At 43.3% G+C, this 72,089-nt stretch overlaps 1 protein-coding gene across 1 annotated transcript; it reads left to right on the forward strand.

The window, feature by feature from the left end:
• Positions 1-7,025: 7,025 nt before the first annotated feature.
• Positions 7,026-45,946, forward strand: LOC139387223 (matrix metallopeptidase 16b (membrane-inserted)). Its single transcript, XM_071133306.1, has 12 exons — positions 7,026-7,435; positions 15,406-15,554; positions 20,800-20,814; positions 25,365-25,481; positions 28,055-28,221; positions 28,854-28,991; positions 38,211-38,372; positions 38,651-38,868; positions 39,114-39,252; positions 41,790-41,940; positions 44,229-44,344; positions 44,751-45,946. Exons 1-12 carry the CDS (start codon positions 7,307-7,309, stop codon positions 45,116-45,118), a joined length of 1,869 nt encoding a protein of 622 aa, XP_070989407.1. The 5' UTR covers positions 7,026-7,306; the 3' UTR covers positions 45,119-45,946.
• The last annotated feature ends 26,143 nt before the right edge of the window (positions 45,947-72,089 follow it).

A 72,089-nucleotide genomic window follows, 5' to 3' on the forward strand; every position in this document is an offset into this window, starting at 1 on the left:
GAGGATGATGAGCTGGACAATCAGCAGTCTAGAGGATGATGAGCTTGCCAATCAGCGTTCTAGAGGATGATGAGCAGGCAAATCAGTAGTCTAGAGGAGGAGCTGGCCAATAGGAGGATGAGCTGGCCAATCAGTGGTCTAGAGGATCATGACCTGGCAAATCAGTAGTCTAGAGGAGGATGAGCTGGCCAATCAGCGGTCTAGAGGAGGATGAGCTGGACAATCAGCAGTCTAGAGGATGATGAGCTGGCCAATCAGCAGTCTAGAGGATGATGAGCTGGCAAATCAACAGTCTAGAGGAGGATGAGCTGGACAATCAGTGGCCTAGAGGGTGAGCTGGCCAATCAGCGGTCTAGAGGAGGATGAGCTGGCCAATCAGCGGTCTAGAGGAGGATGAGCTGGACAATCAGCGGTCTAGAGGATGATGACCTGGATAATCAGCAGTCTAGAGGATGAGCTGGCCAATAGGAGGATGAGCTGGCCAAACAGTGGTCTAGAGGATGATGACCTGGACAATCAGCAGTCCAGAGGATGAGCTGGCCAATCAGCAGTCTAGAGTTGGATGAGCTGGCCAATCAGCAGTCTAGTGGAGGATGAGCTGGCCAATAGGAGGATGAGCTGGCCAATCAGTGGTCTAGAGCATGATGACCTGGACAATCAGCAGTCTAGAGGATGAGCTGGCCAATCACCAGTCTAGAGGAGGATGAGCTGGCCAATCAGTAGTCTAGAGGATGATGACCTGGACAATCAGCAGTCTAGAGGATGAGCTGGCCAATCAGCAGTCTAGAGGAGGATGAGCTGGCCAATCAGTAGTCTAGAGGATGATGACCTGGACAATCAGCAGTCTAGAGGATGAGCTGGCCAATCAGCAGTCTAGAGGAGGATGAGCTGGACAATCAACGGTCTAGAGGAGGATGAGCTGGCCAATCAGCGGTCTAGAGGAGGATGAGCTGGACAATCAGCAGTCTAGAGGATGATGAGCTGGCCAATCAGTAGTCTAGAGGAGGATGAGCTGGACAATCAGCAGTCTAGAGGATGAGCTGGCCAATCAGCAGTCTAGAGGATGATGAGCTGGACAATCAGCAGTCTAGAGGATAATGAGCTGGACAATCAGCAGTCTAGAGGATGATGAGCTTGCCAATCAGCGGTCTAGAGGATGATGAGCAGGCAAATCAGTAGTCTAGAGGAGGAGCTGGCCAATAGGAGGATGAGCTGGCCAATCAGTGGTCTAGAGGATCATGACCTGGACAATCAGCAGTCTAGAGGTTGAGCTGGCCAATCAGCGGTCTAGAGGAGGATGAGCTGGACAATCAGCGGTCTAGAGGATGATGACCTGGATAATCAGCAGTCTAGAGGATGAGCTGGCCAATAGGAGGATGAGCTGGCCAATCAGCGGTCTAGAGGAGGATGAGCTGGACAATCAGTGGTCTAGAGGATGATGACCTGGACAATCAGCAGTCCAGAGGATAAGCTGGCCAATCAGCGGTCTAGAGTTGGATGAGCTGGCCAATCAGCAGTCTAGTGGAGGATGAGCTGGCTAATAGGAGGATGAGCTGGCCAATCAGTGGTCTAGAGGATGATGACCTGGACAGTCAGCAGTCTAGAGGATGAGCTGGCCAATCAGCAGTCTAGAGGAGGATGAGCTCGCCAATCAGTAGTCTAGAGGAGGATGAGCTGGCCAATCAGCGGTCTAGAGGAGGATGAGCTGGACAATCAGTAGTCTAGAGGAGGATGAGCTGGACAATCAGCAGTCTAGAGGATGAGCTGGGTAATCACCAGTCTAGAGGAGGATGAGCTGGCCAATCAGTAGTCTAGAGGATGATGACCTGGACAATCAGCAGTCTAGAGGATGAGCTGGCCAATCAGCAGTCTAGAGGAGGATGAGCTGGCCAATCAGTAGCCTAGAGGATGATGACCTGAACAATCAGCAGTCTAGAGGAGGATGAGCTGGACAATCAGCGGTCTAGAGGAGGATGAGCTGGCCAATCAGCGGTCTAGAGGAGGATGAGCTGGCCAATCAGCGGTCCAGAGGAGGATGAGCTGGCCAATCAGCGGTTTAGAGGAGGATGAGCTGGACAATCAGTAGTCTAGAGGAGGATGAGCTGGACAATCAGCAGTCTAGAGGATGAGTTGGCCAATCAGCAGTCTAGAGGATGATGAGCTTGCCAATCAGCGGTCTAGAGGATGATGACCTGGACAATCAGCAGTCTAGAGGAGGAGCTGGCCAATAGGAGGATGAGCTGGCCAATCAGTGGTCTAGAGGATCATGACCTGGACAATCAGCAGTCTAGAGGTTGAGCTGGCCAATCAGCGGTCTAGAGGAGGATGAGCAGGCAAATCAGTAGTCTAGAGGAGGATGAGCTGGACAATAGGAGGATGAGCTGGCCAATCAGCAGTCTAGAGGAGGATGAGCTGGCCAATCAGTGGTCTAGAGGATGATGACCTGGACAATCAACAGTCTAGAGGTTGAGCTGGCCAATCAGCGGTCTAGAGGAGAATGAGCAGGCAAATCAGTAGTCTAGAGGAGGATGAGCTGGACAGTAGGAGGATGAGCTGGCCAATCAGTGGTCTAGAGGAGGATGAGCTGGCCAATCAGCTGTCTACCTGCGTGAATATTTTTTATGACCAGTATATAGGGGGAGAGGTACTTTGGGTTACGCCCATAGCATTCCAACACATAAAAGCTGCTTAACATTTTTGAAGGAAAACTATTTAACTCGTATTGTAATTTTATCTTTAAGGCAAGTCAGTTAAGAACAAATTCTTATTTTCAATGACGGCCTAGGAACAGTGGGTTAACTGCCTGTTCAGGGGCAGAACGACAGATTTGTACTTTGTCAGCTCGTGGGTTTGAACTTGCAACCTTGCATTTACTAGTCCAACGCTCTAACCACTAGGCTACCCTGTTAATCTGGACACTGGACGTTTACTTTAAGAGAGGTATTGTTATGGATTTGGGTTGGTATGAGCATTACAAGAAGATGGCAGTTCTTGTTCCTACCTCTAGGTTTTATTGTTCCGACCTTTAGGTTTTGTTGTTCCAGCCTTGGTCCCTTTTCTTTTCAGAACTGTAGGATCACACTAAAATGTAGTGTGCAAACACAACAGACTTGAAGTGCTGAAAGCGTTAACTGAATCCTGTTGCCAGTGGTAGCCTGGTGAAGCCAGACTGAATACTCAAATGGTTCATTCACAAATGCTGAGCGCATCATTCAGTCTGGTTTAACCAGGCTATGGCAACAATACAGTGATATAAGATGGCTCCAGGCACAGTGAACAAACAGCCTAATGCCAATGAATGAAGAGGTAATTAGCAGAGCTGCAGAGATTACAGTGCACCACCTGATATCTCTAAAGCATCTGCTTTCCTCAAGGCGTTTCCATTGTGTTCACACAGCTAAGACTAGCTAATATTTGAATGTGCAATGGGGACTTATTTCACAAGATGAGCAATATTTTACTGGTAGATTCCGCTACTGTTAATGGCAACAACACTGTTTTGTGGTGGATAGTTAATGGGATAGAATATGCAGGTACTCTGGCGTGTGCACACTTTTGTGCTGACACGGTGAAACTAGACTTGCACAGTACTGTACATGTTCCATTGTATGGTGGTGGTTTTACCCTTTCCCAACGATCTTTCCAGGTCAATGCAGCTCTTGTTAGAGCATGTGCTCTCCATCGCAGCCCATTGGGTTATACAATAAACGTTCAGAGTAAATGAATGAACCTGCTAACTATAATCCAATAGGAATCCCTTTCAAAAGTGGTACGCTAGTCATGTCCTGTTTCAACCCTTAAAATGAAAATAGTACAGAATCATATAGTATTGTGAGTAATCAATCGCATTTCATCATGAAAAGGTGTAAAAGATTTGGGGAGATGTTCCATGGAGTGTGTTGGTTTAAAATAGACTCGTATTGGAGTATCGAAACATTCACCCGACCACCATCAGCAAGGTTTAATAAACACTAGGAAGCATCTAAACAGAGTCTGTTTATTTGTCTTTTTCTATGGCTTCATTTACCTTTTAATATATACAGAACCTACGAAGTGTTTGTGTGTAGGCCAGAGAGAGAAATATAGTTGAAGTCGGAAGTTTACATTCACCTTAGCCAAACACATTTAAACTGAGTTTTTCACAATTTCTGACATTTAATCCTAGTAAAAATGTCCTGTCTAGGTCAGTTAGGATCACCACTTTATTTTAAGAATATGAAATGTCCGAATAATAGTAGAGAGATGATTTATTTCAGCTTTTATTTATTTCATCACATTCCCAGTGGGTCAGAAGTTTACATACACTCAATTAGTATTTGGTAGCATTGCCTTTAAATTGTATAACTTGGGTCAAATGTTTCGGGTAGCCTTCCACAAGCTTCCCACAATAAGTTGGGTGAATTTTGTCCCATTCCTCCTGACAGAGCTGGTGTAACTGAGTCAGGTTTGTAGGCCTCCTTGTTCGCACACGCTTTTTCAGTCCTGCCCACAAATGTTCTATAGGATTGAGGTCAGAGCTTTGTGATGGCCATTCCAATACCTTGACTTTGTTGTCCTTAAGCCATTTTGTCACAACTTTGGAAATATGCTTGGGGTCATTTTCCATTTGGAAGACCCATTTGTGACCAAGCTTTAAACTTCCTGACTGAAGTTTTGAGATGTTGCTTCAATATATCCACATAATTTTCCTTCCTCATGTTGCCATCTATTTTGTGAAGTGCACCAGTCCCTCCTGCAGCAAGGCACCTCCACAACATGATGCTGCCACCCCCGTGCTTCACGGTTGGGATGGTGTTCTTTGGCTTGCAAGCCTCCCCTTTTCCTCCAAACATATTGAGGGTCATTATGGCCAAATAGTTATATTTTTGTTTCATCAGACCAGAGGATATTTCTCCAAAAAGTACAATCTTTGTCCCCATGTGCAGTTGCAAACCGTAGTGTCTTTTTATTGGCGGTTTTGGAGCAGTGTCTTCTTCCTTGCTGAGCGGCCTTTCAGGTTATGTCGATATAGGACTCGTTTTACTGTGGATATAGATACTGTACCTGTACCTGTACCTGTACTGATTCTGTACCTGTTTCCTCCAGCATCTTCACAATGTCCTTTGCTGTTTTTATTGGATTGATTTGCACTTTTCGCACCAAAGTATGTTCATCTCTAGGAGACAGAACGCGTCTCCTTCCTGAGCGGTATGACAGCTGCATGGTCCCATGGTGTGTATACCTGCGTACTATTGTTTGTACAGATGAATGTGGTACCTTCAGGCATTTGGAAATTGTTCCCAAGGATGAACTAGACTTGTGGAGGTCTACAATTTTTTTCTGAGGTTGCAACGATTTTCTTCTTCCTTTGACGAGGAGTATGAAATATCGGACCAATGCGCAGCGTGTGTGTCCATAATGTATTTATTACACTGAACACAGAATACAAAAAAACAAGATAAATAAATGAAAACCAAAACAGTTCTGTATGGAAAACACAGACACAGAAAACAACTACCCACAAATCATAGTGGGAAAACAGGCTGCCTAAGTATGGTTCTCAATCAGAGACAACGAATGACAGCTGCCTCTGATTGGGAACCATACCAGAACAAAACCAGAAATACAAAACCTAGAATACAAAACATAGAATGCCCACCCCAACTCACACCCTGACCAAACTAAAACAGAGACATAAAAAAGGAACTAAGGTCAGAACGTGACAGAGGTCTTGGCTGGTTTCTTTTGATTTTCCCAGGATATTAAGCAAAGAGGCACTGAGTTTGAAGGTAGGCCTTGAGATACATCCACAGGTACACCTTCAATTGACTCAAATGATGTCAATTAGCCTTTGAGAAGCTTCTAAAGCCATGACTTCATTTTCTGGACTTTTCCAAGCTGTTTAAAGGCACAGTCAACTTAGTATATGTAAACTTCTGACCCACTGGAATTGTGATTTAGTGAATTATAAGTGAAACAATCTGTCTGTAAACAATTGTTGGAAAAATGACTTGTGTCATGCACAAAGTAGATGTCCTAACCGACATGCCAAAACTATAGTTTGTTAACAAGAAATTTGTGGAGTGGTTGAAAAACGAGTTTCAATGACTCCAACCTAAGTATATGTAAACTTACGCCTTTAACTGTATGTACTATATAATGGGCATCTTGTACTGTGCAGTATTTTCCTTTTAAGGATTGAAACAGGACATGACTAACGTACCACTTTTGAAAGGGATTCCTATTGGATTAAAGGCCTCTTTGATCGTTAATATCTAATGAGTAGAGTGGGGATATTGTACACCATATAATGATTTAATTAAGATATGTTTGGCTTGTCTCAGTGTATTTGTCTTGACCCCATTTGAGTAGTAGTTGGGAACCTGTTTCTCAATAGAACACTGCCACCTTGTGGTTAAAGTACAGTCTCTGTCTCGTGCAGAATCCTGACCTTGGTACTCAGCTGAGGTTTCTTGTCTCCATGCATTAATTCACCAATCACCATGAACCTGCAAATAGAGTATTTCCTAGAGTGGTGTAGTCTTCTTTAGTCAACAGCAGGTTTAGGGTAGGCCTGTAACGAACATTGACTAGCTAAGCCTGTTACGACTTACGATCCCCCCCAAATGGGTTAACCCTTAAGGTCTACGGGCTAGGAGACCCGTGTTTGAGACTTGCAATGGGCGTTATACTGTCGCCGTTCGCAACGATCGCAACGTTGGTGGCAGGTGTGGGATGGTGCCTTGGGGGCCATCGGAGAGGAGTGCACACGCGAGGTACTTGGTATAGTGAATCGTGAAGTACTTGGTATAGTGCAACGTGGGGACACGCTCTCCCAACCGGAGGGGATACTGTAATGAGCCTTTAGCTGGGAGACAAGGGTTCGACACCCGCAAGGGACTATTTCTATTCTCACAGTACATAAAGAATTTTGTACCAGGGTACATTACATGACGTTGGTCTTTACGCCGTCAAGTGAAGTGTTGCGCTGCTGGAGACATCATAGCGCAGGCGTAGACTCGGGGGGTATGCTTACTGTACATGGCCATTGATGCCGCTGGATAAACTAAATCAGCTATGTAAATAATAGTGACTGGGGCGGTGGAGCTAACATGCCGAATTCTATCACAGCTTAACATGATAAAATAATACATGTCATCTGGGTTTACTTTATCCGGTTGACAAAACCACCGCGGCCGTCCTTTTATGCACGTCTCGGAATTTGGCTTTGACAGCTCGCCCGATGGTTTTCTTCATTTGACGCACGAATAAAAATCAGACGACGGGCGGTTTTTCCTAATAACCCATTTGGGAAAAACGGGTCATTATGACCTTAGTATCCCCCTCTAAAAGAAAACCATTGGATTGCCTTTACGCAACAGCGTTCTGCTTGCATTTCTTGCTGTGGATTTTATGCGCCGCGTCCGGAGAAGAGATTCGTCAGTTCAGCGTTGAGGTAAGTAAGATACATGGCCTGCTATTGCTTCGCGGTGGCTCATAATAAATGACAATGCACTCTCTTGTGCTCGAGTGGCAGAACATTGCGTGTGGACGAGGGTTGCTGTTATTTATCTGGCTACATTATCACATAAACATGACCAGATGACATAGCAACATTGTATTTTATTCATGTTTCAAGATGCATGAAACGTCGAAATTATTATCCGTTCAATATTTTTTTACAAGTCAGAAGAACAACATCCTATGCTATTGCTTTGGGCAGCGGGTGAGAGGGAGGATGGGCGACCATGAACGAGATGGTCCAGCGCCCATCCTCTCATTCGATGTCACTGCAATATTTGTTATCATAATACAGTGCCTTGCGTGTGCGGACCCCTTGGATTTCTTCACATTTTATACTGGGATTAAAATGCATTCATTTGTCATATTTTGTCAACATTCTACACAAAATAGTCTGTAGTGTCAAAGTGGGATATATATATATTTTATTACCATAAATAAAACATTCTGAACCAAAATACAGTCGTTATATATTCATCCCCTTTGTTTAGGTAAGCCTACATTATTTCAAGAGTAAAATGTGGTTTAACAAATCACATAAGTTAAGTGGACTAACCCTTCATACAACAACTGTAAAGTCATTCATTCAAGTATTACATTTCAAGCACAGATTGAAATTTTCAAGCAAGGTGGTGGCTGCATCATGGTAAGAGTATATGGTTAATATCTGCAAATACTAGTGAGTTTAAGGATAAAAAGTAATGGGATGGAGCTAAATACAGGCAAAATCCAAGAGGAAAACCTGCATCAGTCTGCTTTACACCAGAGACTGGGAAAGGAATTCACTTTTCTGTAGGACAATAGCCTACAACACAAGGCCAAATCTACACTGAAGTTGTTTACCAAGAAGACAGTGAATGTTCCAGAGTGACCAAGTTACAGTTTGGACTTAAATCTGCTTGAAAATCTATGACAAGACTTAAAAATTGCTGTCTAGCCATGATCCCCAACCTCTTGACAGAGCTTGAATATTTTTTTTAAAGAATAATGGGCAAATATGGTACAATCCATGTGTGCAAAATTCTTATAGACTTACCAATGGTTTAGTGGTGCCTGGAGAAGTAGGTATACTGTAATTGTGGAAGTGGGCATACTCTAATTTTGACAAACATTTCCCAAACGGGAAAGGCGCCCTGTTTGAAAAATTCTATGACAAACAGTGACATAAGCTATGCTCCTAAAATGATGAATCCCTTATTGGTATTTCACAGTCAGGCCAACCCAAGCTGTACTGTACAAGTAGGCTAATAGTAGGCCAAATATCAGGATAAGGTAAGAACCAGATGAAGATCGTGTGGAAGTAACAATGTTAATTACAGCAACAGAAGCAAAGGTACAGGACGGCAGGCAGGGTCAAGTCAGGCAGAGGTCAGAAATCCAGATAGGGGCAAAGGTACAGGACGGCAGACAGGCTCAGGGGCAGGCAGAGTGGTCAGGCGAGTGGGTTCAAGGTCAAGACAGGCAAGGGTCAAAAACCAGGAGGGAGAGAAAAAGAGAGGCTGGGAAAAGACAGGAGCTGACAGGACAAATACTGGTAAGCTTGACAAACAAGATGAACTGGCAACAAACAGAGAACACAGGTATAAATACACAGGGGATAATAGGGAAGATGGGCAACACCTGGAGGGGGGTGGAGACAATCACAGAGATAGGTGAAACAGACCAGGGCGTGACAGTCCACCCCCCCCCCCCACCCCCCTCTAGGGGTGCCACCTGGTGCCCTACCTGGTTGACCGGGGCGCCGGAGGTGGTAGTCGGCGATGAGGGCTGGGTCCAGGATGCCTTTTAGCGGGGACTCAGCACCTCTCCTCCGGGCCATAACCCTCCCAGTCAACCAGGTACTGGAAACCCCTGCCCCATGGTCAAAACCTCAGGAGGTGTCTCACCGTGTATGCCGGATGGCCATCGGTGACACAGGGAGGAGGGGTGGGCCTGGAAATGGAAGACAAGGGACTGTGAGACACAGGCTTGTGATACGGGACACATGAAAGGTGGGGTGTATATGAAGGGTACGGGGCAACAGAAGACGAACATCAGAGGGGCTAATGACCTTGGAGATTGGGTAAGGGCCGATAAACCGGGGGGACAGTTTGCGAGACTCCACCTGGAGGGGCAGAGCCATACCTTCTGCCTGGGACGATACCGGGGAGCCGGGGTCCGATGGCAATCCGCTTGTCGTCGATACCTGGAGGTATCGTAGTTCCTTTCCTTTCCGTTGAGGCGATGGGAGAAGAAGGCGCAGGGATGTAGCTTGAGGTCAAGGGCAGAACCCTGGGACAGGACAGCCCCTACTCCACCGTCCGAAGCATGGCCTCCACCACGAACTGACGAGATGTGTCTGGATGAACCAGGATGAGCGCAGTGGTGAAGCAATGTTTGAGGTCCCAGAATGCCCGGTCAGCAGCTGGGGACCACATGAACGGAACCTTGGGCGAGGTGAGTGCTGACAGGGGGGAAGCCAGGGTGCTGTAACCGCGGCGATAGAAATTGGCTAATCTCAGAAAACGTTGCAGCTGCACCCTGGTCGTAGACTGAGGCCAATCCATCACTGCTCTCACCTTCCCGGGATCCATCTGGACACTCCCAGCAGAGATGATGTAACCCAGAAAGGGGGTGGTGGAGCGATGGAACTCGCACTTCTCTGCCTTCACAAACAGCTGATTCTCCAGAAGACGTTGAAGGACCTGCCGGACGTGGCGCACGTATTCTTGAGGAGAGTGGGAGAAGACGAGGATGTCATCAATGTAGACGAAGATGAACTGGTTCAACATGTCGCAGAGAACATCATTCACCAGAGCCTGGAACACAGCAGGAGCATGGTGAGGCCGAAGGGCATGACCAGATACTCGTAGTGGCCACTGGCTGTGTTGAAAGCGGTCTTCCACTCATCCCCCTCTCATATCCGCACCAGGTGGTAGGCGCTCCGTAGATCCAGCTTGGAAAACACAGTGTCCCCCGGGAGCGGCTCGAAGGCCGAGGAGATGAGCGGTAGCAGGTCGTTGTCGTTGAGTCTCCGGTAGTCAATACACAGGCGCAAGGTCTTGTCCTTTCTCTCCATGAAGAAGAAGCCTGCGCCAGAGGGAGAGGAAGAGGGATGGATAAATCCAGCAGCTAGGGAGTCCCCATTGTAGGTATCCATAGCCTTGGTCTCCGGTCCCGACAGAGTACAGACGTCCTCGGGGGAAGCGTGGTGCTAGGGAGAATGTCAATCCCGCAGTCATAGGGTCGATGCGGTGGAAGCAACGTCGCCCGGGCTTTGCTGAACACATCCTGGAGGTCCTGGTACTCTGCGGGACTGGCGGAGAGGTCCGAGGCACGAGGCACGTTCAGAGCCCCCAGGAAGACGTGCCGGGGCAGGTTGTGCTGACTTCAGGCAATAAGTGTGGCAGAACGGGCTCCAGTCCACAAAGGCACCAGTCAACCAGTTAATGAGGGGATTGTGTGGTTGGAGCCAGGTGAATTCCCAATACCACGGGAATCAGAGGGGACTTGATGAGAAGGAAACTGGATAACCTCACTGTGGTTCCCTGACACCCGTAGGTGGATGGGAGTGGTGTTGTGGGTGACTCTGCCTATAGAGTGCCCGTCTAGCTCTCTAACGTCCATGGGAATGGCAGGGTACTGTCCAAAAAACTCTCGTCGGCCCCAGAGTCAATGAGAACCCGGAGAGATTTGGATTGGTCTCCCCACAGTAGAATGGCATGAAAAGGGGTGTGAGCAGGGGAAGCAGAAATGTTCTACATATGGCCCACCAGAGTCCTTGCTCCTACCGGTAAGCCTGGCTTCTTTAGAGGACAAGAGGACAAAAAATGACCAAGAGTCCCGCAATACAGACAACTCTTCTTGTTGATCCTGTATTTCCATTCCGCTGGCGACAGCCCAGCTCTGCCTAGTGGCATAGGCTCAGGAAGCAGTGAGTCGGCCATCTTCGGGCAGCTCTCGGGGCAGGTCAGGAATCCTTGGTCCTCTTGGCAACGAGACCACCGGGAGCTTCCAAGTTGACTAGGAGGCAAGGTGGGGTCCTTGGGCGTGCGATCAAAATCTAATCTCTCCCTCCATCGTTCCCGTAGTCGCCCATCGATTTGGATGGTCAAAGCAATAAGGGAATTGAGATCCATAGGTAACTCCCGATTAGCAAGCTCGTCCTTGACCTCCGAGACGCGTGCAGGAACATATCAAACATGCTTCCTGGTTCCAAACACTCTCCGCTGCCAACGTGCTGAAATCCACGTATAGTAAACTACACTGTAGAAGCCTTGCCGAAGCTGGATTAGCCTCCGGGCAGCTTCTCTCCCGGAGAACGGTTAGTCTGAATCCCTCCAGACTAACACATATGGCCGGCTGCTGTTCCCATACAGCAGTAGCCCAGGTGAGAACCCTCCCAGACATCAGCGTGATGAGATAGGCTATCTTGGAGCGATCCGAGGGGAAGGAGGAGGGCTGAAGCTCGAAAATGAGGGAACACTGAGCTAGAAACGCCCGACAGGTGCTCGACTCTCCACCGAGAAGGTGGAGTCACGGATGAAACGGCACTGTTAGCAGTGGGGTTACTGAGGGGCTGTGGGGTTACCACCGTGCTAGACTGCCTCCCAGACAACCCGCGGAATAGCTCCGGGCAAACCGTCCAATGCCCGGTCATGGCGATCAACCAAAGTTTGGACCCCCTCCATAAGGCCACAAAGTAGTTCCTCGTGCCTCCCGATAGTGGCTCCTTGGGAGGAGATGGCGTCGCGCAGCTGGCCCGGGTCTGCTTGATCAGTCATGGCCAGTTCTTGCTAACAGGATACGGTAAGACCCAGATGAAGACCATGTCGAAGTAACAATATTTATGACAGCAACAGAGGCGAAGGTACAGGATGGCAGGCAGGCTCAGGGTCAGGGGCAGGCAGAGTGGTCAGGGCGGGCAGGTTCAAGGTCAAGACAGGCAAGGGTCAAAAACCAGGAGGGCGAGAAAAAGAGAGACTGGGAAAAGAAAGGAGCTGACAGGACAAATACTGTTAAGCTTGACAAACAAAACAAATTGGCAACAGACAAATAGAGAACACAGGTATAACAACACAGGGGATAATGGTGAAGATGGGCGACACCTGGAGGGGGGTGGAGACAATCACAAAGACAGGTGAAACAGATCAGGGCGTGCCAGCCTACTATTGAAATAGATAAATTTGGATGTCAACTGATTCAGAAATTCACAGGTTTCAGATTTTTTTACACTCAAAGTATATATTTTTTTTTATATAGAACATCCAATTTTGTTGTATTTCTAAGTCCACAACAATGCTTAATTAAACCACATCAGAAGAACACTTTTTAGGTCTGGGAAAAATAAGATCTAAAGAGTCTCCCTTTAAATTCAACTGTTCAGGCACCAAGCACTGTTGTTTGGTTCTTTCTATAACTCACATGAGATGGAGTTGGAAAAAAAAATGGCCACTGGATTGATGCATATAATCACAATATATTTCTGCCAGGTAGGCATAGGCTACTTTGTAGCTAGTTTACATTTAATTGAGAAGGTTTTTGGGAAAGACTTTCCATTTACCAGAAGACGGTTAGGCCTATCATTAGCATCGCTATATTTTTCCTTTTACTTCATGTCTTACCTTGCTTCAAAGTCGCCTATAGACAAAATTCCACCATAGAAAGGTGGAAGCAATTATTTAGTAAATACTCAAATCAACTTTTCATTGTCTAGCAGCAAAAGTCATTTTCCTAGTCATATTAGCAACCCAGGATCCTTATAACATCTTTAGATGTCCTGTCTTTCTAACTTTCTAATGGATATTTCAATCTCTGTCCATGAAACCTCTAGCATGTGTGTTGCGCATTTTAGAAAGTTTTTCCCCCCACAAATAGTATTTTGGAACATTTGCACACAAGCCTACTGCCGTGTGCAGATTGCTGCACTTAAAATGTGAAGGAATAATAGTTTATCAACATTTTTAAGCTAAACATTCTGATCTGTTCCATCAGCCTTATTAATTGATATCTCTCATATCTCCACTATACTACTTTGATACGCATTGTGGGGATTAATAAGTGAGTATAGGCAATGCCCACAAAAAAAGTGGGTATATGGCTTATACCTGCTTATACCCTCTGCTACACCACTGGACTTACCCAAGAAGACTCTAAGCTGTAATTGATGCCAAAAGGTGTTTCTAACACATATTGACTCGAAACTTTTGCAACGACTATATTTTAGTTATTACATTTTTGTAATGTTATTTTGTGTAGATTGTTGAGAACAAAATGACAACTAAATCAATTTGAATCCCACTATGTAACACAATAAAATGTGAAGAAATCCAAAGGGTCTGAATACTTTTGCAAGGGACTACTATGCTATGAACTATTATTCTTTGTCGAGGGAAATTTGGTCGGTTTATGGCTGTGCAGATTAAGATGTGATCCAAGTTGCGTAATGGGATAGGGTTGAATATCTTGTACCATATTAATTGCTGCTGTCATATTCTCTGCATAGGCCTAGCCTACCATAGACTATTCTCTCTCATCCCATCCCAAGTCAAATGGCACAATCAAATTCCTTATTCAGTCCTGGGAACCAGAACCTGGGCCTTAGCTATACACAGACTTAGAAACAAACAACTAACCAACCAACCAACCATTGGCTACATATGATTAAGGGATGGTGGAAAGATGGACAAACAACAACAAGGCGTTTGGCTCAATGAGAAGCGGAGAGGGAGAGATAGAGATACAGGGATTGAGGGAGGGAGGGAGAGATATATCGAGGATTAGCGGGAGCATCTCATAGGATGGGTAATGATGGTGATAGCGAGGCAACAGCAGCTGGTTGGCGTGTGGACAGCTGTGGTGGAGCGTGGCCGCCTGCCTCGCTGCCCCGTGGCTCTCGAATCCCATCAACGGGGATAGGATCTAACAATGACCCCTGGTCTACACTCAATCTCTACTGAATGAAGGAGCGTCAGTGTCACTCTGTGTGGGCGGCTGCTTTGAGCTGTGTTGGTTATAGGCAAAAACACTGAGTGAATGTTACTGGAAAGGATGTGGGTAACTGGGCATAGCCATATGGGTTACAATGTTCATCCTTGAAAATATGAACCTGAACTATGCCCCTTCTCTGTCAGTGTCACTGTGTGTGTGGGGTGGTTATAGAAAACAAGTGTTACTGTAACTCTGGACACTGTTGGATGTGGCTAACAATGTTCAGGTTGGAACAGAGGTACTTCTATCCAAAGAGTTCTCCATCAATTATGAACCTGAACTGTATGATGCAGAGATTCTCTGTATGATAGGCTACTGAACAGCTTCTACCCCCAAGCCATAAGACTGTTGAACAGTTCATCAAATAGACAGCCGGACTATTTGCATTGACCCCAGTTTAAAAAACTTCTCTCTTGCACTGGGTCTATGCACATTCACTAGACTCTACCCCCACACACATACCACACTGACACCAGCACACACACAAAACACACACATGCACATACTACCTCAATTACCTCCACTGTTTTGCACCCCTGCACATTGACTCGCTACCGCTTTTCCGTTATTAAATATTTTATTGTGTTACCATTCCCTTTTTATTAAGTTTTTTAAAAACCTTTTAACTCTGCATTGTTGGGAAAGGACTCGTAAGTAAGCATTTCACAGTAAAGTCTACACCTGTTGTATTCGGCGCATGTGACAAATAAAAATGTATTTGATGCAGAGATCAGTTTGACTCATACTAGAGACTTTATGAACAAGGACAGACCTTTCTCCCTATCATTTCTCTCAGCTACGATTACCAAAATGTAGCTTTGTTATAACTCATGTAATAGCGATGTAATTTCATCATTTGTCAGCTTTCTTTCAGATATGAATAACGACAGTAATGCATGAATCTCTCCCTCTCTCCTCTCTCCCTTTCTCCTGTAGGGATGGCTACAGAAGTATGGCTACCTTCCCCACACAGACCCCAGAATGGCTATCCTGCGTTCAGCCCAGACCATGCAACAAGCCATCGCAGCCATGCAGCGCATCTACGGCCTCAATGTTACAGGGACACTGGATGAGAGGACCACAGAGTGAGTAGACACACATACACACGGACACACACACACCAAATCAAATTTTACTGGTCACATACACATGGTTAGCAGATGTTAATGTAGGGAAATACTTGTGCTTATAGTTCCGACAGTGCAGTAATCACCAACAAGTAATCTAACAATTCCCCAACAACTACCTAATACAAACAAATCTAAAGGGGTGAATGAGAATATGTACATATAAGTATATGGATGAGCGATGGCCGAGCGGCATAGGCAATAGATGGTATAAAACCCAGTATATACATGTGATATGAGTAATGTAAGATATGTAAACATTATTAAAGTGGCATTATTTAAAGTGGCATTGTTTAAAATGACTAATGATCCATTTATTAAAGTGCCCAGGGATTGGGTCTCAATGTAGGTAGCAGCCTCTCTGAGTTAGTGATTGCTGTTTAACAGTCTGATGGCCTTGAGATAGAAGCTGTTTTTCAGTCTCTCGGTCCCAGCTTTGATGCACCTGTACTGATCTCGCCTTCTGGATGATAGCGGTGTGAACAGGCACAGGCAATGGCTTGGGTGGTTATTGTCCTTAATGATATTTTTGGTCTTCCTGTGACAGCGGTGCTGTAGGTGTCCTGGAGGGCAGGTAGTTTGCTCCCAGGGATGCGTTGTGCAGACAGCACCACCCTTTGGAGAGCCTTGCGGTTGAGGGCGCTGCAGTTGCCGTACCAGGCTGTGATACTCGACAGAATGCTCTCGATTGTGCATCTGTAAATGTTTGTCAGGGTTTTTGGTGACAAGGCAAATTTCTTCAGCCTCCTGAGGTGGAAGAGGCGCTGTTGCGCCTTCTTCACCACGCTGTCTGTGTCGGTGGACCATTTCAGTTTGTCCGTAATGTGTATGCCGAGGAACGTAAAACTTTCCACCTTCTCCACTACTGTCCCGTCGATGTGGATAGGGGGCTGCTCTCTCTGCTGTTTCCTGAAGTCCACGATCATCTCCTTTGTTTTGTTGACGTTAAGTGAGAGGTTGGTTTCCTGACATCACACTCCAAGTGCCCTCACCTCCTCCCTATAGGCTGTCTCGTCGTTGTTGGTGATCAGGCCCACTACTGTTGTGTCGTCTGAAAACTTGATGATTGAGTTGGAGGCGTGCATGGCCACGCAGTCGTGGGTGAACAGGGAGTACATGAGAGGACTGAGCACACACTCTTGTGGGGCCCCAGTGTTGAGGGTCAGTGAAGTGGAGATGTTGTTTCCTACCTTCACCACCTGGGGGCGGCCCATCAGAAAGTCCATGACCCAGTTGCACAGGGCGGGGTTGAGACCCAGGGGCTCCAGCTTGATGAGCTTGGAGGGTACTATGGGTTTGAATGCTGAGCTGTAGACAATGAGCAGCATTCTTACATAGGTATTATTTTTGTCCAGATGGGATAGGGCAGTTTGCAGTTTGATGGTGAGTGCATCATCTTTGGACCTGTTGGGGCGGTATGCAAACTGAAGTGGGTCTAAGGTGGCGGTGATATGATCCTTGACTAGCCTCTCAAAGCACTTCATGATGGCAGAAGTAAGTGCTACCGGTAGGTAGTCATTTAGTTCAGTTATCTTTGCCTTCTTGGGTACAGGAACAATGGTAACCATCTTGAAGCATGTGGGGACAACAGACTGGGATAGATTTGATTGGGAGCAATTGAATATGTCCGTAAAACACAACAGCCAGCTGGTCTGCGCATGCTCTGAGGACGCGGCTAGGGATGACATCTGGGCCACCAGCCTTGGGAGGGTTAACAAGTTCAAATGTTTTACTCACGTCAGCCATGGAGAAGGAGAGGGGGGACACAGTCTTTGTTAGTGAGTCGCGACGGTGGCACTGTATTAGCCTCAAAGCGGGAAAATAAGGTGTTTTAGATTGTCTGGAAGCCTGATGTCGACGTCCGTGACGTGGCTGTTTTTGTTTTTGTAGTCTGTGATTTCCTGTAGACCATGCCACATACGTCTCGATATTGAGCCATTGAATTGCGACTCCACCTTGTCCCTGTTCTGGCATTTCGCTTGTTTGATTGACTTGTGGAGGGAATAACTACACTGTTTAAATTCAGCCATATTTCCAGACTTCTTTCCATGGTTAAATGCGGTGGATCGCGCTTTCAGTTTTGCACAAATGCCGCCATACATACACAGTTTCTGGTTAAGGAAGGTTTTAATAGTCACAGTGGGTACAACATCTCCTATGGACTTCTTAATAAACACACTTATTGAGTCAGCATATAGGTCAATGTTGTTCTCTGAGGCTGACCAGAACATATTCCAGTCTGCGTGATCAAAACAATCTTAAAGTGTGGCTTTCGATTGGTCAGACCAGCATTGAATGGTTCTCGCCACTGGTACATCCCCTTTGAGGTTCTGCCAATAAGACGGAACGAGCAAGATGGCATCGTGGTCGGATTTGCCAAAGGGAGGGCGGGGGAGGGCTTTGTATGCATTGCGGAAGTTAGAGTAGCAGTGATCAAGAGTATTATCCCTGCAAGTCGTGCAATCAATATGCTGATAGCATTTAGGTAGCCTTGTTCTCAAATTTGCTTTGTTAAAATCCCAAGCTGTCTTGGTGTTCATTCGAGGGGGAATGTACACAGCTGTGACTGTAACTGACGAGAATTCTCTTGGTAGGTAAAATGGCCAGCATTTGATTGTAAGGAATTCGGTCGGGTGAGCAGAAGGACTTGAGTTCCTGTATGTTGTTATGATTACACCATGTGTCATTAAACATAAAGCATACACACCCGCCCTTCCTCTTCATAGAGAGGTGTTTATCTCTGTCGGCGCGATGCATGGAGAAGCCCGGTGGCTGAACCGATTCCGACAACATATGTTTCCGTGAAACAGAGAATGTTGCAACCTCTGATGTCTCTGGAAGGCAACCCTTTGCTTGAATTTCGTCTACCTTGTTGTCAAGAGACTGGACATTGGTGAGTGGTATACTCGGGAGCGGTCAGCGATGTGCACGTCTACGGAGCCTGACCAGAAGGCCGCTCCGTCTGCCCCTTCTGCGGCGCCGTTGTTTTGGACCGCCTACTGGGATCAGATCCATTGACCTGGGTGTTGGTCCGAACAGAGGATCCACTTCGGGAAAGTCGTATTCCTGGTCGTAATGTTGGTAAGTTGACGTTGCTCTTATATCCAATAGTTCTTCCCGGCTGTATGTAATAAGACTTAAGATTTCCTGTGGTAACAGTGTAAGAAATAATTAATAAAAAAAAAAATACTGCATAATTTCCTAAGAACGCGAAGAGAGGCATCTCTGTCGGCGCCATTGGGTTACTGAGTTACACGGACACATTCACATATTAACACATCTACAGTACACTCACATTGAGGACCATTGAGTCATCTAAATCACAATAAACAATTTTTCATTACTTAAAAACAGAATGGGACTGAATATATCAGTGAAAATAGCAGTGGTGTAAATTACTTCAGTAAAAATACTATACTTTACTATTTATGTTTTTGACAACTTTTACTTCAGCTCAGTCCCCTCCTGTACTCCCTATTCACCCATGACTGCATGGCCAGGCACGACTCCAACACCATCATTAAGTTTGCTGACGACAAAACAGTGGTATGCCTGATCACCGACAACGACGAGACAGCCTATAGGGAGGAGGTCAGAGACCTGGCCGGGTGGTGCCAAAATAACAACCTATCCCTCAACGTAACCAAGACTAAGGAGATGATTGTGGACTACAGGAAAAGGAGCACCGAGCACGTCCCCATTCTCATCGACGGGACTGTAGTGGAGCAGGTTGAGAGCTTCAAATTCCTTGGTGTCCACATCACCAACAAACTAGAATGGTCCAAACACACCAATACAGTCGCGAAGAGGGCACGACAAAGCCTATTCCCCCTCAGGAAACTAAAAAGATTTGGCATGGGTCCTGAGATCCTCAAAAGGTTCTACAGCTGCAACATCGAGAGCATCCTGACCGGTTGCATCACTGCCTGGTACGGCAATTGCTCGGCCTCCGACCACAAGGCACTTCAGAGGGTAGTGCGTACAGGCCCAGTAAATCACTGGGGCAAAGGTGCCTGCCATCCAGGACCCCAACACCAGGCGGTGTCAGAGGAAGACTCTGAAAATTGTCAAAGACCCCAGCCACCCCAGTCATAGACTGTTCTCTCTACTACCGCATGGCAAGCGGTACTGGAGTGCCAAGTCTAGGACAAAACGGCTTCTCAACAGTTTTTACTCCCAAGCCATAAGACTGAATAACGTAACCATATGGTTACCCAGACTATTTGCATTGTGTGCCTCCCCCCCAACCCCTCTTACTGTTGTTTTATTTATTTACTTACCCACACACACACACACACACACACACACACACACACACACACCTTTTTTCTCACACTATTGGTTAGAGCCTGTAAGTAAGCATTTTACTGTAAGGTTGTATTTAGGTTGTAAGGTTGTATGTACCTGTTGTATTCGGCACACGTGACAAATACACTTTGATTTGATTTGATCCTAAAGAAAATATTGTACTTCTTACTCCACACATTTTCCCTGACACTCAAAAGTACTCATTACATTTTGAATGCAATTCACACACTTTTATCAAGAGAACATCCCTGGTCATCCCTACTGCCTCTGATCTGGCGGACTCACTAAACACAAATGCTTTGTTTTTAAATTATGTCTGAGTGTTGGAGTGTGCCCCTAGCTATCCGTAAATAAAATAAAAACATGAAAATTGTGCCATCCGGTTTGCTTAATATAAGGAATTTTAAATGATTTATACTTTTACTTTTACAGTATCAAACTTTCTTGTTAAATAAAAAAGTAAACTTGTTTTACTATATTTACTAATTACATTTACCTTTGTTACTTAAGTATATTTAAAACCCAAATATTTTTCTTAAGAAGTATTTTATTGGGTGACTTCCACTTTTACTTGAGTCATTTTATATTAAGGTATCTTTACTTTTACTCAAGTATAACAATTGGGTACTTTTTACACCACTGGAAAATAGGAAACAAAAAAAGTAATTATCACCAATGATAAATATCTGTAGCCTGCACTGATTAACCCGAATTAGCTCCATCACCACTGTCGGAACTAGAAGCACAAGCATTTTACTCCACCTACATTTAACATCTGCTAACCATGTGTATGTGACAAATAACATTTGTTTTGATTTGACCTCTAACCAGCAGCCCAGTGCCAAGTGAGATTTGAACTCTTTTCATTCTTCCCCTTCTTGCTTAATTGATGAAGTGATATCACACTAAGGTGAGGCTCTATATTTGACATGTTATGTGTGAGCACAGTATTCCATGTGTTGCATGGGTTTGAATGGAAATAGATCAGTCATTGAAGCTCTAGCCTGGCCAACACTCAGTCTCACCACTTTTTTCTCAGAATGGAAAGAACCATTTCATTCAGCTAGATGTCACATTTTGATGGTAATAAATTCACTTTTGTGGCGTACTATAATTTGAAAAGTGTTTATTTTCAAAACGTGATAAATGAAAAAAAATTACATTTGCATTTTTTCATCTTAATTGAATGTTTCATACCAGAGCCATGTGTTTAGAGAGATGGGACATTGAGGTTTCTTCAGTAGGATACATTGACATAACACTACAACATTATATGGCAGCTATGTTAGCTCCCTTGAACAGAATTAGCATTATGATGCATTTACATGATAATTCAAAATTATATGGCAGCCATGTTAGAAACCATTAACATTACATGGGGAATATTAAAAAAAGGCTATGTAACTGATCATCTACAATTAGAACAATATTTTAAAAATGCTTCTATCTGTATCCACTGTCCTGGGTTTTGTCGCTGGCACAAAAGTCAGTCATTTAGCAAATCATGTCCATTATACTGTATTTGTCTGTTGAGTTACCCTCTTAAGGATTGGACCCTTAAAAAAATTGGGGCTAAAATGACATACCCAAATCTAACTGCCTCTAGCTCAGAACCTAAAGCAATGATATGCATATTCTGGATACCAATTGAAAGGAAATACTTTGAAGTTTGTGGAAATGTGAAATGAATGTAAGAGAATATAACACATTAGATCTGGTGCCCCCCCCCATCATCTTTGAAATTCAATGAAAAAGGCCATAATGTACTATTCCAGGTTAGGGGCAATTTAGATCTTGGCCACTAGATGGCAGCATTGTACGTGCAACGTTTTATACTGGTTCAATGAACCATTGCATTTCTGTTCAAAATGTTGTCTCAAGACTGCCCAAATGTGCCTAATTGGTTTATTAATACATTTTCAAGTTCATAACTGTGCACTCTCCTCAAACAATAGCATGGTATTATTTCACTGTAATAGCTACTGTAAATTGGACAGTGCAGTTAGATTAATGAGAATTTAAGCTTTCTGCCTATATCAGATATGTCTATGTCCTGGGAAATGATCTTGTTACTTACAATCTCATGCTAATCACATTAGCCTACGTTAGCTCAACCGTCCCATGGGGGGGACACCGATCCCATAGGTTTAGGTTTCCCTAAATATTTTTGCCACACTTAGGAATATAATCAGAAACGTATCTTATTCATTTAGGCTAACCCGTGGCTTAGTCAGCCAGATGCGTAGACCGCTGTCACTCTCAGCTGTTCCCGTGCTACCTAGCGTTACGTAAGCTTTGAGCTCTTGAGTGTTGTGGACTTTTTTGTTATGGATCCCTTTGACAGTTTGAAGCCTGTGATATCTATTCCTTTTGGCCCATAGAAACTTTCTAAACAAAAGGAGAGAGCCAAGATCCACTAATGGGGAACAATAGGCTACTGTCTGCAAACATACAGAGGCTATAAACAGCGCGCTGTGTCACTCCGACAATAAGAATCAATCCATCTTTCACCGGCAAATGAACTTTCAATGTCTTTATTCTTCCTTAAATCCTTCCCTAAAGTCTATATAATCAAACTGAAAAAGCTTCCCTTTATTTATCCTAATCGAAAAACCCATAAAACCCCCATAAAATTGTTGTGTAAGTTGCTTAAATGTCCAAAAAGAAAACACACATTGTATAGACTGTTCACCCTCTGGATACAATAAACTGTCTATGTGATATTTGCACAGTATAGTTGAAACAAATGTAGTATTTTAATATTTATTTATGTATCAATACTGTCTAAAACCCAATCAGGATCATTTTTATATTGGAGTTCTGTTGTTTGGGGTGGGTTTATAGCGTTTACCACAAAACATTATTATTTGTCTCTCTAAAATAAAATTACCTTGCATATATTTCAAATAAAATCATGTGTCTTTTCACTAGCCCAGGTTATGGTAAGATGAAACATGATCTCTATCTTAAAATATGTCTGAAAATGCATATATCGCATTTTGGAATGAAACTCTTCATATGTTTTTGTTTGATACTAAAAATGTAATATATATACCAGTTCCCCAAATAGCGGCCCACAGGGGATTTTATTTGCCCCTATTGTTTTGATAGGTACATTTTTTGATTTGTCTTATTGTTGGACAATAAAACCCCCAGAAAACCAGCTCCAAGGCATTTACATTTTGTAAATCTGTTCCAAAGTATTCCCACGCATAGAGAGATTACTTCGACTAACCGGTGCCCCCGCACATTGACTCTGTACCAGTACCCCCTTGCATTTAGTCTCCCTATTGTTATTTTACTGCTGCTCTTTAATTACTTGTTACTTTTATTCATATATATATATATATATATATATATATATACAGTGCCTTGCGAAAGTATTTGGCCCCCTTGAACTTTGCGACCTTTTGCCACATTTCAGGCTTCAAACATAAAGATATAAAACTGTATTTTTTTGTGAAGAATCAACAACAAGTGGGACACAATCATGAAGTGGAACGACATTTATTGGATATTTCAAACTTTTTTAACAAATCAAAAACTGAAAAATTGGGCGTGCAAAATTATTCAGCCCCCTTAAGTTAATACTTTGTAGCGCCACCTTTTGCTGCGATTACAGCTGTAAGTCGCTTGGGGTATGTCTCTATCAGTTTTGCACATCGAGAGACTGACATTTTTTTCCCATTCCTCCTTGCAAAACAGCTCGAGCTCAGTGAGGTTGGATGGAGAGCATTTGTGAACAGCAGTTTTCAGTTCTTTCCACAAATTCTCGATTGGATTCAGGTCTGGACTTTGACTTTGCCATTCTAACACCTGGATATGTTTATTTTTGAACCATTCCATTGTAGATTTTGCTTTATGTTTTGGATCATTGTCTTGTTGGAAGACAAATCTCCGTCCCAGTCTCAGGTCTTTTGCAGACTCCATCAGGTTTTCTTCCAGAATGGTCCTGTATTTGGCTCCATCCATCTTCCCATCAATTTTAACCATCTTCCCTGTCCCTGCTGAAGAAAAGCAGGCCCAAACCATGATGCTGCCACCACCATGTTTGACAGTGGGGATGGTGTGTGCAGCTGTGTTGCTGGATATCTTTAAGAAATGGCTTTCTTCTTGCCACTCTTCCATAAAGGCCAGATTTGTGCAATATACGACTGATTGTTGTCCTATGGACAGAGTCTCCCACCTCAGCTGTAGATCTCTGCAGTTCATCCAGAGTGATCATGGGCCTCTTGGCTGCATCTCTGATCAGTCTTCTCCTTGTATGAGCTGAAAGTTTAGAGGGACGACCAGGTCTTGGTAGATTTGCAGTGGTCTGATACTCCTTCCATTTCAATATTATCGCTTGCACAGTGCTCCTTGGGATGTTTAAAGCTTGGGAAATATTTTTGTATCCAAATCCGGCTTTAAACTTCTTCACAACAGTATCTCAGACCTGCCTGGTGTGTTCCTTGTTCTTCATGATGCTCTCTGCGCTTTTGACGGACCTCTGAGACTATCACAGTGCAGGTGCATTTATACGGAGACTTGATTACACACAGGTGGATTGTATTTATCATCATTAGTCATTTAGGTCAACATTGGATCATTCAGAGATCCTCACTGAACTTCTGGAGAGAGTTTGCTGCACTGAAAGTAAAGGGGCTGAATAATTTTGCACGGCCAATTTTTCAGTTTTTGATTTGTTAAAAAAGTTTGAAATATCCAATAAATGTCGTTCCACTTAATGATTGTGTCCCACTTGTTGTTGATTCTTCACAAAAAAAATACAGTTTTATATCTTTATGTTTGAAGCCTGAAATGTGGCAAAAGGTCGCAAAGTTCAAGGGGGCCGAATACTTTCGCAAGGCACTGTATATATATGTGTGTGTGTGTGTGTGTGTGTGTGTGTGTGTGTTTTAAACTGCATTGTTGGTTAGGGGCTCATAAGTAAGCATTTCACTTTAAGGTCTACTACACCTGTTGTATTTGGCACATGTGACTAATAACATTTGGTTTATATGTGATCTTTGACAAATATTATATCTGTTTTGGCTTCTTGCGGTCAGTTTGTATTTTGCAGTCTACTGTATGTTCCGGCCCCCTGACCATCTTCTCCAGACAAAAAAAAGAGAGAAAAAAAGAAAAAAGAAATCAGCCCACGGCTGAATCTTGTTGATGATTCTGAAATATACATTTGAAAAAGGTACATACTGTACAGTATGTAGTTATTAGGGGTAGTAGGAAGCAGCTCTATTTTACAGTGGGAACCACTTGTCCCATTGTCCACTGAACCGCAGTATGTAAGGCAATATGCAGGGTATTCTAGTTCAGAGTAGTGCTTGTTGTGGCATCAAATATAACCAGTTAAACATCCTGTAGGTATATCTGCCACCAGATTCTTGTACTTATCTAACCAACTCTTGTCGTCCCCATCCCTTCTTTTTCCTTCTCTCCAACCTCCACTTCCTCCCTCCTTAGTTGGATGAAAAGGCCAAGGTGTGGGAACCCAGACAAACTAAAAGGCAACTCGAGGTCGCGGAAGCGGAGGTATGCACTGACGGGGCAGAAGTGGCAACGAACACATATCACTTACAGGTGAGAGACGTAGGCCGGCACATGCACGTACACACATCACCTAAAGGTGAGAGACGTAGGCCGGCACATGCACATACACACATCACCTAAAGGTGAGCGACGTAGGCCGGCACATGCACATACACACATCACCTAAAGGTGATCGACGTAGGCCGGCACATGCACGTACACACATCACCTAAAGGTGAGAGACGTAGGCCGGCACATGCACGTACACACATCACCTAAAGGTGAGCGACGTAGGCCGGCACATGCACGTACACACATCACCTAAAGGTGAGCGACGTAGGCCGGCACATGCACGTACACACATCACCTAAAGGTGAGCGACGTAGGCCGGCACATGCACATACACACATTACCTAAAGGTGAGAGACGTAGGCCGGCACATGCACGTACACACATCACCTAAAGGTGAGCGACGTAGGCCGGCACATGCACGTACACACATCACCTAAAGGTGAGCGACGTAGGCCGGCACATGCACGTACACACATCACCTAAAGGTGAGAGACGTAGGCCGGCACATGCACGTACACACATCACCTAAAGCTGAGCGACGTAGGCCGGCACATGCACGTACACACATCACCTAAAGGTGAGCGACGTAGGCCGGCACATGCACGTACACACATCACCTAAAGGTGAGCGACGTAGGCCGGCACATGCACGTACACACATCACCTAAAGGTGAGCGACGTTAGTCAACTATTATTATAGGGTTCCATGTTTGTCAGTGTAGCTATTCATTTGTGTTCTCACTCTCTCTTCCACTCTCTTTCTCCTTGGTCTCATATGCTCTCTGCATTTCCTTGGATACAGCACATATGGGCACACACAGAAATTGATTTACACAGATTAACATTTTGTGTGTAAATAGAAGTCAAGTCAGAGAACAGAATAAAGTTATGGAATGTTTTTCAACCTCTTCTTTGCATTCCTTTGCAGTTAACTTTTGTTTGCATTTTAAGAATACCAGCAGACAAACTACTTCATTTTAATAGCAAGGATGATCGAGGACAACTTTTCTCTTGTCCAATTCTCTAAGATTCTCTATGTAAATCATCCAATAATCTTACCAAAATATTCAAATTCCCCATCTTATCACGCGTGATTGCTAATGGGGTCTGAGAGAGCAGGATAACGGGTCCTCCTCGGCGCAGTGGGAAATTGACAGTTTACAGCCGGCATAGACGATAACTCTGTAAATTTATTCAAATCCTTCCTTCCTTCTTGCATGTGAATTGATGAGGCACCTCTTCTAATGGAATGTCAGTCTGCTTGGCTGTGCTGTCTGGCTGCACTCGCTCTGTAAAAATGAGTTGGGGAGAGAAAACGAGGGGAAGAAGATTTCTCTCGCTCTCACCGTCTGCAAACGACTGATAACGACAGCTATGTTAAAAGTGCAGTGAAAGCTGCTGGGCTTGTTGGACTAGTTTAAAAGTGAAACTTTTAGAGTGCCTCATCATCCATTTTAGAGAATATTCTCCCCAGGCAATAGTGGGAGAGGTGGTTTGAATTTGGGCAGATATGTGCTTCTGTCTGTTTTTCTATATTTAAAATGCTGTTTTTGTTGGGGCCTGCTTTGTGCTAAAGCTTCATCTTAATGATGTGAAATGTAGCAAGGTGTTAAATATTTTCTTCCAATTATTGTCAATGTCTTATATTGTCTTACCAGTGCACAATGGCTCTTGTCTAACTGGTGGTACCATCCAACTCTACAATCCCCCCCCCCCTCCCACCTCACCCAGGATGGATCACACAATCTGTTTTCCACTCTTTTATATTTTGTCTCTTAACATCAGGACCCAGATTCACAAAACCTAAGAAGGCACTTCTTCTTTACTGCTATTTTTTCCTTAAGTTTAGACTTATCAAGTTAAGCAGGTGCTATTCCTCAAAAATGTTATTGGAAATGTTCTTGCGCTATTTCTTATGTTTTCCCTAAAGCGAAAAGTTAAGCAAAAATTGGATTCTTTAAAAAAAAAATTGGGGGGGGGGGGGGTTTGTTTGATAAGTATCACTATTTCAGTATTGATTATTTTAAACCCAGATTGTTTTAGAACAGTAATCTCAGTAGGAAATATGCTAACATGATTGCCATTTCTAGCTTCATAGCTAGCTAAATTGGTTGCCTAGCAACAAACATCTTAAGAAGCAGGGGCACAACTTTTAGAAGTGGTGGGGACATCATTTTTTATCTAGATGGATAAACACTCCAAACAGCCTACCCGACCACTCGGAGGCATCCGCATGGTCCTAAATCACACCGTTTCCTTGTTTTGTATCACAGTCCAATGATAAAACTGTGGGGGAAATGCAATTTCAGAATATGGGGGGGGTAAGTCGATATTTGAGAAGTTCATAAGAAAATCATTAAATCTTAAGATATTGTTGAGGAATTGCACTTACAAATTATCCCATGAACTTATTTTTTTTTTTCTTAAGAAGTTTCTTAATTGTTGCATAAGAAGTGTTTTGTGAATCGGGGCCGAGGCCTTTATTGTAAAAACATGCTGTCGATGTAAATACAAAGATGTTCTTAATTGACTCACCCCCTCTTCCTCCCTCAGCATAAAGAACGTCACTCCCAAAGTGGGCGCCAGGGAGACCCACGATGCCATCCGGCGTGCGTTTGATGTGTGGCAAGGGGTGACGCCGCTCCGCTTCGAGGCTGTCCCTTACAGCGCCCTGGAGAGCGGCCGGCGGGACGTGGACATCACCATCATCTTCGCCTCAGGTGAGAATTGTATGGAATGGTTCTGGGGAGAGGAAACTGTATCTGAAACTACACTGTGTGTACAAAACATTAGGAACACGTTCCTAATATTGAGTTGCACCCCCTTTTGCCCTCCGAACAGCCTCAATTCATCGGGATGTGGACTTTACAAGGTGTCGAAAGTGTTCCACAGGGATGTTGGCCCAAGTTGATTCCAATTCTTCCTACAATGCTTCCCATTCTTGATACACACAGAAAACTGTTGAGCGTTAAAATTCCAACAGCGTTGCGGTTTTTGACACACTCAAACTGGTGCGCCTGGAACCTACCACCATACCCCGTTCAAAAGCACTTAAATCTTTTGTCTTGCCCATTCACCCTCTGAATGGCACACACACACAATGTCTCAAATGTCTCAAGGCTTAAAAATCCTTATTTAACCTTTCTCCTCTCCTTCATCAAGACTGATTGAAGTGGATTTAGCAAGTGACATTAATAAGGGAACATAGCTTTCACCTGGATTCACCTGATCAGTCTATGTCATGGAAAGAGCAGGTGTTCCTAATGTTTTGGGTACTCAGTGTATGTCTGTTGCCCTAATTCTGTTTTCCTAGTGTAAACTTTGAAGTTAAAATAAATTGATCTCACCTCAGGTTTCCACGGTGACAGCTCACCCTTCGACGGCGAGGGGGGGTTCCTAGCCCACGCCTACTTCCCGGGCCCTGGGATTGGAGGGGACACCCACTTCGACTCAGACGAACCCTGGACCTTAGGGAACCCCAACCATGACGGTGAGAGATGGAGGTGTGGGGGTTAGAGAGAGAGAGAGAGAGAGAGAGAGAGAGAGAGAGAGCGAGAGAGAGAGGAACAGGAACAGAGGAACAGATGGAAAAAGGAATATGGTTGTGAGAGAATCATCTCAAAGACTAATGCCATAGAAGAAAACAAATATACACAGTCTGCATATTTGATCATGCTGTATTGCACAGCACAAGGGGCCAGATTCACAAAACGTTAAGAAATGTCTTCTTAAAAGGTGCTACACATTTTTTTGCATTGTAATTTCAGCAAATGTCAATAATATACAGTACCAGCCAAAAGTTTGGACACCTACTCATTCAAGGGTTTTTCTTTATTTTTACTATTTTCTATATTGTAGAATAATAGTGAAGCCATCAAGACTATGAAATAACACATATGGAATCATGTAGTAACCAAAAAAGTGTTCAACAAATAAAAATATATTTTAGATAATTTAAAGTAGCCACCTTTTGCCTTGATGACAGCTTTGCACACTATTGGCATTCTCAAAACCAGCTTCACCTGGAATGCTTTTACAACAGTGAAGGAGTTCTCACATATGCTGAGCACTTGTTAGCTGCTTTTCCATCACTCTGCAATCCAAGTCATCCCAAACCATCTCAATTGGGTTGAGGTCAGGTGATTGTAGAGGCCAGGTCATCTGTTGCAGCACTCCATCACTCGCCATCTCGGTCAAATAAACCTTACACAGCCTGGAAGTGTGTTGGGTCATTTTCCTGTGGAAAATCAAATGATAGTCCCAGTAAGCCCAAACCAGATGGGATGGCGTATCGCTGCAGAATGCTGTGGTAGCCAAGCTGGTTAAGTGTGCCTTGAAGTCTAAATAAATCATAGACAGTGTCACCAGCAAAGGACCCCCACATCATCACACCTCCTCCATGCTTCACGGTGGGAACCACACAAGCGGAGATCATCCTTTAACCTACTCTGCGTCTCACGAAGACACTGTGGTTGGATCTAAAAATCGCAAATTTGAACTCAGACCATAAGACAGATTTGCACCAGCCTAATGTCCATTGCTCATGTTTCTTTACCCAAGCAAGTCTCTTCTTATTATTGGTGTCCTTTAGTAGTGGTATCTTTGCAGCAATTTGACCACGAAGGAATAAGGGCACAAGGCGAGACCCAAATGCAGACACAGGAGGCAGATGGTTGAGCTGAGTTATTTATTATAGCAAAAGGGGTAGGCAAAAGGCAGGTTGGGTACAAGCGAGAGTTTCTCAACCAGGTTAGAGTCCAAACGGTACAAGACGATAGGCAAGCTCGAGGTCAGGGCCAGCAGGGGTTCAGTAACCAGGTCAAAGTCCAAAAGGTACAAGACGATAGGCAGGCTCGTGGTCAGGAAGGCAGGCTCAGAGTCAGGACACGCAAGGGTCAAAACCAGGAGGGCGAGAAAAGAGAGACTGGAAAAAGCAGGAGTTGAGACACAAAAACGCTGGTTGATTTGACAAACAAGACGAACTGGCACAGAGGGAAAGGAAACACAGGGATAAATACACCGGGGATAATAAGCAACACCTGGAGGGGGTGGTCATAAGCACAAGGACAGGTGAAACAGATCAGGGCGTGACAGAAGGCCTGATTTACGCAGTCTCCTCTGAACAGTTGATGTTGAGATGTGTCTGTTACTTGAACTCTGTTAAGCATTTATTTGGGTTGCAATTTCTGAGGCTGGTAACTCTGATGAATTTATCCTCTGCAGCAGAGGTAACTCTGGGTCTTCATTTCCTCTGGCGGTCATCATGAGAGCCAGTTTCATCATAGTGCTTGATGGATTTTGCTAACGCAGTTGAAGAAACTTTCATTTTCTTGAAATGTTCCGAATTGACTGACCTTCATGTCTTAAAGTAATGATGGACTGTCATTTCTCTTTGCTTATTTGAGATGTTCTTGCCATAATATGCACTTTTCACAAATAGGGCTATCTTATGTATACCCCTACCTTGTCACAACACAACTGATTGACTCAGGCTCATTAAGAAGGAAAGGAATTCCACAAATGAACTGTTAACAAGACACATCTGTTAATTGAAATGTTTTCCCGGTGACTACCTCATGAAGCTGGTTGAGAGAATGCCAAGAATGTGCAAAGCTGTCATCAAGGCAAAGGGTGGCTACTTTGAAGAATCTCAAATATAAAATATACACTGCTCAAAAAAATAAAGGGAACACTAAAATAACACATCCTAGATCTGAATGAATGAAATATTCTTATTAAATACTCTTTTCTTTACATAGTTGAATGTGCCGACAACAAAATCACACAAATATGATCAATGGAATTCAAATGTATCAACCCATGGAGGTCTGGATTTGGAGTCACACTCAAAATTAAAGTGGAAAACCACACTACAGGCTGATCCAACTTTGATGTAATGTCCTTAAAACAATTCAAAATGAGGCTCAGTAGTGTGTGTGGCCTCCACATGCCTGTATGACCTCCCTACAACACCTGGGCATGCTCCTGATGAGGTGACGAATGGTCTCCTGAGGGATCTCCTCCCAGACCTGGACTAAAGCATCCGCCAACTCCTGGACAGTCTGTGGTGCAACGTGGCGTTGGTGGATGGAGCGAGACATGATGTCCCAGAAGTGCTCAATTGGATTCAGGTCTGGGGAACGGGCGGGCCAGTCCATAGCATCAATGCCTTCCTCTTGCAGGAACTGCTGACACACTCCAGCCACATGAGGTCTAGCATTGTCTTGCATTAGGAGGAACCCAGGGCCAACCGCACCAGCATATGGTCTCACAAGGGGTCTGAGGATCTCATCTTGGTACCTAATGGCAGTCAGGCTACCTCTGGCAAGCACATCGAGGCCCCCCACAAAAAATGCCACCCCACACCATGACTGACCCATCGCCAAACCGGTCATGCTGGAGGATGTTGCAGGCACCAGAACATTCTCCACGGCGTCTCCAGACTGTCACGTCTGTCACATGTGCTCAGTGTGAACCTGCTTTCATCTATGAAGAGCACAGGGTGCCAGTGGCGAATTTGCCAATCTTGGTGTTCTCTGGCAAATGAAAAACGTCCTGCACGGTGTTGGGCTGTAAGCACAACCCCCACCTGTGGACGTCGGGCCCTCATATACCACCCTCATGGAGTCTGTTTCTGACCTTTTGAGCAGACACATGCTGCTGGAGGTCATTTTGCAGGGCTCTGGCAGTGCTCCTCCTGCTCCTCCTTGCACAAATGCGGAGGTAGCAGTCCTGCTGCTGGGTTGTTTCCCTCCTACGGCCTCCTCCATGTCTCCTGTACTGGCCTGTCTCCTGGTAGCGCCTCCATGCTCTGGACACTACGCTGACAGACACAGCAAACCTTCGTGCCACAGCTCGCATTGATGTGTCATCCTGGATGAGCTGCACTACCTGAGCCACTTGTATGGGTTGTAGACTCCGTCTCATGCTACCACTAGAGTGAAAGCACCGTCAGCATTCAAAAGTGACCAAAACATCAGCCAGGAAACATAGGAACTGAGAAGTGGTCTGTGGTCCCCACCTGCAGAACCACTCCTTTATTGGGGGTGTCTTGCTAATTGCCTATAATTTCCACCTGTTGTCTATTCCATTTGCACAACAGCATGTGAAATGTATTGTCAATCAGTGTTGCTTCCTAAGCGGACAGTTTGATTTCACAGAAGTGTGATTGACTTGGAGTTACATTGTGTTGTTTAAGTGTTCCCTTTATTTTATTTTTGAGCAGTGTATTTTGATTTGTTTAACAAATACAAATACATTTTTACCTTTAGGCAAGTCAGTTATGAAGAAATTCGTATATACAATGACAGCCTACACCGGCCAAACCTTGACGACGCTGGGCCAATTGTGCACCGCCCTATTGGACTCCCAATCACGGCCGGTTGTGATACAGCCTGGATTCGAACCAGGTTGTCTGTAGTGACGCATCTAGCAATGAGATGCAGTGCCTAAGACTGCTGCACAACTCGGGAGTTAAAAATGTTTTTGGTTACTAGATGATTCCATATGTGTTATTTCATAGTTTTGATAGAAAATAGTAAAAAGAAAAACCCTTGAGTCGGTGTGTCCAAACGTTTGACTGGTACTGTACCTGTATCTGATGCTAATAGTGGAATGATAGTGTTTCACAGTATTACTTAGCAGCCAGTGTTGTGATACGCTGTGATATTCATCTACTGATTTCTCCCGCCATAGTGGCATCTGTTGTCAAAATGGGAAAGCGGATCTGACTTTGTGGCTGAGTTAACTAGTGTAAATCGCTTTGTAATTTCCTGGTTGCTAAAATTCTACGCTCTTTGCTCAATTTCAGTTTAGGATGGACAAAGTTGATTTACTGTTTAACAGAATTTGTTTCTAGAAAAGTGAGGCAAGCAATCCCCCCTCCATAAAACAAAATTTGACACCAAGGTTTTTTATAAATAGCGGAGAATTAATAAATGAGTACTTTACCACATTTTCCAACACAACTGTGCAAGCGCTAGGCTGAATGTGGGCTTCCAAGAGTTATATTATTCCAAACGAAAACCTATGCTAGGAAATCCTACCTGTGTTATTTTGGAAAATAATGCAATGTTACAATGTTAGTTATAATCATGAGAAATTAAACGCAATGGGCCGCATATCTTGTGGCAGTTTCTTTATTCTGAATATCTCTGATTAACATCAATAACAGCATTATTAGCATGTGTATAATATTTTACAATATCCTATGTGTTTTTTCTAATAAAAAAGGTTTTGACAAAATGTATAATAATTGAATTACTTAAATGCAGCCTTACTAGGCTTTAACAAAAATAAAATACACATTAAAAGGCCTATCATAAACACACTTTATAGGAGAATAGGCTGCTGTATATAAAGAGGGACAATCTGTAATGTAGATGCAGGGAGTCAGGAAGCAGGTGCAGTTTGAGAGTTTAATATTAATGAACATGTAACAATAAAAAAACAAGGAATGCGTCTGAACTTGTAACAGACAATAATGCCTGATGGGAAATAACAACTAAATGCTATATATAGGGGGAGTAATCAGGGAAGTGATAAGGTCCAGGTGTGCCTGATGATGAGGTGCAGGTGTGCGTAATGAAGGGTTGCCAGGACTGGTGGTTAGTAAACCGGTGACATCGAACACCAGAGGGGAGGAGCAGGAGTAAACGTGACAGCCGTTGATGAGGAAGAAAGGCTTTCCTGATGCATATGTCCCACAGTGAGGGTGAGTGGTGCTGTGATGTGTGACATTCCCGTATCCCAGAGGTCGTCCAGCCAACGCTTGAACCAGAAATGGAGAGGAAAGAGAGCATGAGGGAATGTTACAAAGGGAAACCCAGACGCGAGCTGCCCAGTGACGCGAGCCTACCAGTCGAGCTAAATGCCTTTTATGTTCGCTTCGAGGCAAGCAACACTGAAGCATGCATGAGAGCACCAGCTGTTTTGGATGACTGTGTGATTACTCTCTTGGTAGCCGATGTGAACAAAACCTTCAAACAGGTCAACATTCACAAAGCCCCTGGGCCAGACGGATTACCAGGACGTGTACTCAAAGTTGCGTGGCAAACTGTAAAGTGTCTTCACTAACATTTTCAACATCTCCCTGACCGAGGCTGAAATACCTACATGTTTCAAGCAGACCACCATAGTCCCTGTGCCCAAGGAAGTGAAGGTAATCTGCCTAAATGATTACCGCCACGTGGCACTCATGTCGGTAGCCATGAAGTGCTTTGAAAGGCTGTTCATGGCTTACATCAACAGCATCCTCCCGGACACCCTAAACGCACCCCAATTCGCAGATCCACAGATGACACAATCTCAATTGCACTCCACACTGCCCTTTCTCACCTGGACAAAAGGAACACCTATGTGAGAATGCTGTTCATTGACTACAGCTCAGCGTTCAACACCATAGTGCCCACAAAGCTCATCACTAAGCTAAGGACTCTGGGACTAAACACCTCCCTCTGCAACTGGATCCTGGACTTCCTGACAGGCCGCTCCCAGATGGTAAGAGTAGGCAACAACCCGTCTGCCACGCTGATCCTTAATACTGGGGCCCCACAGTTAGTCCCCACCTGTATTCCCTGTTCACCCACGACTGCGTGGCCAAACACGACTCCAACACCATCATTACGTTTGCTGACGACACAACAGTGTTAGGCCTGATCACCAACAACGATGAGATGGCCTATAGGGAGGAGGTCAGAGAACTGGCAGTGTGGTGCCAGGACAACAACCTCTCCCTTAATGTGAGCAAGACAAAGGAGCTGATCGTGGGCCGAACATGCGCCCATTACCATCGATGGGGCTGTAGTGGACCGGGTCGGGAGTTTCAAATTCCTTGGTGTCCACATCATCAACAAACAATCATGGTCCAAACATACCAAGACAGTCGTGAAGAGGGCACGATAAAACCTTTTCCCCTCAAGAGACTGAAAAGATTTGGTATGGGTCCCCAGATCCTCAAAAGGTTCTACAGCTGCACCATCGAGAGCATCCTGACCTGTTGCATCTCCGCCTGGTATGGCAACTGCTCGGCATCTGACCATAAGGCGCTACAGAGGGTAGTGCGAACGGCCCAGCACATCACTGGGGCCAAGCTTCCTGCCATTCAGGACCTATACAATAGGCGGTGTCAGAGGAAAGCCCATAAAATTGCCAGAGACTCCAGTCAGCCAAGTTTTAGACTATTTTCTCTGCTACCGCACAGCAAGCGGTACCGGAACGCCAAGTCTACAACCAAAAGGCTCCTCAACAGCTTCTACCCCCAAGACATTAGACTGCTGAACAATTCATAAAATTCGCCACCGGACAATTTACATTGACCCCTCCCTCCCATCCCACCCCACCCCTCTTGCACACTGCTGCTACTCGCTGTTTGTTTGTTACCTATGCATAGTCACTTCACCCCCACCTACGATTACCTCAACTAGCCTGTACCCCTGCACACTGTCTCGGTACCGGTGCCCCCTGTATATAGCCTCGTCATTGTTATTCTTATTGTGTTACTTTTTATTATTACTTTTTATTTTAGCCTACTTGGTAAATATTTTCTTCTTCTTGAACTGCACTGTTGGTTAAGGACTTGTCAGTAAACATTTCATGGTAAAGTCTACACTTGTTGTATTCGGCGCATGTGGAAAATAAAGTTTGATTTGATTTTTGATTCGATTTGATGTTCAGTGAGATGGCAAGGGATTCGTCATTGAAATTCCCTGCAGCACAGCAGTCCACTAGAGCAGTAGATACAGCATATGAGGGACAGCCAGCTAGTGATAGACACTAGAAAGGGTTTGGTGGAAAGTGAGGATGGTGGAATAGTTGCGCCAAGCCTAGGAGACGGATGATCATGGGACCTTCCGTCCCTCTGCTCTTGTGGACCCTGGGTTGGGACATATCGGACACTGCTGAAGCTGGTGTCCCTCCTGTCCACAATAGGGACAGAGCCCCAGCTGTCTATGACGGTGTCGCTCAGCCGCAGGGAGGCGCCTGGCCCCTATCTCCATGAGTTCAGGCTCTGACTCAGATTGGTCAACAAAGGAGGGAGAGAGGTGATGGTGGTTCCGACGCTCCCGCAGAAGGTTATCCAGACAGATGGACATCACGATAAGTGCGTCCAAGAAGAGGGTGTCATCTCGGCACGCCAACTCCATCTGGATCTCCTCGCGCAATCCTCTTCAGAATAGGGTGCATTCCATCCGTTTGATGCTGCCACTGTCCTGAAGGTGAGGATGTACTCTGCTGCTGTCAGGCCTTCCTGCCGTAGGTGGAGTAAGTGCTCATCTCAATCTCTGCGCTCTAGTGGATGGTCGAAGACCCCCCTGAACAGAGCCAAGAACCCCTCATATGAAACCAGCTCCTCTTCTCCTCTCTCCCAGATGGCCGTAGCCCACTCCAATGCCCGTCCAGTCAGCAGGGAAATAACCATGGCAACCTTGCACCTCTCAGTGGTGGGGGCTCCCATCTGATGAGCGAAATTATTATGGTGGAAAATAAGTATTTGGTCAATAACAAAAGTTTATCTCAATACTTTGTTATATACCCTTTGTTGGCAATGACAGAGGTCAAACGTTTTCTGTAAGTCTTCACAAGGTTTTCACACACTGTTGCTGGTATTTTGGCCCATTCCTCCATGCAGATCTCCTGTAGAGCAGTGATGTTTTGGGGCTGTTGCTGGGCAACACGGACTTTCAACTCCCTCCAAAGATTTTCTATGGGGTTGAGATCTGGAGACTGGCTAGGCCACTCCAGGACCTTGAAATGCTTCTTACGAAGCCACTCCTTCGTTGCCCGGGCGGTGTGTTTGGGATCATTGTCATGCTGAAAGACCCAGCCACGTTTCATCTTCAATGCCCTTGCTGATGGAAGGAGGTTTTCACTCAAAATCTCACGATACATTCTTTCCTTTACACGGATCAGTCGTCCTGGTCCCTTTGCAGAAAAACAGCCCCAAAGCATGATGTTTCCACCCCCATGCTTCACAGTAGGTATGGTGTTCTTTGGATGCAACTCAGCATTTTTTTGTCCTCCAAACACGACGAGTTTAGTTTTTACCAAAAAGTTATATTTTGGTTTCATCTGACCACATGACATTCTCCCAATCTTCTTCTGGATCATCCAAATGCTCTCTAGCAAACTTCAGACGGGCCTGGACATGTACTGGCTTAAGCAGGCACTGCAGGATTTGAGTCCCTGGCGGCGTAGTGTGTTACTGATGGTAGGTTTTGTTATTTTGGTCCCAGCTCTCTTCAGGTCATTCACTAGGTCCCCCATGCACGTATTACTGTGGTCCTGCTGCTGTGTGTGTGTGTGTGTGTGTGTGTGTGTGTGTGTGTGTGTGTGTGTGTGTGTGTGTGTGTGTGTGTGTGTGTGTGTGTGTGTGTGTGTGTGTGTGTGTGCGTGCGTGCGTGCGTGCATGCGCGTGCGTGTGTGCGTGCGTGTGCGTGCGTGTGTGTGCGTGCGTGTGTGTGTGTTGTATAGCAGGACATGATGAGTGTTCCAATGCCCTGGGCATGGTGTAAGCTGTGGCTCCTGAAGACATCTCCAAGCCTCAATAACCTCCTCCTAACCTTGTGTTTGATGTATTTGATACCATTCCACCTATTCCACTCCAGTCATTACCACGTGCCTGTCCTCCACCAAGTAAGGTGCCACCAGCCTCCTGTGGTGTGTGCGTGCGTGTGTGTTTCTAATCCATAGTCTCTATCGCCCTTCCCAGGTAATGACCTGTTCCTGGTGGCAGTCCATGAGCTGGGTCATGCCCTTGGCCTAGAGCACTCCAACGACCCCACAGCCATCATGGCTCCCTTCTATCAGTACATGGACACAGAGAACTTTAAACTACCTCACGATGACCTTCAGGGCATCCAGAAAATCTATGGTACTGTGTCTATCTATGGTACTGAATTTCCTACATTTTATTTTATTATAAGCATGCCCTCAATATCTGTTCATTACACTAAACCAAGTAGTATGTTAATATTTGTCTAGTCTACATGTTTCTTTAAATGAGTTTCATTGTTTTCATTGAAGGAACAAATGTTAAATGATAATGTTAAATTAAAATGTTCAATGACAAAATAATTACAATGATAATGTTATTTTGTGATGCCCTTAGCTAGTTAGCTGGCTAGGCTAATGTGTCCCATTCATCTCCAGGTCCGCCAGACAGGTCCTCCCAGCCCACCAGAGCCCCACCCACGGCCCCTCCCCCGCGCTTCCACCCCCCCTCGGAACCCCGTAAGCACGACCGCCAGGTCCGGCCCCACCGCCCTCCTCAGGGCGCAAAACCCTCCAACCCCAACGCCAATCCCAACATCTGTGACGGAGGCTTCAACACCCTGGCCATCCTCAGACAGGAGCTGTTCGTATTCAAGGTAGGTTGGCATGTACAGATACTGTATGATGTACCCTTGTCTAACCTATATAATCTCATGAACACAGTGTTAAAAAGGTTGGTTTGCATGAGGAGGTAGAGATGGGCGCTGAAGGGTTTCAGTGGAATCCATCACTCCTGGTGTTAGACAGCGAAGCAGGTTTCAGAGTTTAGGTAATTCTTCAGTAGAGAGAAGGGGATGAAAATGATGAAACAGATCATGTGTTTTTGTCTACATGTGTGTAGGACCAGTGGTTCTGGAGAGTGAGGGACAACTCGGTGGTCCCTGGCTACCCTATGGAGATCAACTTCTTCTGGAGAGGCCTGCCCGCCAAGATCGACGCCGTCTACGAAAACAGCGAGGGGAAGTTTGTCTTCTTCAAAGGTGAGAGAAGAGAATGAGAGCGAGAGGGGAGAGAAAGAGAGATGGAGGAGATGAAATGGAGCTTATTTTACTCTTGTATCAACAGAAAGTAGCATTAGGTTTGAAGGTTAGTTAGAGGAGAGAAATTTAGAAAGAAAGACAGAGCAAAGAATTTTGTTTGTGGTCATCACAGTGTCATAACTGTAAAAGAAATACAAATGTTTGTTTTGTTTACTCAGCTTTTTGGTCAAATTGTTACCAGAATTTAACATGTTTAGTTCCAACATGAGATAACGTTGACAAAATTGAAGTCAACTTAGTTTTTGTGTCATCCAACTAGAAATGATTTATTTTGGCAGAAATGCCAGAAAATGCTTTGGAACTAGTTACACACACAGTGCTTTTAATTTAACACACGTTGACAAACATGATTACATTGTGCATGTTAATTTATACAGTAAGTCGTATTCAACATGTCATTGTTGAACATGTCATGTCAAGTACTGTATAAATGAACATCCAAAATGTAATCATGTATGTCAACATGTGTCAAATATGTAAATTGAAAACATTGTATGTTAAAAGCGCTGTGTAACTAGTTCCACATATTTTTTTTGTAAGATGCCAAAAATATACATTTTTCTAGTTGAATGAACATATGAGACAAATTGAGCAAACACACAATTTAAAGTGGACCGAATTTTTGTGTGTGTTTTCTCATGTTGGGCAACCTAACATTCAGGTCAAACTTAGACCAAAAAGTTGAGTAAACAAAAAAAATAACCAGTTAATTGAAACAACTAGATTTGTGTGTATTTTTTAATGTATTTTTAATTTATATTGTACTAATAAGTATACAAGAGAATGCCACTTCAATTAGTAGAAATATTGCTTGTATGTTCTAAATAGCATCCATTTTGTTATTTATGATACTGTACTGTATAATAACGGGTGAGAGTTCAGCCCCTCCTCCATCCCTGCATCCCTCCATCAGGCAGATTAACATGACATCTGTCCTCCAGCAGGATCACAAAGAGTCTCATGCTTTATTTATTCCCTGATGGAGGAGCTACTTGCTGGACTGGACTTACTCACAATGCTATAGTTGCCCCTTTCCGTATCCACTATAATAAAACTACTGTAGAGTAGCTCTTTAATACACGCATAAGACTATTATTAGCTCTTTAAAATACTTTAAAATACTCTAACACTATCTTAGCTGTAATATACTCCAACACTATCTTAGCTGTAATATACTCTAACACTATCTTAGCTGTAATATACTCCAACACTATCTTAGCTGTAATATACTCCAACACTATCTTAGCTGTAATATACTCCAACACTATCTTAGTTGTAAGTGGTGCAGTGGTCTAAGACGCTGCATCTCAGTGTAAGAGGCGTCACTGCAGTACCTGGTTTGAATCCAGGCTGCAACACATCTGGCTGTGATTGGGAGTCCAATAGGGTGGTGCACAATTGGCCCAATGTCTTCCAGGTTTGGCCGGGGTAGGCCGTCATTCTAAATAAGAATTCATTCTTAACTGGCTTGCCTAGTTAAATAAAGGTTCAATTAAAATACTCACAACACTATCTTAGCTCTAATATACTCGCAGCACTATCTTAGCTTTAATATACTCACAACACTGCCCTAGCTGTAATATACTCACAACACTCTCTTAGCTGTAATATACTCACAACACTATCCTAGCTTTAATATACTCACAACACTATTTTAGATCTAATATACTCCAACACTATCTTAGCTCTAATATACTCACAACACTATTTTAGCTCTAATATACTCCAACACTATCTTAGCTAAGATTCTTAAAACTGCATTGTTGGTTAAGGGCTTGTAAGTAAACCATTCATGGTAAGTGTTGTATTCAGCGTATGTGACAGACACAATTTTATTTTATTTTATTTATACTCACAACAATACAGTATCTTAGCTCTAATATGCTCACAACACTATCTTTGCTTTAATATACTCACAATGCTATCTTAGCTCTAATATACTCACAATGCTATCTTAGCTCTAATATACTCACAACACTATCTTCGCTCTAATATACTCACAACAACACTATCTTCGCTCTAATATACTCACAATGCTATCTTAGCTCTAATATACTCACAATGCTATCTTAGCTCTAATATACTCACAATGCTATCTTAGCTCTAATATACTCACAATGCTATCTTAGCTCTAATATACTCACAATGCTATCTTAGCTCTAATATACTCACAATGCTATCTTAGGTCTAATATACTCACAATGCTATCTTAGCTCTAATATACTCAGAACACTATAGTAGCTTTAATATACTCACAACACTATAGTAGCTCTTTACATCTGTCTGAACGATGCTAATAAGGCCTTATTATTAGACTGAATTAAGCAGCTATACGGCAATAATGCTCATCATGTTACTGCAAAAAGCAAGGCCTATTTCCTAGCAAAAGTGTAAAACATAATGCTTGGACCCAGGCTCTGTTTGTGATTACTGGACAAATATGATCACTGATCCATTTGTGACTGTGTTTGTTTTAGGAAACCGGTTCTGGGTGTTCAAGGACACTACTTTGCAGCCCACCTACCCTCAGGACATCTCTCTGTTTGGGAGTGGGATGCCCACCCAGAGTATAGAGACTGCTGTGTGGTGGGAGGACGTAGCCAAGACATATTTCTTCAAGGGAGACAGGTCTGTTTGACCTTTTCATTTATCCATTACGATACATTGATTTTATCCAAAAGTGTAGCTGATTCTAGAATTTTCCATCTATCTGTTGCATTAAATTGGTTAGATTGTGAATTATAGGTTATACATGATACTGTATTAGTTTTGTCAATGACAATGATCACTGGCGTATCACTCACCCCCGCAGCCCCGGCAATGTGGGGGGCCCACGAGCTCTGGGGTCCCCCTGGAGGTTGTGCCCCCTCCCCAGATAGCATAGGAACACGTCATAAGCATAGCAACATTTTTAGAATTACAGGAAATTAGCTTTAAATCTGAAAATAATTATAATCTCAGCCTCATGGCAAAATGTTATCTATGAGATTAGCTATGAATGTCACGTCCTGACCTTAGAGAGCTGTTTTATTTCTCTATTTGGTTAGGTCAGGGTGTGATGTGGGGTGGGCCTTCTATGTTTTGTATTCTATGTTTCTTTATTTCTATGTTTTGGCCGGGTATGGTTCTCAATCAGGGACAGCTGTCTATCGTTGTCTCTGATTTGGAATCGTACTTAGGTAGCCCTTTTTCCCTCCTTTCAGTGTGGGTATTTGACTTTTGTTAGTGGCACTATAGCCCTGTTTCTTTATTTGTTGTTTTGGTGGCGACATTTAAAATAAAGGGAAAATGTATGAACTTTGGTCCACTTCTTTCGACGGCCGTGACAGAACTACCCACCACAAAAGGACCAAGCAGCGTAGTAAGGGGGACTCATGGACTTGGGAGGAAATCCTGGACAGTAAAGGACCCTGGAGGCAGGCTGGGGAATATTGTCATCCCAAGGAGGAGCTGGAGGCAGCAAAGGCGGAAAAGCTACGCTACGAGGAATTGGCTCAACGAAGCATGCACAAGAGGCAGCCCCAAAAAATGTTTGGGAGGAGGCACACGGGGAGATTGGCGGAGTTGGGTTATAGACCTGAGCCAACTCCCTGTGCTTACCGTGGCGAGCATCGTACTGGTCAGGCACCGTGTTATGCGGTGGAGCGCACGGTGTCTCCAGTGCGCGTTCACAGCCCGGTGCTCTACCTTCCAGCTCCCTGAATGGCCGGGCTAGAGTGGGCATCCAGCCAGGTCGGAGGGTGCTGGCTCAGCGCATCTGGCCGCCAGTACGTCTCTACGGCCAAGGATATCCTGCGCCGGCTCTGCGCACTGTGTCTCCGGTGCATCTGCACAGCCCAGTGCGTCCTGTGCCTGCGCCCCGCATGTGCCGGGCCAAAGTAACCATCCGGCCAGGACGGGTTGTGCAGGCTCTACGCTCGAGACCTCCAGTGCGCCTTCACGGCCCAGTGTATCCTGTCCCCGCTCCCAGGGAGCGGCGAGGGTGCCCAGTCCGGGGCCCGCGGCGAGGGTGCCCAGTCCGAGGGTCCCCAGTCCGGGGCCCGCAGAGAGAGTCCCCAGTCCAGGGTCGGCGGCGAGGGTCCCCACACCAGAGGCGCCACCAAAGTGGGGTGAGCCAGAGGTGGAACGGGGTCTACGTCCCGCACCAGAGCCGCCACCCCGGCTAGATGCCCACCCGGACCCTCCCCTATAGGTTCAGGTTTTGCGGCCGGAGTCAGCACCTTTGGGGGGGGTGGTACTGTCACGCCCTGACCTTAGAGAGACGTTTTATTTCTCTATTTGGTTAGGTCAGGGTGTGATGTGGGGTGGGCATTCTATGTTTTGTTTTCTAGGTTTCTTTATTTCTATGTTTTGACCGGGTATGGTTCTCAATCAAGGACAGCTGTCTATCGTTGTCTCTGATTGGGAATCAGTGTGGGTAGTTGACTTTTGTTAGTGGCACTATAGCCCTGTAAGCTTCACGGTTGTTTGTTGTTTTGTTGGCGGCATTTTAAATAAAAGGAAAATGTACGCTCACCACGCCGTACTGTGGTCCACTTCTTTCGACGGCAATGAAACTTCAAATTTTTCTCTAAACTGTGGTACACCACTGACTGTGGAAAAAAGGCTAGCTGATATAAAGCTCACTGTGAGATGCTATAATTAGTACATGATTTACTGTATACTAACGTGACACAAACATTTGGTGGATCTGTCATGATGAAATCATATGAGGTCCTAACCCTGTTGTGAGAGAAGATAAAATGCTTTGTCATCATTCTGTAGCAAACTGTTGCATAATTCCATTATCTTGATCCTAAACAGTTGTGTGTATGTATAGGATCATGAGATGATAATGTTGGTGCATGTGACTGTGTGTTTGTGTGTGTAGTCTTTCTGGATATTGACCGCAGTGTATCTTTCCTACCTGGCATTAGATATTGGAGGTACAATGAAGACATGAGAAACATGGACCCTGGTTACCCCAAACCCATCACAGTGTGGAAGGGCATCCCTGACTCTCCTCAGGGAGCGTTTGTGGACAAGGCCAACGGTAGGCCATCCGTTCCTCCCTCTATACCCCTCAAACTCAACTCCAGACTTCAAAGCCAGTTCCATCGCATTTTTTAAATGGTTCCTCTCTAATCAGGGTCTAATTTAGACCTGGGAGACCAGGTGGGTGAAATTAATTATCAGGTAGGACAGAAAACCAGCAGACTCTGGATCTCGTAGGGTAAGAGCTGAATACCCCTGCTCTATATCATCCTTCATTTCTGCATCACATCTCTTTATAATGACTAAAATAGGCCTATTTTCTCCTTATATAGTCTACTTATGCCTTGCTTCTCAGTACAGAAAGTAAAGATTGGGTTATAAAACTAGCAAACCAAAGTTAAGGAGAAACTATTAGCTTGTATGAATGTTTAAATGTTGAGTTTTTTTCCTCCTCCTTTGAACAGGATTCACCTACTTCTACAAGGGGAAGGAGTATTGGAAGTTCAACAACCAGCGGTTGCGTGTGGAGCCGGGCTACCCCCGCTCAATCCTGAGGGACTTCATGGGCTGTGACGGCCTACCAGCTGACCCCGACTGGGACTGGAGCCCTCCGGAGGTGGAGGAGCGCCACTACGACAGCAGCAGTGGTGACGTGGACATCATCATCAAGCTGGACAGCACGGGGGGCACGGAGAAGGCCGTGGCTATCGCCATCCCCTGTATCCTGGCGCTGTGCATGATGGTCCTACTCTACACCGTCTTCCAGTTCAGGAGGAAGAGCACGCAGAGACACATACTGTACTGCAAGCGCTCCATGCAGGAGTGGGTCTGATCTAAACCAGAGAGGGGACTGGAACTGTAGAAGTGTATGGAACTCCCTCTAGGCACTGTAGGGAAGAGTTATCAAACTCCTATTGTTCTGTAGTTGTTGAACTAAGCCCTTCTGTGGATGGACAGTATATACAGTACAGTAGAGGAGTCCTCCTAACATGGTCAAAACAGTGCTTTGCCCTCTTTGTGACATGCAAGGTGGAGTGAAGCTAGCCCTCTCATTCAACACTATGAGGGACTGTGGCTGCCAAATCCAACTGAGAGGCATTTGCTTTAACTCTAGACTATCTTTGTGTACACTCAGTAGTTATTGGAGAAAGAGGAAAGTTGTGTGGGACCTATGTCTATCTCTGTCTCTGCACGCCCCTAACAAGCCCTTACTAACTACAGTACAGTGGACCATTTAGTAATAGGCTACTACTTTTTATTTTCGTGTCCTAGTAAAGTTTGCCCAGACTCTGTGCTTTTTGATTGAATTATCTATAAAAGATTAGTACTTGTGAGGTGGACTGTCTGATACCCAAACCAAATATGACCTTTGACCTATCTTTCTTTCCCAGAAAGGATTATGACTCTGGATTCTTTGTTGGGATGTTTAATTCTAATCCATGGATCTAACATCATTGTGACATTCCATCACACTCACGTTTTCTTTGACCATGTCTTTTCCATATATGCCTGTGACCATCTGTCTGGTCTGGTCTGGTGTGCTCTGCTCTAGTGTGCTCTGCTCTGCTCTAGTGTGCTCTGGTCTGGTCTGGTGTGCTCTGCTCTGGTCTGGTGTGCTCTGGTCTGGTCTGGTGTGTTCTGGTCTGGTCTGGTGTACTCTGCTCTGGTCTGGTGTGCTCTGGTCTGGTCTGGTGTGTTCTGGTCTGGTGTGCTCTGCTCTGGTCTGGTGTGCTCTGGTCTGGTGTGTTCTGGTCTGCTCTCTGTCAAGTTTCACGTTTTATTTGTCACATGCACAAGTACAGTGAAATGCATAAATTGCAAGCCCTACCCAACAGTGCAGTATTTAATATCAAAATAGTATAACTAATAAAAAATACAATAAATAAAAATGTGAGAAATAAGAGAGGACGCTATATACAGGGTAAGTGCCAGTACCAAATTGACAATGTCTGTGGTCTAAGGGAAGCAGCAGCAGTTAAACAATTTAGGGGCGCACAAATACATTTAGGAGCACACAAAGACATTTAGGAGCACACAAAGACATTTAGGAGCACACAAAGACATTTAGGAGCGCAATAAAAAATATAAAGCCGTTTTCTTTTTAGTAATGGTGCAAGCATGATGGTCATGAATCTGGTCTCAGTGTGTTCTCCATGGCACTCAGGGCCTGTGGTACAGTGAAGTAATCATTGCAACAATCATCATCTGGGTGATTTGTTTCTAGGTGCACTGGTGCTCCTCAATTAAAATTCCAGGTCGCACAGCCAAATATTTAGGCGTATATGCGAGTAAAATGGTCGCACTGTAGAGCTCTGTTATATCACGTTCCTCTCGACGTGTGTGAAATGACTCAGTATGTGAGATTTCCGGTGAATGTGAAAACATGTATTAGCATTTTTAGGGATTGAGTTTGCCACGTTTGTGGTAAAACATTATTATTTTTTACTTAAAAAGGATATGGTCACTTATGAAATCAGGATGTTGAACTCTATATCAACAGCTATATCAATAATATATCTTAACCCTTCAAAATCATTATCAAACCATAAGACTAATGTGTAATAAATAACATGTTATAACTATCTTATAACAACCTCAGTTAATTTCTCATTGTTGTTCTCCATGGATTGTTTAAAAGGGTCATAACGAATTGCTATTCATGAATTAAAGTACTGATGGTAATTGTAGTTTTGTATTTGATTTACATGGCAGAGACATACTTTTTTTCTAAACCATGTTAAATGTTCTGCTCCCCAGTCCTCTCCTCATTTGCAGGCCATTAAATATTATGTTCACATTAGAACGTCTCTGCCAAAGAGATATCTTTACTCTCTTCAAACATGCAGTTTCTGTTGTTATTGCATTCTCATATGATTTCAGCTGGAAGAAGAAAGCTTGCCTGCCTTCCATGTTGTCCTACATGTCTTAATGGTAAGTGTGATTGTGGTGAGGGTCTGAAAGACAGGTTTGAAAGCATGGCAGGGTTGGGGTCAAGTCCATGTCAATTCCTGAAGTATGCTGAAATTTAAATTCCAATTTTCCTCAAGGAGAATTTGGAAGTCAGTGTACTTCCTGAATGGACTGAATTAAATTGAAATAGAACCCAACTCTGAAGCAGAGCCAGTCAGACTAGTTCAGTCAATACTGTATTTATTAGTGTATTTATTCCTCTGTGCTCATCAGCACCTTAATCTCGTTGCATTGTTCTGAGGGCAAGATAAAGTCTGTCAATAAAATGGATTTTATAAAGCAGTGCCGTGTTTGGTCATCCTCGTGCTTGTTTTTTTGTTGGTTGTTTTTGGCATTGTACAGTAGAATCACATCATTATTGTAAATGTTATTTTCATTTTAAGTGATTAAATCTAAGAAAATTATATTTCTAAGTTAACATACGATAAAATAGAGTATTAGTAGTATCAACAGAAATGATGATGAAATGACATACAATGTTTGAAAGCAGAGAGCTCAAAAGAGAACATTTGAAAAGGGCAAAACCAAAAGGATGAATAGGATGTTTAATAAAAGACTTTGCCATTGAAGGCTGCACAGAGAATTCCATTAGTGTGAACAAAGGATCAGCATCAATGCCAAAACAAACCAAGCACTATCACTTATAGTCAAATAACCTGAGATCTTCTTCACGAAGGACAAAAGAAAACTTTATAAAAATCAGGAGCATTAAAGGTTAAAACTGCCTGGCATGGTTGCCAGCTTTGTCTGTCGGTCTGGAAGTTGATAAGTGTTATCTTCACCAGCCTCTTGAGTGCCTCTCTCTCTTCTGCTTTGACACATGCTGTTAAGCCATTAGGGATCATTTGGAGTGCCATTAATGGAAGTGGGCAGAGGCCATTACACAGCATTCGATACAATGCTGAGGGTTTTCACTAAATGAGCTAATTGTACAGTTACATAGAAAACAACACTGGAAAGGTACATCACCCTTGTCTCACGTACCCTTAATATATACAACAATCAATCCCTAATATATAAAAGACAATCACAATATAACACACAATAGGCACCAAAAGTCAGCCCATATGCTAAACTGTGCATGTTCTTCTCATCCACGTACTGTAGTCTTACAGCTCAGTGTTGAGACATGCTGCTGTTTAGTCATTCTTTCAGTGAGAACTTGAAACCGACCATGAACTTCTTTGGAAGACTATTCCAAATAATGCCAGCTGAGTACAAAAAGGTTTCTTTCCCTGTACCACTCTTAAAAATAATGGCAGTTTACAAAAAGGTTTCTTTCCCTGTACCACTCTTAAAAAGAATGGCAACTGAGTACAAAAAGGTTTCTTTCCCTGTACCACTCTTAAAAAGAATGGCAGCTGAGTACAAAAAGGTTTCTTTCCCTGTACCACTCTTAAAAATAATGGCAGTTGAGTACAAAAAGGTTTCTTTCCCTGTACCACTCTTAAATCTGAAAGGAACAACGGCTGTTTCACTCCTTCTATTGGAATAGTTACAGAGTTCCCTGATCAAGGTAAAGTAGTTACATAGGTAGCCTACTTGGGGACCATGAAATACAAGACACAATATAATCTGAGAGACTCTCCTTTGAGATTTCATAGTGGGAATGGTCAAGTTGAGTAAATAATTATATATTTTTTAAATCATTGATAAGTAGAAATACAGTGGGGCAAAAAAGTATTTAGTCAGCCACCAATTGTGCAAGTTCTCCCACTTAAAAAGATGAGAGAGGCCTGTAATTTTCATCATAGGTACACTTCAACTATGACAGACAAAATGAGAGAAAAAAAATCCAGAAAATCACATTGTAGGATGTTTAATGAATTTATTTGCAAATTATGGTGGAAAATAAGTATTTGGTCAATAACAAAAGTTAATCTCAATACTTTGTTATATACCCTTTGTTGGCAATGACAGAGGTCAAACGTTTTCTGTAAGTCTTCACAAGGTTTTCACACACTGTTGCTGGTATTTTGGGCCATTCCTCCATGCAGATCTCCTCTAGAGCAGTGATGTTTTGGGGCTGTTGCTGGGCAACACGGACTTTCAACTCCCTCCAAAGATTTTCTATGGGGTTGAGATCTGGAGACTGGCTAGGCCACTCCGGGACCTTGAAATGCTTCTTATGAAGCCACTCCTTCGTTGCCCGGGCGGTGTGTTTGGGATAATTGTCATGCTGAAAGACCCAGCCACGTTTCATCTTCAATGCCCTTGCTGATGGAAGGAGGTTTTCACTCAAAATCTCACGATACATGGCCCCACTCATTCTTTCCTTTACACGGATCAGTCGTCCTGGTCCCTTTGCAGAAAAACAGCCCCAAAGCATGATATTTCCACCCCCATGCTTCACAGTAGGTATGGTGTTCTTTGGATGCAACTCAGCATTCTTTGTCCTCCAAACACGACGAGTTGAGTTTTTACCAAAAAGTTATATTTTGGTTTCATCTGACCATATGACATTATCCCAATCTTCTTCTGGATCATCCAAATGCTCTCTAGCAAACTTCAGATGGGCCTGGACATGTACTGGCTTAAGCAGGGGGACACGTCTGGCACTGCAGGATTTGAGTCCCTGGCGGCGTAGTGTGTTACTGATGGTAGGCTTTGTTACTTTGGTCCCAGCTCTCTGCAGGTCATTCACTAGGTCCCCCCGTGTGGTTCTGGGATTTTTGCTTACCATTCTTGTCATCATTTTGACCCCACGGGGTGAGATCTTGCGTGGAGCCCCAGATCGAGGGAGATTATCAATGGTCTTGTATGTCTTCCATTTCCTAATAATTGCTCCCACAGTTGATTTCTTCAAACCAAGCTGCTAACCTATTGCAGATTCAGTCTTCCCAGCCTGGTGCAGGTCTACAATGTTGTTTCTGGTGTCCTTTGACAGCTCTTTGGTCTTGGCCATAGTGGAGTTTGGAGTGTTTTATACTGATAACAAGTTCAAACAGGTGCCATTAATACAGGTAACGAGTGGAGGACAGAGGAGCCTCTTAAAGAAGAAGTTACAGGTCTGTGAGAGCCAGAAATCTTGCTTGTTTGTAGGTGACCAAATACTTATTTTCCACCATCATTTGCAAATAAATTCATTAAAAATCCTACAATGTGATTTTCTGGATTTTTTTTCCTCATTTTGTCTGTCATAGTTGAAGTGTATCTATGATGAAAAGTACAGGCCTCTCTCATCTTTTTAAGTGGGAGATCCTGCACAATTGGTGGCTGACTAAATACTTTTTTGCCCCACTGTATACAGTACATTGTATTCATATGGTTTGCAATATATATATATATATGTATTTAGTCTTTCACAGCATGGCTCTGCGATACTATCGTATGAAAATACTGGGCTAGGAAATTTCTGGGATGATGCACTATTTTTTGATACACATTGGAAATGTCTGATTTACCGACATCCGGCAGCCCATAGTCATCTGGATAGAGGACATGGAGGTAATCTGGAGACGTGGTTGACTGTTATCTTTACTGGAGAGGCTGATGTCAGAAAGACTAGTGTTTATTCAATTACGTGTAATGCTATACTGTTTTAAATTGTTTCAATTTAAATTGTGGAATTGTGAGCGATAATTCTGGAGGATAGATTAAAGGTCCTGTGCAGTCAAAAACATGCTTTCCCTGTGAGTGTACAAACTGCTATTTTCATGATATACACTGATCAGGTGAAAGCTATGATCCCTTATTGATGTCACCTGTTAAATCCACTTAAATCAGTGTAGATGTGAAGCCTTGAGACAATTGAGACATGGATTGTGTATGTGTGCCATTCAGAGGGTGAATAAGCAAGACAAAAGATTGAAGTGCCTTTGAACAGGGTATGGTAGTAGGTGCCAGGCGCACCATTTTATGTCAAGAATTGCAATGCTGCTGGATTTTTCTCACTCAACAGTTTCCCATGTGTATCAAGAATGGTCCACCACCCAAAGGACATCCAGCCAACTTGACACAACTGTGGGAAGCATTGGAGTCAACATGGGCCAGCATCCCTGTGTAACGCTTTCAATGCCTTGTAGTCCATGCCCCGATGAATTGAGGCTGTTTTGTGTGCAAAAGGGGGTGCAACTCAATATTAGGAAGGTGTTCCTAATGTTTTGTACACTCAGTGTATACTGTAGATAGACATACAATTGCTGCAGTAATGTGACTATATTTATTAGGCATGTTATGTGCTAAATCTACTTACTGTACTGTACAGTTTTTTATTAATTTCCCAAAAGCATCATCATCCTCATGTTAATTAACATCATTCCAAATTACTCAAGATGCAACTATGACAGAGACAGACTAACATACAATGAATGAACTGTTAATTGAAAGGAATCAGAGATCAGGTAGACTTTATCAGACCGCATTGCAGAATGTATGGATGGGTGCAGCAGTTGACATCACAGCAGATGATAGGAGTAAAGTTTTCACATACATGATGGAGTTGGTTTGGCATCCTCATCAGTAGTTGCTGTTTTCTGGCTTTTTGGGAAGTGTGTCTGTGTGTGCCAAAGCAGTGCAAACACAGGCTTTATAGAGGATGTTTCCCAAACTTCAACACCATAGGCTTGTCATGTGTAACATAAAATAGATACTCGCAACATGGATTTGTAAGACAATGGCATGAATGATGTCTTGGTATTGGGAAGGTTTTGCTTGATCTTTCCCAGTTTTGTTAAAGATCTTTTACTCCAGATGGCCTAGACTTGTCATGTGAGGTCGGTCTAATGAAGGGAGCAACACAGCATGAATTAGTCCTACCAGGAGCCAGGGTGTGACTTCCTGATTTTGGGACAGTTTAGGTATTCACCCATCATGCATTGTTCACGTATCTAAAAATGTTTTATGTGCACAACCTACTTGATACATCAAAGGGAGTAACTTAAAGCAATAGTATAAGAGTTGTATGGAATAAAGTTGAGACTGATTGGTCATTAGACCAATGCCTGATGTCATGAGCTGATGGGTTTATGATGGCTTGTAAGAATGAATTATGACAATAATAAAGTTACATACTTCTGTTGGAACTGCAGCCTGACTCCATCCTTGAGGCTATGTTGCTGCTGTGTAAATGCTGACCCCATCATTGAGCCTGTGTTGCTGCTGTGTAAATGCTGACTCCATCCTTGAGCCTATGTTGTTGCTGTGTAAATGCTGACCCCATCCATGAGGCTATGTTGCTGCTGTGTACATGCTGACCCCATCCATGAGGCTATGTTGCTGCTATGTAAATGCTGACTCCATCCTTGAGCCTATGTTGCTGCTATGTAAATGCTGACCCCATCCATGAGGCTATGTTGCTGCTATGTAAATGCTGACTCCATCCTTGAGCCTATGTTGCTGCTGTGTAAATGCTGACTCCATCCTTGAGCCTATGTTGCTGCTGTGTAAATGCTGACCCCATCCTTGAGCCTATGTTGCTGCTGTGTAAATGCTGACCCCATCCTTGAGCCTATGTTGCTGCTGTGTAAATGCTGACCCCATCCTTGAGCCTATGTTGCTGCTGTGTAAATGCTGACCCCATCCTTGAGCCTATGTTGCTGCTGTGTAAATGCTGACCCCATCCATGAGGCTATGTTGCTGCTGTGTAAATGCTGACTCCATCCTTGAGCCTATGTTGCTGCTGTGTAAATGCTGACTCCATCCTTGAGCCTATGTTGCTGCTGTGTAAATGCTGACTCCATCCTTGAGCCTATGTTGCTGCTGTGTAAATGCTGACCCCATCTGTGAGGCTATGTTGCTGCTGTGTAAATGCTGACCCCATCCTTGAGCCCATGTTGCTGCTGTGTAAATGCTGACCCCATCTGTGAGGCTATGTTGCTGCTGTGTAAACTCCCCTATACTGGATGGATCAGAAGCGCTATAGTAAGGTATATCAGTTGTTCAACTAGTTGTTCAACTGAATGCCTTCAACTGAAAAGTGTCTACTGCATTTAACCCAATCCCTTTGAATCAGAGAGGTGCTGGGGCTGCCATAATCGACCAATAAAGCTATCTAGTAGACTATAATAGGTTGGACCTTGTGTGCAATTGACCAATAAAGTTATCTTAATCTTAGTCAACTGGGTGGGGTTCCTATGGGTCTGGAGGGATCAGCCAATGATCACAGAATTGGCTTCTTCAAATTTAGTTACCTGATTTAAAGGGCTTGAAGCTGTATCATTGCCATCTAGTGGCCACAATAAATTAATGACACACCGGATTTGGTTCAGGACTCCTGGCGGTAAATCACCAATATAAGAAATGTATACATTTTTCAAATAAAAAAAGAAGAAATGTGACTACTTTAAAATGGAGATGGCATTGCCCGTGCTCTCACAGACGCCATAATGGTTCAGATACAAAGATGAGTCATCTATGATCGTACCATGAAAAGAGTAACCCTTGAGTAGTGTAATTCTGTCATGAATAACTACTTATTTCACCTAAATGTTATATTCTGTCATACAGAGCATGTGTCCACTTCATAAAAATAATTTTCCTCAAGAGGTTAAATTAAGTAAAGTGCCAATTAAAGTAACAGGGTTGACCATAACAGGGTTGACCATAACAGGGTTGACGATGTCTTAAATCAGCCATAACTCCTTGTGACAGGGGAAATGGAAGCTTGTTGTGTGCAACAGGGAGGGGAAATGGAAGCTTGTTGTGTGCAACAGGGAGGGGAAATGGAAGCTTGTTGTGTGCAACAGGGAGGGGAAATGGAAGCTTGTTGTGTGCAACAGGGAGGGGAAATTGAATGCAAGCTTCACAAAACATTTCAACTTGGTAAAACATTTCTATCCCATCTATCTACATGTATGTCACAGGGTTGACATGTTATGCTTGACACTCTCAGTTTTCTACCACAACATCGGAAAATGGCTAAAAAGCGTAGAGCCACCTCATCTGCTCTCACACTATGACTACATTTAAAAAGGAATAGTTTCACCATATTAAAATGAGAGTTCAGTTCGCATAAACCGGGTTGACTTTAATGAATTAAATGATCATCTTCTGTAATGACTTTGACAAAGCAACAAAATAACTGGGCTATACAATGAAAACTTTGGGAAATGTGAGGGGTAAGTGGGTTATGAATCTTCCTAGAAGTCAGAAACACACGACGTGTGACGTGCCAAAATGTGGATTTTCAGAGAAAACGACTCACTTATTTGAATGAAAACTCACTACTACTGGATTTTTAAAAACATGGTTTAGTGTAGTTAGAGCATGCCTGTATGTGATGCAACTGTTAAAGCTACTACTTACGTATAATCTGACATTAGACAAATGTATGGATTTCATGAATCTGCATTTCAAAAAGGAAATTAATATATGCTAAAATCAAGTGGGCCAAAAAAGACAGGTTCTTGCAATTAGTGTAATTGGGCCATAGATCATCTCTATTGAAAGAGTGGTTTAGTCCAGATTCTGGCTCTGGGAAAAGGGCCCCAAATGTCTATATAGAGTCTGGATTTTGGTTTAATATCAAATCTAAAGCCCTGTTTATACCTGGTGCACCTTTGTCCTCATTTGTTTCCACATTCTGATTGTACCCACATTTTTTAGGTGTATAAAAATGGAGATAGTCAAGCACAGATGGGTGTCTGGATATCAATCGAGTGTAAACAGATCTCAATACATTAAATCATCATTATACTGGCCTCTAAAATCATTGACAGGTAGCATCAAGGACTTATGGCATCAGTAGTTATGTTAAAACAAATGAATTCATATTATATTGAAAGAATATATGTCAAATAATTTGCATACAGGGAGGCACCAGCTAATCTGATTACAATGTGGACACAGTGGACGGATAAGAGACACATTTTAAAACAGTGTGTACGTGACAAACCTTGATCAGATAGTGATTGGATCATGTTAATCAGATCACGAAAACTCAGATGTTAGTGCACATGTTAAGAATCGCACTATTAGCAGCACACAGTGTCCCAGATCACTCCTCAGTAATATCTAGAACTCTATATAATAGACAAAGTCTACCAGATGGGAAATTCAAATGATATACAAATGATAGCCTTTAGTTCTTTGTCGCACCTGGACTACTGTTCAGTCGTGTGGTCAGATGCCACAAAGAGAAAATTGCAATTGGTTCAGAGCAGGGCAGCGTGGCTGGCCCTTAAATGTACATGGAGATCTAACATTAATTATATGCATGTCAATCTCTCATGGCTCAAAGTGGGGGAGAGATTGACTTCATCATTACATGTTTTTGTAAGAGGTGTTGTGTGCTACTAGCACACAGCTCAGACACCCATGCATACCCCACAAGACACGCCACCAGAGGTCTCTTCACAGTCCCCAAGTTCAGAACAGACTATGGGAGGCGCACATTACTACATAGAGCCATGACTACATGGAACTCTATTCCACATCAGGTAAATGATGCAGCAGTAGAATCAGATTTGTTTTTAAACAGGTAAAAATACACCTTATGGAACAGTGGGGAAAGTGAAGAGATACACACAGGTACAGACACAAGCGTACGCACACAAACGCTAGAATACGCACTCTACATGCGCATATAGTACCAGCCAAAAGTTTGGACAAACCTACTCATTTAAGGGTTTTCATTTATTTTTACTAATTTCTACATTGTAGAATAATAGTGAAGACATCAAAACTATGAAATAACACATATGGAATCATGTAGTAACCAAAAAGTGATAAACAAATAAAAATGTATTTTATATTGAGATTCTTCAAAGTAGCCACCCTTTGCCTTGATGAGAGCTTTGCACACTCTTGACATTCTCTCAAGCTGCTTCACCTGGAATGCTTTTCCAACAGTCTTGAAGGAGTTCCCACATATGCTAAGCACTTGTTAGCTGCTTTTCCTTCACTCTCCGGTCCAACTCATCCCAAACCATCTCAATGTGGTTGAGGTCGGGTGATTATGGAGGCCAAGTCATCTGATGCTGCACTCCATCACTCTACTTCTTGGTCAAAAAGCCCTTACACAGCTTGGAGGTGTGTTTTGGGTCATTGATTGTCCTGTTGAAAAAATGATAGTCCCACTAAGGCGAACCAGATGGGATGGCATGTCGCTGCAGTATGCTGTGGTAGCCATGCTGGTTAAGTGTGCCTTTAAATCTAAATAAATCACTGACAGTGTCACCAGCAAAGCATCCCCACACCATCACACCTCCTCCTCCATGCTTCATGCTTCCCACCAGACTAATGTTCATTGCTCATGTTTCTTGGCCCAAGCAAGTCTCTTCTTATTGGTGTCTTTAGTAGTGGTTTCTTTGCAGCAATTTGACCATGAAAGCCTGATTCACACAATCTCCTCTGAACTGTTGATGTTGAGATGTGTCTGTTACTTGAAATCTGTGAAGCATTCATTTGGGCTGGAATTTCTGAGGTGCAGTTAACTCTAATGAACTTATCTTCTGCAGCAGAGGTAACTCTGGGTCTTCATTTCCTCTGGTGGTCCTCATGAGAGCCAGTTTCATCATCGCGCTTGATGGTTTTTGCGACTGCACTTGAAGAAACTTTCAAAGTTATTGAAATTTCCGGATTGACTGACCTTCATGTCTTAAAGTAATGACAGACTGTCGTTTCTCTTTGCTTATTTGAGCTGTTCTTGCCATAATATGGACTTGGTATTTTACCAAATAGGGCTATCTTCTGTATACTACCCCTACCTTGTCACAACACAACTGCTTGGCTCAAACACATTAAGAAGGAAAGAAATTCCACAAATTAACTTTTAACAAGGCATATCTGTTAATTGAAATGCATTCCAGGTGACTACCTCATGAAGCTGGTTGAGAGAATGCCAAGAGTGTGCAAAACCTTCATCAAGGCAAAGGGTGGCTACTTTGAAGAATCTCAAATATAAAATATTACTACATGATTCTGTATATGTATTTCATAGTTTTGCTTTGAATTGTAGATATGTGGTGGTGTGACAGTGTTATATGATATACTGTTTTATCTTTTGTTTTATGTGTTATAAAAGTGTCTTAATCTGTTAGGACCCCAGGAAGAGTAGCTTATGCCTTGGCAGGAACTAATGGGGATCTTTAATAAATACAAATACTTAACAGGATGACCACCTGTTCCAGTGGACCCATAATACATAAATATGTTAAGAGATGTATTTTGTGGTTTGCAGTGATAATGTTTATCCACTGATCAGCGACTGCAGCACTATTCATTGACCAGAGCATGTCTATTGATTAGCATGATGGTCCTGGGAAAAATATGCTTAAACCTCTTAGATGGGTCACGGGAATGGTCCCCTATCACGTGGGAATGGTCCCCTATCACGTGGGGATGGTCCCCTATCACGTGGGAATGGTCCCCTATCACGTGGGAATGGTCCCCTATCACGTGGGAATGGTCCCCTATCACGTGGGGATGGTCCCCTATCACGTGGGAATGGTCCCCTATCACGTGGGAATGGTCCCCTATCACGTGGGAATGGTCCCCTATCACGTGGGAATGGTCCCCTATCACGTGGGGATGGTCCCCTATCACGTGGGAATGGTCCCCTATCACGTGGGAATGGTCCCCTATCACGTGGGAATGGTCCCCTGTCACGTGGGAATGGTCCCCTATCACGTGGGGATGGTCCCCTATCACGTGGGAATGGTCCCCTATCACGTGGGAATGGTAGTTAACTAGTTAAATAAAGGTTCAATTAAAATAAACTAACAGCTGATGTACTAATCTGGGAAAAGGATATGGAGAAGAGGGGTTGGGAGCGATGGATGGGGTAATCATAGTGATATTCACATTTAGACGTTTTTTTACTCATTTTGTACATTTTTCTCTCCTGTCTGTGATCATCCTTGCAGTCTATTCATTGACTTTTGGATCATTGAATAGTCAGTTTACATGCAGCTCTCCCTTTCCACCCCCAGAGGGCCCTAGAATCTAATTGTTAACCCAGAGGGCATTCAGCAGGACATTTTGTTACATACTGTATGTACAACAAACATGCCTCTGACATGTAGAATAAAGAATAACGCCGGCTCTAGTCATTTCTATCTGCTACATTCCAAAATGTTTTCGTACTGAAAATGGCCCAATATCCTCATTTCTAGCATGATGAGAGCTTTTTAAACGTAATGAATAATAGTACGTAGGAAATGTACTCATCTATAAATGCAGGATATCATCTAAATGCTAAGGTTTTGGCGTTTTTTATACATATTTTTGTACCTCTTTTTGTCTGAAAACCAAGAACTCATGGGTTGCAACACCAGCCTACCCCAACTCGCAATAATTAAAAAATGGCAATGAACAATGACTAGTATCAAAACACAACAAAACTATGAATCAAATCACCTCCAACCCTCGACTCTCTGTCCCACTGAGATTCATCCTAAATAAATGGGTTGTCTCTACAGAGGTCTCTGTGGATATCAGGCCTTGCTTCAGTCATCTCTCTTTGTCATAATCCCACATGCCTATGTGTGTGTGTGTGTGTGTGTGTGTGTGTGTGTGTGTGTGTGTGTGTGTGTGTGTGTGTGTGTGTGTGTGTGTGTGTGTGTGTGTGTGTGTGTGTGTGTGTGTGTGTGTGTGTGTGTGTGTGTGTGTGTGTGTGTGCAGCAGAGCAGAGTTAGGGTGACTGATGACAGTGACAGGACAGAGCTTCACTAACGAGGGACCCTGGAGCGAGGAGCACGTTGGGTCATGTGTAAAGCCGCTGTAACACTGTGCATAGGGCAGGGGACCTCTAGTTTTAGTTTTCAGTAATCGTTAGGGCCTTGAGTTTTTTCTGATCATGCGATCTGAGCTGAAAAATCTCAGAGGCCCAGTTATAGACAATAACCAAGGTAAAACTTGTATTCTTATTGTACATCAGAAGAATTACTCATCATATCCTCTCTCTCTCGCTGTCCCTTCTGCCACGTGACACTGTTGATAGGTCATGATCTTGCATAGCCTACAGATGGCGAACAGCCGTAGTCGGTCATTTGGTCAACCATTGGCATTTCTCAAAACCAAACGCCGGAGAACATAATTGTATTGCATCCACTGGGCTGGTCACTGAGTGACAGTTGGAGAATGATAAACTGTGGTTACCTAATCCATCTGTCTTTCAAGCTGTTCAAGAAATGGGCTATGTAAAAAATAAAAGAGGGGATAGAGAGGATATGTTGGCAGTCTGAGAAAAATAGAGACCAACCAGGAATGTGAAAACAACATGCTCAATTTGCAATCAATCCTTTAGAGATAGATACGGGCGTTTCTTTCTCTAATCCAATACATATAGCTGTTAAAGGCAAGGAGGTAAATTAGATTCCTGGCACAATTTGCAGTGAGTTAATAACTCATCTATTGCTCCTCCTGAGGGTTTAATGAACATAATGGAGAAGAACTCTTGTCACATATGATCAAATCAAAGTAGCCTACTCTCAGGATGGGGTCGTGGTGGACTCTGGAAAGAGAAGCGTGCTAAGCAACTCAATTTATGACTGAGACCAGATATTTTCTGAGGCTCATATCAAGATTTCACCTTTAATAAAAAAAGAAAAACATTTCTTGGTATTAATACTCTGTTCTTTAAACCCATGGTACAATAGGCTATTATTGTCGTGTGCAGTGTTATGTTAATGACTTCATAAGTAATGTCATTTTGATGATAAATTGCATCAAATGATATGCTCATAATATATTCTGGTAGTAACCTACTATACTTTGTATCAGTCATATTCTCACTATGGTACAGTGCATTCGGAAAGTATTCATGCCCCTTCACTTTTTCCACATTTTGTTATGTTACAGCCTTATTCTAAAATGTATTATATTGTTTTTTCCCCTCATCAATCTACACACAATACCTCATAATGACAAAGCAAAAACAGTATTTGGGTTTTTCAGCAGCAGGGTCTGGGAGACTAGTCAGGATTGAGGCAAAGATGAACGGAGCAAAATACTGAGAGATCCTTGATGAAAACCTGCTCCAGAGCGCTCAGGACGTCAGACTGGGGAAAAGATTGACCTTCCAACAGGACAACGATCCTATGTAAACAGCCAAGTCAAAGCAAGCGTAGCTTCGGGACAAGTCTCTGAATGAAATATCTGAATGAAATCTTGATAAAACAGTATTTGTTTTTGCTTATTTATAAAAATGTAAAAACTGAAATATCACATTTGCAAAAGTATTCAGACCCTTTAGTCAGTACCTTGTTGAAGCACCTTTGGCAGCGATTACAGTGCCAAATCTTATTGGCTATCACGCTACAAGCTTGGCGCAGCTGTATTTGGGGAGTTTCTCCCATTCCTTTCTGCAGATCCTCTCAAGCTCTGTCTGGTTCGATGCGGAGCGTCGCTGCACAGCTATTTTCAGGTCTCTCCAGAGATGTTCGATCTGGTTCAAGTCCGAGCTCTGGCTGGGCCACTCAAGGAAATTCAGAGACTTGTCCCGAAGCCACGCCTGCTTTGACTTGGCTGTTTACATAGGATCGTTGTCCTGTTGGAAGGTGAATCTTTGCCCCAGTCTGAGGTCCTGAGCGCTCTGGAGCAGGTTTTCATCAAGGATCTCTCTGTATTTTGCTCCGTTCATCTTTGCCTTGATCCTGACTAGTCTCCCAGACACTGCTGCTGAAAAACCCATACAGCAGTTAGTCTAGAAACTTTACCGCAGATAGTCTAGAACCTGTACTGCAGGTAGTCTAGAACCCTACAGCAGGTAGTCTAGAAACTTTACCACAGATAGTCTAGAACCTGTACTGCAGGTAGTCTAGAACCCATACAGCAGTTAGTCTAGAAACTTTACCGCAGATAGTCTAGAACCTGTACTGCAGGTAGTCTAGAACCTGTACTGCAGGAAGTCTAGAACCTTAACAGTAGGTAATCTAAAACCAATATAGCAGGCAGTTTTCAAGAACCCATACAGCAGGTGGTCTAGAACCCATACAGCAGGTAGTCTAGAACCAATACAAAAGGCACTTTTCTAGAACCCATATAGCAGGTAGTCTAGAACCAATACAAAATGCACTTTTCTAGAACCCATATAGCAGGTAGTCTAGAAACCTTTACAGCAGGTAGTCTAAAACCTGCTATAGCAGGTGGTCTATAATCTTTACAGCAGGTAGTCTAAAACCCTTACCGCAGGTAGTCTAAAACCCTTACAGCAGGTAGTCTAAAACCCTTACAGCAGGTAGTCTAGAATCTTTACAGCAGGTAGTCTAATACCCTTACAGCAGGCAGTCTAAAACCCTTACAACAGGTAGTCTAAAACCCTTACAGCAGGTAGTCTAGAAACCTTTACAGCAGGTAGTCTAAAACCTGTTATAGCAGGTAGTCTAGAAACCTTTACAGCAGGTAGTCTAAAACCTGCTATAGCAGGTGGTCTATAATCTTTACAGCAGGTAGTCTAAAACCCTTACCGCAGGTAGTCTAAAACCCTTACAGCAGGTAGTCTAAAACCCTTACAGCAGGTAGTCTAAAACCCTTACAGCAGGTAGTCTAAAACCCTTACAGCAGGTAGTCTAAAACCTGTTATAGCAAGTAGTCTAAAACCCTTACAGCAGGTAGTCTAAAACCCTTAAAACAGGTAGTCTAAAACCCTTACAGCAGGTAGTCTAAAACCCTTACAGCAGGTAGTCTAAAACCTGTTATAGCAAGTAGTCTAAAACCCTTACAGCAGGTAGTCTAGAATCTTTACAGCAGGTAGTCTAAAACCTGTTATAGCAGGTAGTCTAGAATCTTTACAGCAGGTAGTCTAGAATCTTTACAGCAGGTAGTCTAAAACCTGTTATAGCAAGTAGTCTAAAACCCTTACAGCAGGTAGACTAGAATCTTTACAGCAGGTAGTCTAAAACCTGTTATAGCAGGTAGTCTAGAATCTTTACAGCAGGTAGTCAAGAATCTTTACAGCAGGTAGTCTAGAACCTGTTATAGCAGGTAGTCTAAAACCCTTATAGCAGGTAGTCTAAAACCCTTACAGCAGGTAGTCTAAAACCCTTACAGCAGGTAGTCTAAAACCTGTTATAGCAGGTAGTCTAAAACCCTTACAGCAGGTAGTCTAAAACCCTTAAAACAGGTAGTCTAAAACCCTTACAGCAGGTAGTCTAAAACCCTTACAGCAGGTAGTCTAAAACCTGTTATAGCAAGAAGTCTAAAACCCTTACAGCAGGTAGTCTAGAATCTTTACAGCAGGTAGTCTAAAACCTGTTATAGCAGGTAGTCTATAATCTTTACAGCAGGTAGTCTAGAATCTTTACAGCAGGTAGTCTAAAACCTGTTATAGCAAGTAGTCTAAAACCCTTACAGCAGGTAGTCTAGAATCTTTACAGCAGGTAGTCTAAAACCTGTTATAGCAGGTAGTCTAGAATCTTTACAGCAGGTAGTCTAGAATCTTTACAGCAGGTAGTCTAGAACCTGTTATAGCAGGTAGTCTAAAACCCTTACAGCAGGTAGTCTAAAACCCTTACAGCAGGTAGTCTAAAACCTGTTATAGCAGGTAGTATAGAACCTGTTATAGCAGGTAGTCTAGAATCTTTACAGCAGGTAGTCTAGAATCTTTACAGCAGGTAGTCTAGAACCTGTTATAGCAGGTAGTCTAAAACCCTTTCAGCAGGTAGTCTAAAACCTTTTATAGCAGGTAGTCTATAATCTTTACAGCAGGTAGTCTAGAATCTTTACAGCAGGTAGTCTAAAACCTGTTATAGCAAGTAGTCTAAAACCCTTACAGCAGGTAGACTAGAATCTTTACAGCAGGTAGTCTAAAACCTGTTATAGCAGGTAGTCTAGAATCTTTACAGCAGGTAGTCTAGAATCTTTGCAGCAGGTAGCCTAGAACCTGTTATAGCAGGTAGTCTAAAACCCTTATAGCAGGTAGTCTAAAACCCTTACAGCAGGTAGTCTAAAACCCTTACAGCAGGTAGTCTAAAACCTGTTATAGCAGGTAGTCTAAAACCCTTACAGCAGGTAGTCTAAAACCCTTAAAACAGGTAGTCTAAAACCCTTACAGCAGGTAGTCTAAAACCCTTACAGCAGGTAGTCTAAAACCTGTTATAGCAAGTAGTCTAAAACCCTTACAGCAGGTAGTCTAGAATCTTTACAGCAGGTAGTCTAAAACCTGTTATAGCAGGTAGTCTATAATCTTTACAGCAGGTAGTCTAGAATCTTTACAGCAGGTAGTCTAAAACCTGTTATAGCAAGTAGTCTAAAACCCTTACAGCAGGTAGTCTAGAATCTTTACAGCAGGTAGTCTAAAACCTGTTATAGCAGGTAGTCTAGAATCTTTACAGTAGGTAGTCTAGAATCTTTACAGCAGGTAGTCTAGAACCTGTTATAGCAGGTAGTCTAAAACCCTCACAGCAGGTAGTCTAAAACCCTTACAGCAGGTAGTCTAAAACCTGTTATAGCAGGTAGTATAGAACCTGTTATAGCAGGTAGTCTAGAATCTTTACAGCAGGTAGTCTAGAATCTTTACAGCAGGTAGTCTAGAACCTGTTATAGCAGGTAGTCTAAACCATTTCAGCAGGTAGTCTAAAACCCTTACAGCAGGTAGTATAGAACCTGTTATAGCAGGTAGTCTAAAACCCTTACAGCAGGTAGTCTAAAACCCTTACAGCAGGTAGTCTAAAACCTGTTATAGCAGGTAGTCTAAAACCCTTACAGCAGGTAGTCTAAAACCTGATTTGGCAGGTAGTCTAAAACCCTTACAGCAGGTAGTCTAAAACCTGTTATAGCAGGTAGTCTAGAATATTTACAGCAGGTGGTCTAAAACCCTTACAGCAGGAGGTCTAAAACCCTTACAGCAGGATGTCTTAAACCCTTAAAGCAGGTAGTCTTAAACCCTTACAGCAGGTAGTCTTAAACCCTTACAGCAGGTAGTCTAAAACCCTTACAGCAGGTAGTCTAAAACCTGTTATAGCAAGTAGTCTAAAACCCTTACAGCAGGTAGTCTAAAATCCTTAAAACAGGTAGTCTAAAACCCTTACAGCAGGTAGTCTAAAACCCTTACAGCAGGTAGTCTAAAACCTGTTATAGCAAGTAGTCTAAAACCCTTACAGCAGGTAGTCTAGAATCTTTACAGCAGGTAGTCTAAAACCTGTTATAGCAGGTAGTCTATAATCTTTACAGCAGGTAGTCTAGAATCTTTACAGCAGGTAGTCTAAAACCTGTTATAGCAAGTAGTCTAAAACCCTTACAGCAGGTAGTCTAGAATCTTTACAGCAGGTAGTCTAAAACCTGTTATAGCAGGTAGTCTAGAATCTTTACAGCAGGTAGTCTAGAATCTTTACAGCAGGTAGTCTAGAACCTGTTATAGCAGGTAGTCTAAAACCCTTACAGCAGGTAGTCTAAAACCCTTACAGCAGGTAGTCTAAAACCCTTACAGCAGGTAGTCTAAAACCTGTTATAGCAGGTAGTCTAAAACCCTTACAGCAGGTAGTCTAAAACCCTTAAAACAGGTAGTCTAAAACCCTTACAGCAGGTAGTCTAAAACCCTTACAGCAGGTAGTCTAAAACCTGTTATAGCAAGTAGTCCAAAACCCTTACAGCAGGTAGTCTAGAATCTTTACAGCAGGTAGTCTAAAACCTGTTATAGCAGGTAGTCTATAATCTTTACAGCAGGTAGTCTATAATCTTTACAGCAGGTAGTCTAAAACCTGTTATAGCAGGTAGTCTAGAATCTTTACAGCAGGTAGTCTAGAATCTTTACAGCAGGTAGTCTAGAACCTGTTATAGCAGGTAGTCTAAAACCCTTACAGCAGGTAGTCTAAAACCCTTACAGCAGGTAGTCTAAAACCTGTTATAGCAGGTAGTATAGAACCTGTTATAGCAGGTAGTCTAGAATCTTTACAGCAGGTAGTCTAGAATCTTTACAGCAGGTAGTCTAGAACCTGTTATAGCAGGTAGTCTAAAACCCTTACAGCAGGTAGTCTAAAACCCTTAAGGCAGGTAGTATAGAACCTGTTATAGCAGGTAGTCTAAAACCCTTTCAGCAGGTAGTCTAAAACCCTTACAGCAGGTAGTCTAAAACCCTTAAGGCAGGTAGTATAGAACCTGATATAGCAGGTAGTCTAAAACCCTTACAGCAGGTAGTCTAAAACCTGTTATAGCAGGTAGTCTAGAATATTTACAGCAGGTAGTCTAAAACCCTTACAGCAGGTAGTATAGAACCTGTTATAGCAGGTAGTCTACAACCCTTACAGCAGGTAGTCTAAAACCCTTACAGCAGGTAGTATAGAACCTGTTATAGCAGGTAGTCTAAAACCCTTACAGCAGGTAGTCTAAAACCTGTTATAGCAGGTAGTCTAGAATATTTACAGCAGGTAGTCTAAAACCCTTACAGCAGGTAGTATAGAACCTGTTATAGCAGGTAGTCTACAACCCTTACAGCAGGTATTCTAAAACCCTTACAGCAGGTAGTATAGAACCTGTTATAGCAGGTAGTCTAAAACCTTTACAGCAGGTAGTCTAAAACCCTTACAGCAGGTAGTCTAAAACCTGTTATAGCAGGTAGTCTAAAACCCTTGCAGCAGGTAGTCTAAAACCCTTGCAGCAGGTAGTCTAAAACCCTTACAGCAGGTAGTCTAAAACCTGATATAGCAGGTAGTCTAAAACCCTTACAGCAGGTAGTCTAAAACCTGTTATAGCAGGAAGTCTAAAACCCTTACAGCAGGTAGTCTAAAACCTGTTATAGCAGGTAGTCTAAAACCCTTACAGCAGGTAGTCTGAAACCTGATAAAGCAGGTAGTCTAAAACTCTTACAGCAGGTAGTCTAAAACCTGTTATAGTAGGTAGTCTAAAACCCTTACAGCAGGTAGTCTAAAACCCTTACAGCAGGTAGTCTAAATCCCTTACAGCAGGTAGTCTAGAATCTTTACAGCAGGTAGTCTAAAACCCTTACAGCAGGTAGTCTAAAACCTGTTATAGCAGGTAGTCTAAAACCCTTACAGCAGGTAGTCTAAAACCTGTTATAGCAGGTAGTCTAAAACCCTTACAGCAGGTAGTCTAAAACCCTTACAGCAGGTAGTCTAAAACCTTTACAACAGGTAGTCTAGAATCTTTACAGCAGGTAGTCTAAAACCCTTACAGCAGGTAGTCTAAAACCTGTTATTGCAGGTAGTCTAAAACCCTTACAGCAGGTAGTCTAAAACCCTTACAGCAGGTAGTCTAAAACCCTTACAGCAGGTAGTCTAGAATCTTTACAGCAGGTAGTCTAAAACCCTTACAGCAGGTAGTCTAAAACCTGTTATAGCAGGTAGTCTAAAACCCTTACAGCAGGTAGTCTAAAACCTGTTACAGCAGGTAGTCTAAAACCCTTACAGCAGGTAGTATAGAACCTGTTATAGCAGGTAGTCTAAAACCCTTACAGCAGGTAGTCTAAAACCTGTTATAGCAGGTAGTCTATAATATTTACAGCAGGTAGTCTAAAACCCTTACAGCAGGTAGTATAGAACCTGTTATAGCAGGTAGTCTACAACCCTTACAGCAGGTAGTCTAAAACCCTTACAGCAGGTAGTATAGAACCTGTTATAGCAGGTAGTCTAAAACCCTTACAGCAGGTAGTCTAAAACCCTTACAGCAGGTAGTCTAAAACCTGTTATAGCAGGTAGTCTAAAACCCTTGCAGCAGGTAGTCTAAAACCCTTACAGCAGGTAGTCTAAAACCTGATATAGCAGGTAGTCTAAAACCCTTACAGCAGGTAGTCTAAAACCTGTTATAGCAGGAAGTCTAAAACCCTTACAGCAGGTAGTCTAAAACCTGTTATAGCAGGTAGTCTAAAACCCTTACAGCAGGTAGTCTAAAACCCTTACAGCAGGTAGTCTAAAACCCTTACAACAGGTAGTCTAGAATCTTTACAGCAGGTAGTCTAAAACCCTTACAGCAGGTAGTCTAAAACCTGTTATAGCAGGTAGTCTAAAACCCTTACAGCAGGTAGTCTAAAACCTGATATAGCAGGTAGTCTAAAACTCTTACAGCAGGTAGTCTAAAACCTGTTATAGTAGGTAGTCTAAAACTCTTACAGCAGGTAGTCTAAAACCCTTACAGCAGGTAGTCTAAAACCCTTACAGCAGGTAGTCTAGAATCTTTACAGCAGGTAGTCTAAAACCCTTACAGCAGGTAGTCTAAAACCTGTTATAGCAGGTAGTCTAAAACCCTTACAGCAGGTAGTCTAAAACCTGTTACAGCAGGTAGTCTAAAACCCTTACAGCAGGTAGTATAGAACCTGTTATAGCAGGTAGTCTAAAACCCTTACAGCAGGTAGTCTAAAACCTGTTATAGCAGGTAGTCTATAATATTTACAGCAGGTAGTCTAAAACCCTTACAACAGGTAGTATAGAACCTGTTATAGCAGGTAGTCTACAACCCTTACAGCAGGTAGTCTAAAACCCTTACAGCAGGTAGTATAGAACCTGTTATAGCAGGTAGTCTAAAACCCTTACAGCAGGTAGTCTAAAACCCTTACAGCAGGTAGTCTAAAACCTGTTATAGCAGGTAGTCTAAAACCCTTGCAGCAGGTAGTCTAAAACCCTTACAGCAGGTAGTCTAAAACCTGATATAGCAGGTAGTCTAAAACCCTTACAGCAGGTAGTCTAAAACCTGTTATAGCAGGAAGTCTAAAACCCTTACAGCAGGTAGTCTAAAACCTGTTATAGCAGGTAGTCTAAAACCCTTACAGCAGGTAGTCTAAAACCCTTACAGCAGGTAGTCTAAAACCCTTACAACAGGTAGTCTAGAATCTTTACAGCAGGTAGTCTAAAACCCTTACAGCAGGTAGTCTAAAACCTGTTATAGCAGGTAGTCTAAAACCCTTACAGCAGGTAGTCTAAAACCTGATATAGCAGGTAGTCTAAAACTCTTACAGCAGGTAGTCTAAAACCTGTTATAGTAGGTAGTCTAGAACTCTTACAGCAGGTAGTCTAAAACCCTTACAGCAGGTAGTCTAAAACCCTTACAGCAGGTAGTCTAGAATCTTTACAGCAGGTAGTCTAAAACCCTTACAGCAGGTAGTCTAAAACCTGTTATAGCAGGTAGTCTAAAACCCTTACAGCAGGTAGTCTAAAACCTGTTATAGCAGGTAGTCTAAAACCCTTACAGCAGGTAGTCTAAAACCCTTACAGCAGGTAGTCTAAAACCCTTACAACAGGTAGTCTAAAACCCTTACAGCAGGTAGTCTAAAACCCTTACAACAGGTAGTCTAGAATCTTTACAGCAGGTAGTCTAAAACCCTTACAGCAGGTAGTCTTAAACCCTTACAGCAGGTAGTCTAAAACCCTTACAGCAGGTAGTCTAAAACCCTTAAAGCAGGTAGTCTAAAACCCTTACAGCAGGTAGTCTAAAACCCTTACAGCAGGTAGTCTAAAACCCTTACAGCAGGTAGTCTTAAACCCTTACAGCAGGTAGTCTTAAACCCTTACAGCAGGTAGTCTAAAGCCTTACAGCAGGTAGTCTAAAACCCTTACAGCAGGTAGTCTAAAACCTGTTATAGCAGGTAGTCTAAAACCCTTACAGCAGGTAGTCTATAACCCTTAAAACAGGTAGTCTAAAACCCTTACAGCAGGATGTCTAAAACCCTTAAAAGAGGTAGTCTAAAACCCTTACAACAGGTAGTCTAAAACCCTTACAGCAGGATGTCTAAAACCTGTTATAGCAGGTAGTCTAAAACCCTTACAGCAGGTAGTCTAAAACCCTTAAAACAGGTAGTCTAAACCCTTACAACAGGTAGTCTAAAACCCTTACAGCAGGATGTCTAAAACCTGTTACAGCAGGTAGTCTAAAACCCTTACAGCAGTAGTCTAAAACCCTTACAGCAGGTAGTCTAAAACCCTTACAGCAGGTAGTCTAAAACCCTTACAGCAGGTGGTCTAAAACCCTTAAAGCAGGTAGTCTAAAACCCTTACAGCAGGTAGTCTAAAACCCTTACAGCAGGATGTCTAAAACCCTTACAGCAGTAGTCTAAAACCCTTACAGCAGGTAGTCTAAAACCTGATATAGCAGGTAGTCTAAAACCCTTACAGCAGGTATTCTAAAACCCTTACAGCAGGTGGTCTAAAACCCTTACAGCAGGAGGGCTAAAACCCTTACAGCAGGATATCTTAAACCCTTACAGCAGGTAGTCTAAAACCCTTACAGCAGGATGTCTAAAACCTGTTACAGCAGGTAGTCTAAAACCCTTACAGCAGGTAGTCTAAAACCTGTTATAGCAGGTAGTCTAAAACCCTTACAGCAGGTAGTCTAAAACCCTTACAGCAGGTAGTCTAAAACCCTTACAGCAGGTAGTCTAGAATCTTTACAGCAGGTAGTCTAAAACCCTTACAGCAGGTAGTCTAAAAACCTGTTATAGCAGGTAGTCTAAAACCCTTACAGCAGGTAGTCTAAAACCTGTTATAGCAGGTAGTCTAAAACCCTTACAGCAGGTAGTCTAAAACCCTTACAGCAGGTAGTCTAAAACCCTTACAACAGGTAGTCTAGAATCTTTACAGCAGGTAGTCTAAAACCCTTACAGCAGGTAGTCTAAAACCTGTTATAGCAGGTAGTCTAAAACCCTTACAGCAGGTAGTCTAAAACCCTTACAGCAGGTAGTCTAAAACCCTTACAGCAGGTAGTCTAAAACCCTTACAGCAGGTAGTCTAAAACCCTTATAGCAGGTAGTCTAAAACCCTTACAGCAGGTGGTCTAAAACCCTTAAAGCAGGTTGTCTAAAACCCTTACAGCAGGTAGTCTAAAACCCTTACAGCAGGATGTCTAAAACCCTTACAGCAGTAGTCTAAAACCCTCACAGCAGGTAGTCTAAAACCTGATATAGCAGGTAGTCTAAAACCCTTACAGCAGGTAGTATAGAACCTGTTATAGCAGGTAGTCTACAACCCTTACATCAAGTAGTCTAAAACCCTTACAGCAGGATGTCTAAAACCCTTACAGCAGTAGTCTAAAACCCTTACAGCAGGTAGTCTAAAACCTGATATAGCAGGTAGTCTAAAACCCTTACAGCAGGTAGTCTAAAACCCTTACAGCAGGTGGTCTAAAACCCTTACAGCAGGAGGTCTAAAACCCTTACAGCAGGATGTCTTAAACCCTTAAAGCAGGTAGTCTTAAACCCTTACAGCAGGTAGTCTTAAACCCTTACAGCAGGTAGTCTAAAACCCTTACAGCAGGTAGTCTAAAACCCTTAAAGCAGGTAGTCTAAAACCCTTACAGCAGGTAGTCTAAAACCCTTACAGCAGGTAGTCTAAAACCCTTACAGCAGGTAGTCTTAAACCCTTACAGCAGGTAGTCTTAAACCCTTACAGCAGGTAGTCTAAAGCCTTACAGCAGGTAGTCTAAAACCCTTACAGCAGGTAGTCTAAAACCTGTTATAGCAGGTAGTCTAAAACCCTTACAGCAGGTAGTCTATAACCCTTAAAACAGGTAGTCTAAAACCCTTACAGCAGGATGTCTAAAACCCTTAAAAGAGGTAGTCTAAAACCCTTACAACAGGTAGTCTAAAACCCTTACAGCAGGATGTCTAAAACCTGTTATAGCAGGTAGTCTAAAACCCTTACAGCAGGTAGTCTAAAACCCTTAAAACAGGTAGTCTAAAACCCTTACAACAGGTAGTCTAAAACCATTACAGCAGGATGTCTAAAACCTGTTACAGCAGGTAGTCTAAAACCCTTACAGCAGTAGTCTAAAACCCTTACAGCAGGTAGTCTAAAACCCTTACAGCAGGTAGTCTAAAACCCTTACAGCAGGTGGTCTAAAACCCTTAAAGCAGGTAGTCTAAAACCCTTACAGCAGGTAGTCTAAAACCCTTACAGCAGGATGTCTAAAACCCTTACAGCAGTAGTCTAAAACCCTTACAGCAGGTAGTCTAAAACCTGATATAGCAGGTAGTCTAAAACCCTTACAGCAGGTATTCTAAAACCCTTACAGCAGGTGGTCTGAAACCCTTACAGCAGGAGGGCTAAAACCCTTACAGCAGGATATCTTAAACCCTTACAGCAGGTAGTCTTAAACCCTTACAGCAGGTAGTCTAAAACCCTTACAGCAGGTAGTCTAAAACCCTTAAAGCAGGTAGTCTAAAACCCTTACAGCAGGTAGTCTAAAACCCTTACAGCAGGTAGTCTAAAACCTGTTATAGCAGGTAGTCTAAAACCCTTACAGCAGGTAGTCTAAAACCCTTACAGCAGGTAGTCTAAAACCTGTTATAGCAGGTAGTCTAAAACCCTTGCAGCAGGTAGTCTAAAACCCTTACAGCAGGTAGTCTAAAACCTGATATAGCAGGTAGTCTAAAACCCTTACAGCAGGTAGTCTAAAACCTGTTATAGCAGGAAGTCTAAAACCCTTACAGCAGGTAGTCTAAAACCTGTTATAGCAGGTAGTCTAAAACCCTTACAGCAGGTAGTCTAAAACCCTTACAGCAGGTAGTCTAAAACCCTTACAACAGGTAGTCTAGAATCTTTACAGCAGGTAGTCTAAAACCCTTACAGCAGGTAGTCTAAAACCTGTTATAGCAGGTAGTCTAAAACCCTTACAGCAGGTAGTCTAAAACCTGATATAGCAGGTAGTCTAAAACTCTTACAGCAGGTAGTCTAAAACCTGTTATAGTAGGTAGTCTAGAACTCTTACAGCAGGTAGTCTAAAACCCTTACAGCAGGTAGTCTAAAACCCTTACAGCAGGTAGTCTAGAATCTTTACAGCAGGTAGTCTAAAACCCTTACAGCAGGTAGTCTAAAACCTGTTATAGCAGGTAGTCTAAAACCCTTACAGCAGGTAGTCTAAAACCTGTTATAGCAGGTAGTCTAAAACCCTTACAGCAGGTAGTCTAAAACCCTTACAGCAGGTAGTCTAAAACCCTTACAACAGGTAGTCTAAAACCCTTACAGCAGGTAGTCTAAAACCCTTACAACAGGTAGTCTAGAATCTTTACAGCA

This window comes from Oncorhynchus clarkii, chromosome 28, assembly GCF_045791955.1.
Source record: "Oncorhynchus clarkii lewisi isolate Uvic-CL-2024 chromosome 28, UVic_Ocla_1.0, whole genome shotgun sequence".
NCBI lineage: Eukaryota > Metazoa > Chordata > Actinopteri > Salmoniformes > Salmonidae > Oncorhynchus > Oncorhynchus clarkii.

What these genes read in the sequence shown, in the direction of transcription:
- LOC139387223 (XM_071133306.1), top strand. Translation starts at nt 7,307, where the DNA reads ATGACCTTAGTATCCCCCTCTAAAAGAAAACCATTGGATTGCCTTTAC. An exon ending in CGAACACATATCACTTACAG is followed by an intron (nt 25,482 to 28,054) that starts GTGAGAGACGTA and finishes TTCCTCCCTCAG; the next exon opens with CATAAAGAACGTCACTCCCA. An exon ending in CACCATCATCTTCGCCTCAG is followed by an intron (nt 28,222 to 28,853) that starts GTGAGAATTGTA and finishes ATCTCACCTCAG; the next exon opens with GTTTCCACGGTGACAGCTCA.